The following is a 67,927-nucleotide window of genomic DNA, read 5'->3' as shown; positions in this document are numbered from 1 at the left end:
AAAGACACTGTAATCAAAAGAGCCTGGTACTGGCACAAGAACAGGCAGATAGATCAATGGAACATATCTCAACATACAGAGAACCCAGAAATTGACCCAAGACAATATGCTCAATTAATATTTGACAAAGGTGGCAAGAGCATACAGTGAAGTCAAGACAGCCTCTTCAATAAATGGTGTTGGGGAAATTGGACAGCTACATGCAAAAAGAAATGAAGCTAGACCACCACCTGACACCATACACAAGAATATACTCAAAATGCATAAAAGACTTAAATGTGACTCATGAATCCATAAAAATCCTAGAAGAAAATGTAGGCAAAAAAATTTAAGGCATCATACACAGCAGAATTTTCACTGATACATCACTAAGGAAAGAGAAATAAAGGATAAAATGAATACATGGTACTACATCAAACTAAAAAGCTTCTGCACAGCAAAAGAAAGAAGCATCAAAATGGAAAGGGAACCCACTGTATGGGAGACCATAACTGCTGATGATACATTAGATAAGGGGTTAATTTCTAAAATATATAGAATGCTCATACAACTCAACAAAAGGAAGACAAACAACCCAATTCACAAATGGGCAGAAGACAGCCAGTGTGGCTCAGTGGTTGAGCATCGACCCATGCACCAAGAGGTCGCCAGTTCAATTGCCGGTCAAGGCACATGCCCAGGTTGTGGGCCCAATCCCCAGTGGGCGGCATAAAAAAGGCAGCCAATCGATGTTCTCTCTCATCGATATTTCTATCTCTCTCTTCCTCTCTCTGCCTCTCTCTCTAAAATCAATAAAGAAAATAAAATTTTTTTAAAAAATGGGCAGAAGACCTAAAGAGACACCTCTCTAAACAGGACATACAAATGGCCAAGAGACATATGAAAAAATGTTCAACGTCACTGATCATCAGAGAGATGCAAATTAAAACAACAATGAGATATCACCTCATACCTGTCACAATGGCCACCATCAACAAATCATCAAACACAAGTGCTGGTGACGGTGTGAAGAGAAGGGGACTCTAGTACACTGCTGGTGGGAATGCAGACTGGTACAGTCACTATGGAAAGCACTATGATGTTACCTCCAAAAATTAAAAATTGAACTGCCATTTGACCCAGTGATCCCACTCCTAGGAATATACCCTAAAAACCCTGAAACACCAATCAGAAAGAATATATGTACCCCTATGCTCATAGCAGTACTATTTACAATAGCTATGATCTGGAAATAGCCCAAGTGTCCATCAGTAAATGAATGGATAAAATAACTGTGGTACATTTACACAATGGAATACTATGCAGCTGTAAGAAAGAAAGATCTCTTATCTTTTGAGACGACATGGAGGGACCTGGAAAGTATTATCCTAAGCAAAGCAAGCCAAGCTGAGAAAGACAAGTATCACATGATCTCACTTATTTGTGGAATATAATGAACAAAACAATCTGATGAACAAAATAGACCCAGAGACATAGAAGTATGATACAGACTGAAAAACCTCAGAAGTGAGGCTGGGGGATGGAGAGGAAAGAGATAATCCACAGAATTTATATGCATGTATGCATAACCAATGGACATAGACAACAAACCTGGGGATGAGGCAGGGGGGAGGGGTGTGGTTAGGGAGGAGGGTGTCAATGGGGGAAAAAGGAGAAACATCTGTAACAAATATATATTAATATAAATAAATAAATAAAAATAATGTAGTAGAGCTAAGTGTACTTATCTGGGAAAGATGTTCAGAATATAGGATTTAGTGAATAAAGTAATTTGCAGTAGAAAATCTATTATATGATCTCTTTTGTGTATGTATTTTATAGTATATACATGTATTGTTTAAGGTGCTTTTGTTGCAAGTAAACAGAAATGCATGAAATTTATTAGATCCCATAATTAGGAGTGTAGAGGCTTGTTGGGTTTAGAGTTTGTTTTAGTATCTTAATCCAGTGGCCCAACTCTGTGTTTCCCTAATTATGCTGACTCAGCCTCTTCTGCTGATTCCTCAAACTGGTTCTAGCAGTTCTGGGCTTCACTTTCATGATTCTCTTGAGAGGAACCCCTATCCCCCACAGCCCACCCGCTAGCAATTTCCCCTTGCATCTCATTGGTCTGTACTGGATCATGGCAATGACTCATGGGTCCATTCTCAGCACAGTCCCTGGGCTTAGGCATGGATTTCTGAACCAGTAACCGCAAGGGAGAGGGATTTTACATATTGTCTGAAGCAAATTAAATCTTACCCAAGGGATAAGGTCAAGTCAATCCTATCACCCACCACCCAAAACAACAACAACAACAAACCAAAATGGCAACTGTACATGGAATGAAAGGGAGTAAAGAGCTATGAGGATAGACACAGATTTTTATATTTTACTTCTATACCATTAATGTTGTTTTATAGCTGCAGGCCTGACTCAGGATCACAGCAGAAATCATGTGAACAGATGGCATCCCAAAAAGGGTTTAATGAAGAGACTTTAATAAAAAGATGATTTGCAAAAGTATGGGTGTGGTTAAAGGAACAACAGCAACAAAAGGAGATGGTGAAGCCTGCAGGGACTAGCAACAACAGGAAGAGGGATGGAGAGCAGCCGCTGGTGAGGCAGGAAGGGAGTGCTTGTGTGGGGGAATAAGAAATGCCTGCTGCCCTTCAGTCTCCTGGCCGTGCTTCCCATTAGCCAGACCCAACCAGAAACCAGTGGCAGCCAATTGATGTTCTCTCTCATCGATGTTTCTATCTCTCTCTTCCTCTCTCTCTAAAATCAATAAAGAAAAAAAAATTTTTTTAAATGGGCAGAAGACCTAAAGAGGGTACAAGGGTGAAGCACTCCGTGAAGTCAGCCTTCTGGGTCTCAGAGCAGGAGAGGAGAATGGGGGAGAGGAGCAGGTGAAGCAGACAACTAGCACAACATATACCACCTAATTGAGAACATTAATAGTTTTTCAAATGAAATAATGTGGGAAATCCTGTTACACGCTACAACATAGATGAACCTTGAAGACATTATGCTAAGAGAAATAAGGCAGTTGCAAAAGGACAAATACAGTATGCTCCTACTTATATGAGGTAACTAAGTAGTCAAAAGCATAGAAACAGAAAGTAGACTGGTTATTGTCAGGGGGAACAGAAGAGGAAGGAAATACAGATTATTGTTTAATGGGTATAGAGTCTCAGTTTTGCAAGATGAGAAGAGTTCTAGAGATTGGTTGCCCAACAATGTAAATATACTTAACACTACTGAACTGTATATTTAAAAGTGGTTACAATAGCCCTGGCTGGTTAGAGCATCGGCCTGCGGTCTGGACAGACCTGGGTTTGGTTCTCGCTAAGGGCACATACAATGATTATGATGTTGCAGTTTGTCGCGGCCCTGGTTGGGTCATGCAGGTGGCGACTGCTGGATGTGTCCCTTTCACATCAATGTTTCTCTCTCTCTACCTCCCACTCTATCTGAACAAAGTATCAAAAAATGTCCTCGGGTGAGGATAAAATAAATAAATAAATAAATAATAATTTTTTAAAAAAGTGGTTACAATAGATTATGGCTATCCTGTAAGTGATGGTATCTTATTGCTGTTTTAATTTGCAATATCGTTATGATATGAGTATCTTTTTATATGCTTATTTGCTATCTGTGTATCTTTTTTGGTAAGGTGTCTGTTCAAGTCTTTGTCCACTTTTTAATTGGGTTGTTTGTTTTCTTGTTGTTTGTATTGTTGAGTTTTAAGAGTTCTTTGTATACTTTGGATAACAGTCCTTTATCAGATATATCTTTTACAAATATTTTCTCCCAGTCTGTGGCTTCTCTTCTCTTGACAATATCTTTTGGAGAACAGAAGTATATAATTTTAATGAAGTCCAGCTTATCAGTTTTATTTAACTAATTGATCTTAGAGAGAGAGGAAATATTGAGAAAGAGAGAAACACAGATTTGTTGTTCCACTTATTTATGCATTCATTGGTTGATTGTTGTATGAGCCTTGATTGGGGATAAAACCCACAACCTTGGTACATCAGGAAAATGCTCCAATCAACCACTACCTGGACAGGGCTATAATGGTGAATACATGTCACTATATATTTGTCCAAAGACATAGAATGTACACCAGGAATAAACCCAAATGTAAACTATGACTGGGTATAACGTATGTCAGTGTAGATTCATAGATTTTGATTACAACAAATGTCCTAGTCTGGTGTAGGATTTTGATAGTGGAGGAGACAGTACATATGTGAAGACAGGGTAAATGGGAAATCTCTATACCTTCCACTTTCATTTTTCTGTAAACCTAATACTGTTCTAAAAAAATTAAGTCTATTAAAACAATGATTATGTTAACTTTTATGTTTTTCTACCACAACAAAAGAATGTCTTTTCCTTCTTCCTTACTCCCAATCCCATTCACCAGCTACAAAGACAATTGTGTCCATATTTTTAACCAAGTTTCAAACTTCACAGTCTTTTATTTTCCAAAGGTGATGATTTAAAGGCAAATACAGTACTCAGAGAGAGGTCCTGACTAGAGAAATAAAATTTGATGGTTACCAGCATGGGCATAATTTTTCCATCATGGCAGCAGATAAAATCTCCAGGAACAGTGTGTGCAAAGAAAGCAGGAGATACTGAGAAGGAACCCAGGGAAACCCACATTAAAGAGGCAGACGGAGCCCGGCCTGTGTGGCTCAGTTTTTGAGCACCAACCCATGCACCAAGAGGTTGCCGGTTCGATTCCCAGTCAGGGCACATGTCTAGGTTGTGGGCCACATCCCCAGTGGGGACCATGCAGGAGGCGGCCAATTGATGTTCTCTCTCATTGATGTTTCTCTCTCTTGCTCCCTCTCCCTCCCCCTCTCTCTAAAAATCAATAAAGAAAAAAATTTTTTTTAAAAAGTCAACAAAAGAAGGAGTAGTCAGACAAGGAGAATGAAAATAAGGGCTCTGGCCAGTTTGGCTCAGCAGTTAGAGCATTGGCCTGCAGACCAAAGAGTCCTGGGTATGACTCCAGCCAAGGGCACGTATCTCAGTTGTGGTTGGGGTCATGTGGGTGACAACCAATCGATGTGTTTCTCTCTCTCTCTCTCTCTCTCTCTCTCTCTCTCTCTTTCCCCCTCCCTTCCTCCCTCCCTCCTTCCCACTCTGTCTGAAGATAAATGTAAACATATCCTCAGATGAGGATTTAAAATTAATTAATTAATTAAATAAAACATTTTAAAAAAGAAAATAAACAAGGAACAAACATGAAGGCAGGAACCAAGGACAGAGAGCATTTTATGAATAAATGCATAAGTCAAAACCACAATGAGATACCACTTCACACTATAAGATGGCTATTTTTTTTTTTTTTTTAAATAAAGAGCAAGTGTTGTCAAGAATGTAGAGAAATGCTTGGCTGGGGATGTAAAATTGTGCAGCCACTGTGGAAAATAATTTGGCAATTCCTCAATAAGTTCAACATAGACTTACCATGTGATTCGGCAGTTCCACTCCTAGGTGTATACTGAAAAGAGCTGAAATTAGGGACTCAAACAAATGCCTGTATACCAGTGTTCATACAGTACTATTCATAATAGCCAAAAAGTGCACCTCCATTGTGGATGATGGATAAACAAAATGTGATATATACATACAGTGAAATATTATTTGGTCTTAGGAAGGAAGGGAGTTCTGATACATGCTACGGCATGGATGAATCTTGAAGACATTATACTAACTGAAATAAATAGACACAAAAGGGAAAATATTGTATGATTCCACTTATATAAGGTACCTAGATAGGCAAATTCATAGCAACAGAACTAGAATAGAACTTATTAGGGGTGGAGGGGAGGAGAGAATGGGGAGCTATTGTTTAATGCATACAGAGCTTCAGTTTGGGAAGATGGAAAGTTCTGGAAATGGCTGGTGGTAATGGTTGCACAACAATGTGAATGTACTTAATGCCACTGAATCACATACTTAGAATGGTTAGAACAGTAAATTTTATGTAATATATATTTTACCACAATAAAAAAGAATAAATGCATATATGAACCCAGACACAAAATAATACATGTAAGTCCATTTATATCAAGTTCAAGAACAGGCAAACCTAAGTGGAGGTGGGGTGGGGTCAAAGCAGCAGCTACCTTAATGTATGTGTGTAGGAAGGAAATTGGAGGAAAAGAAAAACACAGGGTACATTTCAAGGAGTTTGGAAAGGGGACAAATAGGGTAATGTTAGCTAGGAAAGCCTAGAATGAAGCTTTTTTTTTTTTTAGGAAAAGCAAAGTCAAATGTATTTTTAGCTTGAGGAACAGATGGAGAGGGAAGGATGACAACACAAGACAGGGAAGAAACAGATGACATCCGGAGGTGTGAGGGGAGAGGATGAAGAAGGGAGGGGCAGGGGTTATCCTTGGAAAGGCCAGGACACCTCTTCTACTGTGTCTAGGAGACTAAGAGCAAAGATAGCAAGGGCGTCAAAAAGAAGCAGATTAAAGGATTAAGAGTTGCGTGATCTTTATTTCATCATACTTGACTGGCTTCCTTCAGCTGTTCATTATCATCCATATTCCTGCAAAATCTAACTGATCTAGTCAATTTCTCTATAACAGCTCTGCAGCCAACCATAGCGTTAAAAAACAAGAATGTTGAAGCTTCCCTTGTCTGAACATATAGGCATGCGATTAGTCCTCTAAGGTTTATTCAAGTCATCACATTTTGTTTTACTATGGGTGTAAATTTTAGAATAAATCAGTAGACAAATGTATGTATTTTTAACTTCCTCTGTGTCCTGAATTTAATAAATGCAGTTGAGAAATAGGAGCATTTATTTTTAAAATATTTTTTATTTTTATTAATTTTTAAAATTAATTAATTTATTTTTGTTACAGATGTTTCTCCTCCCCCCCCCCCAGACACCCTCTTCCCGGTCCTGCACCCCCAAGCATTGTTGTCTATGTCCATTGGTTATGCATACATGCATGTAAGCTTTATCTCATCCTTCCCCCTGCCTCCTCCCCTGAAGTTTGTCAATCTGAACCGTACTAGAAATAGAGCATTTAAACAAAAATTATGTTGGAAGTAGAGAGCTACCTGCTTTCCTCACAAAAATTTTATTGTTGTTCTTTTAAGTGAGAACTTTTTATTTTATTTTATTTTATTTATTTATTTTTCATCACCATTTATTCCCCATCTGCCCTCCTCCACCTCCCCCTACCCTCTCCTTCCACAATCACTACACTGTTGTTGGTATCTATGAGTTCTTTCTACTCTTTTTTTTCTTTTTCGCTCAATCCTCCCTGACGTCACCCCTCAACCAGAGCTGTCAGCCTGCTCTCTATCTATAAATCTGTATCTGTTTTTCCCGTTCTGTTTGTTCATTAAATTCCACATATGAATGAAATCATACGGTACTTGTTTTTTTTGATTGGCTCATTTCACTTAGCATGATGTTCTCCAGGTCCATCCATGCTGTCACAAAGGATAAAATTTTCTTCCTTTTTACAGCTAAGTAGTATTCCATTGTGTAATGTACCATAACTATTTTATCCACTTATCTACTGATGGGCACTTGGGCTGCTTCCAAATCTTGGCTATTGTAAATAATACTGAAATGAACATTGGGGTGCATATATTCTTTCTAATTTATGTTTTGGGTTTCTTAGGATATTCCCAAAAGTAGAATTACTGGGTCATGAGGCAGTTCCATTTTTAATTTTTTGAGGTAACTGCATACTGCTTTCCACAGTGGCTGTGCCAGTCTGCATTCCCACCAACAGTGCACGAGGGTTCCTTCTCCACAACCTCCTCACACTTGTTGTTTGTTGATTTATTGATGGTAGCCATTCTGACAGGTGTGAGGTGATATCTCATTGTTGTTTTAATTTGCATTTTCTAACAATATCTTTTCTGATATATCTCCTGGTGTAAGGGAAATAAATTAAAAAAAAAAAAAATGAGACTACTCAAACTAAAAAGGTTTACACAGTGAAGGAAACCATCAACAAAATGAAAAGATAACCCACGAATAGGAGAACATATTCCCCGATATATCTGATAAGGGATTAATATCCAGAATTTATAAAGAAATTATAAAACTCAACAGCAAAAAATAAACAATTCAATTAAAAAATGAGCAAAGGACCTGATAGACACTTCTCCAAAGAGGACATACAGAAGGCCAATAGACATATGAAAAGATGTTCAGCATCACTAATCATCAGATAACTTTCTTTTCATTCACAAAGAAAACTGCTTTCAGACTTAGATGGTTAAACCTGCCTTCCTCACAAAAATTTCATTTATTTTTGAAGTGAGAACTTTCTTTTCATTTCACAAAGAAAGCTCTTTTCAGACTTAAATGGTTAAATTAAATATATCCATATGAACTTGAGATATCGAAATTTTGTTAGTAAGAAGGGAGTAATTGTAACAAGTTTCTCTGTCGATTCAGAACAGTGAAGACTTCACTACAGTGCAGCAGCCAGTGAGAAGATTCTGGGTCAGCCTAGGATGTGTCAACTATCCAACTTAGAAGCATAGGCCTCTTGAGGGGCAGGCAATATTGCAGAAGGGGCCTAGCTAGAAAACGACTTCATAAAAAGCATTCAGAAAAGCCCCTTTCAAAAGGCACACACAGACAATTAAAAAGGAAAGATTATAAATGACTAATACATGGAGAATAATGGAAAGCTTCATTAATATTCAAAGGATGAAATTAAAATAACAGATGCCATTTTATCTTATCAAATTAATAAGAGTAGTAAAAATCATACCTAAGGGTAAAATGTGATGGGAAATCTCATAGACTGCTTGTGAGAGTACAAATTGGCTTACTTTTTTTCAAAAAGCAATCAATTGCTTTAACAATTGGTTCAAATGGCCATACAATTTGAATCAATAATTACAGTGCTATGCTGTCATTCTTAAAAGAATTTGGGAAAGTGGATAAAAACTTTTTCACACAAAGACTGCAGAGCTAATTATAATGGAAAATTTAGAAACACCTAAATGTCTAAAAATGATGATTTCAATTATGAAAGATACACATGATATTATAAATTTGGGGGCATTTAAAATGTTTATGGAGTATTTTAACGATTTGAGGAAAATGTGACAAGGTAAGTGATGCAATATTATTCCACTGTGTTAAAATATGTATATGTATAGAAAAAAATTAGAAAATGTCAAAATTTAAAGTGGTTATCACTAAGCAGCAGAGTTCTAAATTTTTTCTTCTTTATATTGCTATTTTCACAATAGATGAACATTTAAAAAAATTTTTTTAAATGTTTTTCATTCAATTTATTTATTTATTTATTTATTTATTTATTTATTTATTTATTTTTATTTTTTAACATCTCTGGTTTACATTTAATAAATGAATGCTTTGAACCTCTACCAAAATACTTAATGAAATTTTGTCAGAGGAACCATAAGATTTTGGCAGACTTTAAAAAATATTAATTTGTAGTGTAATATGGTGTGATCTAGAAACAGAGGCAAATTCAAAGTTGTATGACATCTTTCTTCTTTCCAGCCTGTCATTTTTTTTTTTAAATCTTTATTGTTGAATGTAGAATGTATTACAGATGTTCCACATTTTTCCCCCATTGACCCTCTCTCTCCTCCCCACTCCCGTCCCCCTCCCTCCTTTTCCCACACTATTGTCTGTGTCCATTGGTTATGCATATAAGTTCTTTGGTTTATTTCTCCCCCCCCCCCCAACCCCTTTCCCTTTGAGGTTTGTCAGTCTAGCAATGAATTTGTACTTCTTAATCTCTTCACCTTTTTCACCCATTCCCCCAACCCCCCTCCCAACTGGCAACCAACAAAATGTTCTCTGTATCTATGAGAATGTTTCTGTTCTACCTGTTCATTTTGTTTGTAGATTCCATTGTTGATAGATATGTATTCATTGCCATTTTGTTTGTTCATCTATTTTATCTTTTTCTTCAAAAAGACCCTTCATCATTTCATATAGTAATGGTTTGGTAGTGATGAACTCCTTTAACTTTTTCTTGTCTGGGAAACTCTTTATATGGCCATCGATTCTAAATGACAGCTTTGCAGGATAGAGTAATCTTGGTTGTAGGTTTTTGCTTTTTATCACTCTGAATATTTCTTGCCTCTCCCTTCTGGCCTGCAAAGTTTCTTTTGAGAAATCAGCAGACAGCCTTATGGGAACTCCCTTGTAGGTAACTAGCTGCCTTTCTCTTGCTGTTTTTAAGATTCTCTTTTTGTCTTGAACCTTTTGCATTTTGATGATGATGTATCTTGGTGTGGGCCTCTTGGGGTTCATCTTGTTTGGGACTCTCTGTGCTTCCTGGACTTGTTTGTCTCTTTCCTTCACCAAGTTAGGAAAGTTTTCTGCCATTATTGTTTCAAACAGGTTTTCGATTTCTTGTTCTCTCTCTTCTCCTTCCGGCACCCCCAAGATGTGAATGTTGGCATGCTTGAAGTTGTCCCAGAGGCTCCTTACACTATCATTATTTTTTTGGGATTCCTTTTTCTTTTTGCTGTTCTGATTGGGCATTTTTTGCTTCCTTATATTCCAAATCGATGGTTTGCTTCTTGGATTTACGTACTCTACTATTGAATCTTTGTAAATTATTCTTTATTTCAGTTAATGCCTCCTTCATTTCTAACTGTGCATCCATCATTTCTGACTGGTCCTTTTTTATGCTCTTGAGGCCCTCCCTAAGTTCACTGAGGTTCTCACTAAGTTCATTGAGCATCCTTATAAGCAGTATTTTGAACTCAGCATCTGTTAGGTTGCTTATCTCCATTTCTCTTAGTTCTTTTCTTGGGGTTTTGTTCTGTTCTTTCATTTGGGACCTGTTTCTTTGTCTCCTCATTTTGGCTGCCTCCCTGTGTTTGTTTCAGTGTATTACTTAATGAGAGGTATGGGGCTAGCTGAGACCAGATGCTGCTTGTTTGAAAAAATTCAGGGAAAACCTGAAGCAGGATCCAAGACAGGCCAATCCTATGGTTAAGCAAGTGCCAACAGCTTGAGTGGGCCTGAAAGCTGGGCGGGGCGGGGAAGGGTGGGGCCTCAGGGAGTCATCAGGGCGGGGCTACCAGTGTGAGCCAGGTTGCTGGAGTCCCAGATATGGCGGCTGTCTGTCGCCCCAGGGAAGGGCTCACCAAAGAAACAAATGCCTCTGACAGCACGTTTGTCCTGGAGAAAGCCCCCTCTCCAGCCCTTGCTCCAGTGCCAAACAGCTCAGTTCTTCCCTGTATGTCTCTGGCGCCCCTCGAGCTGCCTCCCCTCTAAGCTTAGAGGGAGAGAGTCTGATATGTCCGTGCGCGGGCCCTTTAGGGAGCTGCCTGGGGCTCCAGCCGCTTCAGCTTCCCTGAGCCTCAGTTCCCGCTGGTTTTTCCAGCCAGAAGTTATGGGGATTCTCTTCCTGGCACTGGAACCCTGAGCGGGGCACCTGGTGTGGGACGGGGACCCCTCAGTCCTCAGGAAGGACCTTCCCAGCCGAGGTGTCCTCCTGATTTTTATCCCCCACGCGTGGTGTGGGACCAGCCCGTCTCACCACCAGCCCTCGCGCCTCCGCCCCTCCTACCAGTCTCGATGTGGCTGCTGCTTTAATTTCGTAGTTGTAGGGCTTCCATTCAGCTTGATTTCAGGCAGTTCTGAATGATGGTTGTTCTGTAGTTTAGTTGTAACTTGGACGTGGTTGTGGGAGGACACTGTGTTTACCTACACCGCCATCTTGACGGGAAGTCTCTGTTTTTCATTGATTTTAGAGACAGAGGAAGGGAGAGTGAGAAAGAGAGAGAAAGAGAATGAGAGAGAGAGAAACATCAATGTGAGAGAGAAACATTGATTGGCTTCCTCCAGCATGCACCCCAACCAGGGACCAAACTATATATGCCCGGACTAGGAATCAAACCAGTGACCTTTTGGTGCACAGGACGGTGCTCAATCAACTCAGCCATACTGGCCAGGGCTGGATGGGCATCATCTTTAAAAGTCTTCATGAATATAGCCCTGGCCGGTTTGGCTCAGCGGTTAGAGCGTCGACCTGCGGTCCTGAGAGACCCGGGTTCGGTTCCCGCTAGGGGCGCGTGCCTCGGTTGCAGTTTGTCCCCAGCCCTGGTCGGTTGTGCGGTGGCAGCCACTCGATGTGTTCCTTTCACATCGATGTTTCTCTCTCTCTCTCTCTGTTCCTCTCTCTCCCTCCCACTCTACCTGAACAAAAAAATGAGAAAATGTCCTCAGGTGAGGATTAAAAAAAATAAAAAAAATAAAAATAAATAAAAGTCTTCATGAATATAAAGTTATTTTTTGGTAAAGGAAAAAATTCCTTTTTATCACTTTTAGTAATGGTTACAAGCCTGTACTCCAGTAAAATGGGCCAAGACATCCAACTACAGTCAGCTATTCAACAATATTTATTAAGCATTTACTGTGCATCTAGCCCATGATATGTCCTGGGGATACAAGGGTAGAGAAGACATCCAGACACAGGCCAACCCACACGAAGCTTACAGTCTAGTGAAGGTACAGTGCATTCACTTTCCAGGGCTATCATAAAAAAGCACTACAGACCGGGTGACTTAAAAGAACAGAAATGATCCCTGGCTGGTTTGGCTCAGTGGTTGGAGCATTGGCCTGCAGACCAGAGAGACCTGGCTTATCCCTTTAAAGATCTTATCTCTAAATACAATAACCTTCTGAGGGGTCAGACGTGCTGAGGTTAGAACTTTATCCTATGAAGTTGGGTGAGACACAACTCAGCCCATAACATATAACAATTAAATAAGCAATAGCATCGGGGCTGGAAAAGCTGTGCTCAAACACCAAACATTATCATCACACTCCGAGCACTACTGGTTGTTCCTAGGCAACAGTGTTGTTTATACTCTATAACCCTTGCAACGTCAAGTCTTCTTTTTCAGTGTGTTTGTATGTTTTTAGCTTCTTTATTTAACAGGTTAACAACAGGAACTGAACAAATTTTCATCAGTTATGATGAAATGAGATTGATGTTTTAAATTTATCATCTCTTCTAAGTGTCAGAAAGTGAATATTTATTCTTTGATACCTGATATTACAAAGTCATTCATTATCTTTCAGAGCACAGATTGAGTTGACACCTGCTGAGTTTCCAGATTAGTTTATACCTTGACTCCCAAGAAGGTTCTAAGTCTCTAGAGCTATAAATAAACAGGGGTCTGAGGAAAAAATTCTATCCAACCCAATAACTCTCTGTGGGTTCACTGTCAATCAATTTCAAAATTCAGAAGAATACTTCTTGATGGTACCAGATATAGACTCTACCTTATTCAGAATCCACTTCCTGTGTTTCTTCTGGTCTCAAATCCTTTATGGCATGTGGCAGGCTATAAGTAAATTCATTAAATTCATTAAAAATAACACAGATTCTTGAGGTTGCACAGATCACAGTTGAAAAATGTTTGTTATATTGCATACATATATATAACTAACTGTCCCTCGGTTCCCAGAACAGACAGAATTTTATGTAATACTTTGAAAAGCAGCAGAAAAGCAGAGTAACAGTGGTTCAGGCCCTGGGCTCTGGCACTTTCCACCTCAGCAGGATTGTGAAGATGAAATAAACGGACCCTTGAAGAGCCCTTAGAACAGTGTCTGGTGCACAGCAACATGTACAGTATGTGCGAGCTGCTATTATTAGACTTTTCAGCGCAGACTTTCCCTGTCGACTCCTTTCCCACACCGTGTTCAGACTTAGGTCCTGTCAGTTGCCCCGTGTCTAGTTCAGAGACAAGAGTGAGGGCTCTATGACAAGTTGGAGCCCTTCTGTGTGATTACAATCTAATAAGGAAAACAGCTGACCTATTTGAAGTTCAGCCTTTGGCTAGCTGGATCTATACAATTGTAGTGATTCCCCTTTCAATGACTAGCAAAATTAAATTCATGTGACTTCGAAGTATATTTTTAGGTGTTCTTCCATGAACTTGTAGATATTTCTCGTTCCCCTGGATCCCTCCATGTCATCTGTGAACAGTCACCTGTAGGGCAGTCTGTTTCACGGCTTGCCTCTTCGTAACATTCTTATGTGAGTCTTTTTTTTTTAATCCTCAGCCAGGGACACTTTTCCATTTTTTGTTCAGATAGAGTGGGAGCGGGAGAGAGAGAGAGAAATATCGATGTGAAAGGGGACACATCGGGTGGCCACCTCCCGCACGACCCAAACAGGCCCAGGGACAAACTGCAACCAAAGTACGTGCCCCTAGCGGGAACCGAACCCGGTTCTTTCTGGACTGCAGGCCGACGCTGTAACAGCTGAGCCAAACCGGCCAGGGCTCATGTGAATCTTGACAGGACTCAGTTAGTTACAGTGTCCAGGGCTTTGTTGTCACTCTTCCCAGTTTGCAATGTCCTTTTTCCTCTTCCCCAACACTATCCCTCCTTTATTTCCAAATTGGACTCCAAAACTCTGGGATCTTATTGTTTTTATTCCTCTGTCTCATCTCTGATTACTACCTACATATCTTTCATGTTGTGGTAATTTGTCCATATGAATTATTGGTTTAAAAATGCTTCTTATTTGTATCTTTTTTCTCCCTGTTAGACTGTAGGATCCTTAACAAAGCACATGACCCTGAATTATTTTGTAGTTTATACTACTATATACACTAAATATTGCTTATTGATTACCTTTATCATTATTATTACATTTTTCTCCTAATATTCTCAACCTGTAACCCAGCCTTTCTAGCTGGCTTCCTTGTAGCTAATGTACACCTTCTAGAGAGTTTATTTTATTTTATTTTATTTTATTTTTTATCTTCTTGTATCTCAAATCCTCAGAATCTCAATATCTTCTGATGCCTATTTTACTTTACTCTGTTGCCCAATCTAGTTATATCATATCAGTGAAATTAAAGCGTTGAAATATTTCTAAGAGAATACAAAGGGAAAAAACAGAGTCCCACTCCAGGTAGAACTGAGCCATCTTTGTGACCTGACATCTTGATCATCCTTTCTCATGTACCTTTCATTTCTCTCTCTCTCTATTGGACTGTAAGACCATGTCCTATAGTTTTATTAATCTCTAGCACTTGGCACATTATCTGGAAACATAGTAAGTGCTTAATAAATGTTTACCGAAGAAATGAAAGGTTGAGCCCTGGCTGGTTTGACTCAGTGGTTAGAGCGTCGGCCTGCAGTCCAGAGAGACCTGGGTTCGGTTCTGGCTAGGGGTATGTACTGCGGTTGCAGTTTGTCCCCGGCCCTGGTTGGGTCGTGCGGGTGGCAGCCACTCGATGTGTCTCTTTCACGTCGATGTTTCTCTCTCTCTCTTTCCCTCCCACTCTATCTGAACAAAAAATGGAAAAATGTCCTTGGGTGAGGATAAAAAAAAAAAAAAGGAAATGAAAGGTTGAACAAAGAGATTTTACCCATGAAAATAGTAGTATTTACACTACGCTCCTTTGTTTTCCAAAAACTTGCTTTATACTATAGCTTGTAAGTGTGGGCCCTGGGCCAGGCTGGCATGATTAATATCACAGACCTATCACTTAGTAGCTGGTCATGGAGGTCAAATGATTTCTCTGAGACTCCTTTACTCATATATAAAATCTGAGAGGGTTGCTAGGATTTTAATACTCAGAATATAGCAAATACTCGAGAAATTTAGCTATGATTATATGAAATAGTATTAAAATGTATTGATATTTACTTACACAAGGAAGATAACTGTCACACCATCGTCACCACCTGCATCTATTGAGGACTTAGGACTTGACTGAGTTCTCCAAAGGCCATGGATAATTCACCTGTCCGCTTTGGACTTAGTTTTGGGAATTGGGACAGAAAGTTTTTATTCAGGTAGATCACTGGTGATATGAATATCTAGAAGTTTATTCATAATTAAATTTTTGATTTAAAAAATCTTGGGAAAATATACATAACATAAAATTTAGCATCTTAATCACTTTTAAGTGTACAGATCAGCGGAATGAAACAGAGTCACACTGTGGTGCAGCCAGTACTATCCATCTCCAGACGGGCTTCATTGTCTAAAACTGAAACTCTAACTGTTAAACAGGAGCCTCCCATCTCTTCTCACTGCAGCCCCGGCGCCACCATTCTACTTCCTGTCTCTAGGACTGACTGCTCTGGGTACCTCTATGTAAGTGCAATAATACAGTATTTGTCCTTTTGTGGCTGGCTTATTTCACTTGGCATAATGTCTTCAAGGTTTATCCATATCCTAGCCTGTGTCAGAATTCATTCTTTTTTAAGGCTGAATATAATTTGTTATTTTAATGGTTGCAAAACATTTCCTTTCTATTGCTGTGTGTTGCGGTGTTTCCCCCTTTTAAACAACTCTAGCTAATTAAGTTGGGCTCTGTCTTTAAATGTCTCTTTTGAGACCCGAAATAATAGTGGAAAACTGGGAAAAAATAAACACCTCCAGTATCCAGGAAATCTCATTAAAGACATATATTTTTGCTTTTATCAGAAATATACAAGATTTTGTTTTAGAAACAAAGGACAGTTGTTCAAATGTGTGGCTTTGTTGTTGTGTTTCAACAATGATTACCACATCATCTTGGTCAATTTATTCACTGACCATAAAAGGAGAAAAATGTGCACCTCCTTGATAATATTCAGAATGAGTTGGCAAGTAATCTCTGAGCTCTGGGATTTACTGAACGATGAAATGGAAGATGATTTAACCTGCCAAGACTTAAGTTTAAGCCCTTAAAACTGTTTATTTTCCAATAACTGCTAAGATTATTAAATTGCAAAACTGGATAAGGAAGTTTATGGCATGTATTTTATTCCAGACAGCAAGCTATTAAAATAGCAAGAAAAACAACGAGACATCAGGGAAAGAAAGGTCAAAATTACATATAACAATCTTGGTATTTTTCAATATAAATGAGGGCTCTGCTAAGATGCCTGAGAACTCTTGGGTGTGGATGTTCTCTTTTTCTCACAGAAATCCTACTTCAAATTAGATTTTATTGTATCACCCCAGGCAATGGAAACATTTTTACATTCATTATTTATACCCCACCCACTACAAAAATTATTTGAGGTAATTGAAAGAATATTAAAGAACGTAATTTAAGAAATCTGAATATAAATTCTCCAGCTTGTCTTTTATTGCTCAGGCACTGACTTCTTCTCTGAAAAGATTAATAGAAACCTTAATGAAGAATGCTAACTGATGACTGTCGGGAATAATTGAGCAGCTTCTCGCCTACCCAGGGTTGGTCAGGTCAGCCCTCTCTTGTAGTTAGGATTTTCTTGGCCTGTAAAAACAGTAACCATATGTTCTAGATTTTCTGGGACAGCCTTAATTAAAAATATTCTTTCCTGTTGTTAGACCGTGTGTCAACCCATGTGTTCTGATATTTTTATGAAAATGTGGTCAGCTGACCCATAATTTTCAGTATTTCTCTAATGGGTCTTTCCCCCACTGTATACAGAGGCCTCTGTGTCTGGATTGGGCTGGGTGTCCTACCCAGTCTGTGAACGTCAGCTGATGCCTTTGCATCTCATAGAGCCCAACCTGCCTCTCCCACCAGGCAGAAACCTTTCTCTCTCTCCCACTCAGTCCACAGATTGTTGCAATCCACCTAGCCTTTGATTGTACCTGTTCTCTTATTGCTTTTATTGTTACATTTGAGTTAGACTCATCTCCCCACTTAAATTTTATCACCTGAATTTCTTTTTTTTTAATCCTCACCTGAGGACATTTTTTTTTTTTTTTTTTTGCATTTATCTTCTGATAGACTGGGAGAGGGAGAAGGAGGGAGGGAGAGAGAAAACATTGATGTGGGAGAGACACATCGACTGGTTGCCACCCACATGACCCCAACCGGGGCCGGGGACAAACTGCAACCAAGGTACGTGCCCTTAGCAGGAACTGAACCTGGACTCTCCAGTCTGCGGGCCAACGCTCTAACCGCTGAGCCAAACTGGCCAGGGCTCACCTGAATTTCTTTTATAACCTCCACAGTGCCTCACTCAATGCTAGGCATTAAAAAAAACAAAGGGAAGACAGAAAAGAGAAAAAGAAAGAAAAAAAAGATACATTGAGTTTCTTTGTCATTCAGGACAGAGTTCCCTTTTGATAAAATCTCTACCTGAACCCTGTAATGTATATATTTAAATATACATAGGTATTGGTTAAACCCTCACTGCATTCATTTCAGAATTCAAATATAGAGTTTTTCAACACCAGATTTCTATTCTAAGGCATTTGATAATAAATATATATACATATTTGGGGGAGGAAGGGAGTAGAAATCCAGGCCTTGGTGTCTCATATGTGCTAAGTGCAAAAGGTAAGTTTTATGACTTTATTATTTTGTCTAAGACATAGTTATAGAATTCCATACTTTCTTTTTTAGGCTTCTCTTACTTCTGCCTCCTCCCTTTGGGTGTCCTCCCAAGCCTTGGTGCTCTCCTCTCCTCCATGGGAGTTGCTTACAAGGAAGATACTATCTAGGTGATTACTATCGAATCTACGTCTCTTCCCTGCGCTCCAGCCAGCGATTCTCAAGCAGGCTGAGGGTGTAAGGCATGGGGTTGGGGTGGGGCAGGCAGAACTTTTGGGGAGACTTGGGCAACATCAACAAGGGAGCCTTTTCAAAATATTCACAGCAGATGAGATTCAGTAGGTCCAGCTGGGGTTTGGGCATGTGTGTGCTGAAGTAGACATGTGATTCTAATTTCAGAGAACCCCATTTCCAGACCTCTTAGTACCAGTTCCTTATGGCACATCTTTAAGGCCTCATATCAGTGTGCCTGTCACACTGCCTTCTCTTTCCAGTTTCTTCATTTCTTATTTTTTTCATTTTTTGTTCAGATAGAACGGGAGGGAGAGAGAGGAAGAGAGAGAGAAAGAGAGAGAGAAACATCGATGTGAAAGGGACGCATCGAGTGGCTGCCACCCACACGACCCAACCAGGCCGGGGACTAACTGCAACCGAGGTATGTGCCCTTAGCAGGAACCAAACCCAGGTCTCTCTGGACCACAGGCCGACGCTCTAACCGCTGAGCCAAACCGACCAAGGCAGTTTCTTCATTTCTTACAGTTTTTTGTTTTTATCCTCACCCTAGGACATTTTTGCATTTATCCTCAGAGCAGGAGGGAAAGAAGGAGGAAGAGAGAGAGAAACATTAACATGAGAGAGACACATGGAATTGTTGCCACCCACACAACCCCGCTGGGGCTGGGGACAAACTGCAACCGAAGTACGTGCCCTTAGCGGGAACCGACCCTGGGACTCTCTGGTCTGCAGGCCAACACTCTAATTGCTAAGCCAAACCAGCCAGGGACATTTCTTCCAGTATTAACACTCTTCTTTTTTTTAAGTAATTGGAATGGTTAAGAGAATTTAATTTGCCATATTTATGCCTTTGATGCATTAGATTTATAAGCATTATTTAAGCACTTGGAGAAGTGCTCATTAAGTTATGCATTTGCTCTGTAGGCGTTTGAAATGTTTAAAATAAAATTCAACTCAAATTTATAAATGCAGTTAAAAATGTTTAAGGGGATTTAATTATCCAAATTTGTATTGACTGTTTCTTTAACATGAGCTAATCAAATATTAATCAAAGGAAAATGACAGATTAATTATTAATTTGCATAACATGATTACTAATTTAAACTCAAGGAAAACTGAATTTTTAATTTTGTAACTTTGGAAAATGAAATATTAATTTGATATCTCAGTAAATGTAAATAGTTTTCAGGGATGTAAAGTATAGCATAGGGAATACAGTCAATAAGATTGTAATAACTGTGTATGGTGTCAGATAGATACTAGATTTATCAGGGTGATCACTTCGTAAGTTATATAAATGTCTAATCACCATGTTGTACACCTGAAATTAATATAATATTGTATGTCAACTGTGATTGAAAAATAAAAAATTATTTTATGTAAATAGTTTTTGCTACTCGTAAAGATTCCTTTTCTGTCTAAGACACAAAAACAAACAAGTAGCCCTAGCCGGTTTGGCTCAGCGTTTAGAGCGTCGGCCTGCGGTCCAGAGAGACCCGGGTTCGGTTCCCGCTAAGGGCACGTACCTCGGTTGCAGTTTGTCTCCGGCCCTGGTTGGGTTGTGTGGGTGGCAGCCGCTAGATGTGTCCCTTTCGCGTCGATGTTTCTCTCTCTCTCTCTTCCTCTCCCTCCCTCACACTCTGTCTGAACAAAAAATGGAAAAATGTCCTCGGGTGAGGATTAAAACCAAACAAACAAACAAACAAACAAGTAAACCTCCTGACAATAGCAAAAGACAGACCCTAAATATATTTAAATGTAGATGACACCTAAATCCCCAAGTCTGTTTGCTACTTGGGGTCCTGAAATTTCTGGAATATAAATGATCCACAACAGTCTTCTTAATCTAAGGAAGAAAATTAGCAGCACTTTTGAAATTCCCTGTTAAATATAAAGCTCCTTTCACCACAGGGCATGGAATATGGAAAATGTTTGTATTACAAAACAGAATTGCTCGCTTAGTTTGTAAGTGATCTGTGTTAATCCATGCCTATTACTAAATAAATTACAAAAATGCTTCCATAGCTAGAAAGTCTCAGACCTGTCACCTCTTTCTCCCCCCACCCCACCCCACACCCCAGTTTCTCTTCTTCAGAGCAATACAAATACAATAAAGAATTGTGGCACCAGTGGATTCAAACACAAATGCAAAGCCTTAGATATTAGGAACGCTGAAACTGTACAATTCTCTTTTTTTCACTTTCAGTCTGCCCACACCTGCTCATGCAAAACTGCGAACTTGGCCACTACCATGGTGCAGGCACACAGCACTTCAACGGCTGCCTGGCCAGACTCAGGAGCTTCTTTCATGGCCTCGGGCTTCTCGTGCCACGGTGATGGTACGGTGGCAGACAGCCTGTACTGGGGCCAGTCACGAGACTCTCACACTGTAGGTGGCTATACACTTATTTGCTTTGGATGCTTCTTGCTATTCATATTTTTATTAAGAATAACAAAATTCCTACAACACTACCTTCTGGATTAGTTTAGTTGAGGAGTGTCCTGTGATGGCAGGCAAATTGTAAAATACACAACAAACAAAAATTACCATATACTAGTATTTCTCTATGTGAATCAATGTGTATCAGGGTTTCCTTGCTACTGTAAAACCAAAATAAAATTCAGAAATAAATTGGTTGTAAAAAAATAAATTGGATGCTTGGATGCTAAAGCTAACACAAGAATGCAACGCTCTTCTATCATCCTAGAGGTAAAACTTTTGTGTTTATTTAATCAACTTCCTTTATCTTTCAGTTGACTTTATTATAATCATATGTTATACATTAAAAACTATAAAATACATTGTCCTAATTTTTAAAAAACACTCTTTTCTCCTGCTTTATACATTGAAATTTCACATAAGATTTAATTTTTAGAAAGGATTCCCTGCTTTAAAAAAGTTTGAAAAGCCACTAATTTACATCAAGCAAACAGCTCCCAATTTTCTGCTAGGATTCCAGTCCTTTCCCTTTTTATTTTATACAGCATACCATCAGCAACATATAAATTTCCCTGAAGATTTTATGGTATTTCCTCTTTCTTCAATCTACAAAGGGTCCTTGTGGATTCTAAACTATATCCAACATTTTGGACCCAGCTTTCTAGGTAGATAAAACCTGACTTTACTTTAGCTATCCAAATATGATATTTGTTGATCACTGACACAGATCCTCTAGTCTGGGAAAGGTGGCTATGCTGCTCTGCCTCCACTTTAATTAAGTAGTCAATTAATTAACATATAATACTCAGAGAGAAAGAAAAACATCAATGTGAGAGAGAAACATCAATCCATTGCCTCTTAACACATCTCAACCAGGGACCAACCCACAACCTAGATATGTGCCCTGATCAGAATTGAACTTGCAACCTTTTTGGTGTATGGGACTAGAGGATGCTCCAACCAACTGAGCCACCTGGCTGGGCCGGGCTGCCCTTGCCTTTGGATTTTGCTAACCTCCCTGCATTGAGCCACTACCAATCTATTCAACTTGACTTGTAAAATGAAACCCATTTGCCACTGGCTCTTTTCCACACCCCGCTGTGCTCTGCAGCTTGATCATTCTATTCTTAAATCTGAGTTTTCCACCTCTCCCTTTCAACTACCTCACTCCTCCTTTGCCTTCACAGACCACACACCCACAGACACTTTATGAACTTCCTGAGTTCATGATGATCTCTTCTTCCCACAGGTTTATAATTTAATTTTGTCTAATAGCTGTCTTTGTTCTATAGTCTTCCCACCAGGATCATGGACTTCTGTAATTCTTCACAAGCTTGTGGTGATTGTAGGGATCTGTTCCTGAAGGGTGAAAAGAGACCTTAACGCACTTACATGTACTGAATTTAGTCTCAGTTTTGTCTGTCACTCAATGGATTTGCAATTTTCCCAAATCTTTTAAACTTCCATAGTCTCACTTTTTCCTCTGTAAAATGGGGATAACAGTATCTGTTGAGTTTTAGAATAGAGTTTTCATACATGGAATGTTCTGCTGCTTGTCTGGCTAATTACCTTTCTGGAATCACTGTGGATGAAAAACTGATCATCAAGTCATTCCAGTTCAGAAACCCGATCTTATTAGCATACCTAGAGCTGATAGGTTGTAAGAATCTGACTCATGAGACAGGTGGTTCTCTTTGCTTCTTTTCTACATTTTGTCCCTAATCCAAGGTTTCAAATGCTTTTTATACACCAATTACCTCCAAATGTCCAGGAAAATTGGAACCTTTCTACTAAACTTCATTGCCATACATAAAAATGGCCACTTGACATTTTCCCTGAGAGATCTCACAAGCTTCTCAAACTTAAGATAATCAAACTGAACTCTTGTTCACCTCATAACATCTACATTCACACTCAGAACCATTTTTAATTGATTGCTCTTGTAACCTTGCTCATTTTAGTGAATGGATGGTGACTCTTCAACCCAAATGCTCAAGCCATAATCCTAGAACTTGCTCTTTAAGCTCTTCCCCTACATACAATCAATCACCAAGTCCTAGTAATCCTATTTTCTAAACATATCACAAATTGGTCCTCTTCTGTCTACAGCCACCACTCTTATTCAAGTTACCATTATCCCTTGAATGGATTTATAAAATTCTCCTACTTGATCTCTCCATTTTTAATTGATTGCCTCCAATTCATTCTTTATGCAACAACCAGAAGGATTTTTTTAAAAGCACAAATGTCATCATGTCTAATCTTATGTTTATACTAAAAATAAATCCAAACTGCCTCCAAGTTGTCTCTAAGGCCCTTTGTGATCTCGTCCCTGCTACCCCTGCAGGCTCTTTTCATGTGACCCTTCTCTCTCTTAATTTCTTCCAACCTGTTGGCCTTTCAGATTCTCAAATACTCCAAGCTCTTTGCTACCTTCTGTCTGACAGTTTTCCCTGCGTTCCACTGTCTGGTTAACTCCTAGCTCCACTTAAAGTATTAGAAAAACCTTTTTAATCTTCTAGTCTACTATAGCACTTAGAATGAGATGTTTTTATTATGTTATTCCTGGTTTGTCTGTCTCCCCTCTGGACTGTAACATGAGGGCAGGAACTACTTACTACTGTTAACACTGTCTGGTGCCTGCCATATACTATGGACTCAAGAAGTATTTGAAGACTGAATTAATACACATTTATTTACTTTCTAGTAATTAGTATCCAAGTTACTTATTTTCCTGGTATCTGAAAAACAGTTAAAAGGAAATGTACTTGCTTGATAAGCATGGACAATTAGAACCTAGGTATTTGCAAAGGGTCAGGAAAAACTTTGTTCCATAATGTTTACCTCTTTTGTCTCATGTGAGCATCTCTTTTGATTGGATTTGGCTGGATAAACATTACCAGTTTCTTCCTTCTCGCTTTAGTTCCTCTGCCCTTCTTATAGGTCCTTGTGACTACAATTATGTTGCTTCAGACAGTCATAATATTATTGATTGGGTAATAGAATTAGTCTACTACTAACAGTAATTGCAACCACAAACACTTACATCATACTTTGTGTTTTCTAAGTGCTCTTAATGTACATTATCTCCTTTAATCTTGGAGTCTGGGACTGAAGATGCATCCTGCTACCTTGATTCATTTGGATGGTTCCCAAAGCTTTATCTGCAGGACGGACTAGTCCAGTTGAGGGCTGAAGTCCTGCTTTCTTATGTTGCCTTTTGGTAGTCTCAAGATAGTGACCTTTTTCTTACCCCATTCTCAAATTCTGAAGACTCAGTTTACTGACTATAATTCCTTCTAGGATTGTAGGAGCAGGTAAATGAGATAATAAAAGAAACTGATATTTGTTGAGTGCTTACTCTGTGCCAGACAATGTCCTAAATGCTTTAATCACACTAATTTATTCAGTGCTCACAACTACCCCCAAGTTACAAGAAGTTGGTAGCATTGCTATACCTATTTATAAAGGGATAACTGAGCCACAAGAAATTTAAGTCATTTGTCTCCTTGCTAATAACTCAGGAGTTTGGGATATCAACCCAGCAGACTGATTCCAGAGTCCGTGCTTTTAAGCAGCATATACATGAATGTTTACTTTTTTAAGCATTTATTATTTAATCCACTTATCAAAATTTTAAGGAAAGCTTACTGTGTAACAGGCATAAAGCTCAGTGCAGAAGATAGCTTGCCTCTAGTGGGGAAGATGGATTTGGACAAATGACTGTGGGTGCGATATGTGTTATGAAAGTAAGGGAACACTGGGCAGTGGGTGGAAGCAGAGAGCTAAGGACCTAGTCTAATCTGGGGGTCAGAAAGGCCTCCTTGAGGGAGAGGTGTTTAGCTGACTCCTGAAGGCTATGCATGCACAGATTAAACAAAGGGGAAGAGGGGAGATCGACAACAGGGCACAACCTTCCACGAAGGCTTGAGGATCTAAAAAAGTCAATACAGGTGGTGTTTCTAGAGCAGGGAGGCAAGTGGACTGAGATAATGCTGGAGAAAAAGCACTGCTTCCCATTGCAAAGGGCCCCAGGTGCCATACAAATTTGGTGTTTTATTCTAAGTGCCTTGAGAAACTATTGAAAAGATTTGAAGAATGTAGTTTTTAAAAGATGGCTTCATGCCCTAGCCGGTTTGGCTCAGTGGTTAGGAGAGACATGGGTTCTGTTTCCACCAAGGGCATGTACCTTGGTTGCAGTTTGTCCCCGGCCCTGGTTGGGTCGTGTGGGTGGCAACCACTTGATGTGTCCCTTTCACGTCGATGTTTCTCTTTCTCTCTCCCATCCCCTCTCTCCCTCCCACTCTATCTGAACAAAAAATGAAAAAATGTCCTCAGGTGAGGATAAAATAATAATAATAACAATAATCACCTTAAATGTAAATGTATTGAATGCTCTGATAGAAAGACACAGAGTAGCTGATTGGATAAGAAAGCATGACTCATCTATATGTTTTTTACAAGAGACCCACCTCACAACAAAAGACTCACATAGGTTGAAAGTGAAGGGATGGAAAAAAATCTTCCAAGCAAACGGCAAGGAAAAAAAAGCTGGGGTTGCAATACTCATATCTGATAAAATAGATTTCAAAATGAAGGCCATACCTAGAGACAAAGAAGGCCACTACATAATATTGAAAAGATCTATCCAACAGGAAGATATAACCTTGATAAACATATATGCACCCAATATAAGAGCACCAACATATATTAAAAATTTTTTGGAGGACTTCAGAGGAGAAATAGACAGCAATACAATCATAGCAGGGGACGTAAACACCCTGCTCACATCACTGGATAGATCCTCTAGACAAAAAATTGGCAAGGAAGCAGATACTCTAAATGAAGCTCTAGACGAAATGGATTTAATAATACCTACAGAGAATTACATCCCAAAACTATAGACTTCACATTCTTCTCAAGTGCACATGGGACATTCTCAAAAATAGACCACATGTTAGGGCACAAACTAAGTCTCCACAAGTTCAAGAAGATTAAAATCATATCAAGCAGTTTCTCAGATCACAATGGCATGAAACTAGAAATCAATTGCAACAAGAACATGCAAAGACATTTGAACACATGGAGGCTAAATAGCATGTTATTAAACAATGAATGGGTTACCAAGGAGATCAAGGAAGAAATTAAAAACTTCCTGGAAACCAATGTAAATGAACACACAACACAAAATCTATGGGATGCAGCAAAAGCAGTTCTGAGCAGGAAGTTCATAGCACTACAGGCCTAACTCAAGAAGCAAGAAAATTTTCTAATAGACCATCTAACCTTACAACTTAAAGAACTAGAAAGCAAAAATAAAGAAAACCCCAGAACAAGTAGAAGGAAGGAAATAGTAAAGATCAGATCAGAAATAAATGACATAGAGACCCAAAAAACAATTCAAAGGATCAAGGAAACAAAGAGCTGGTTCTTTGAAAAGATGAACAAGATTGATGGACCCTTAGCTAAACTCACCAAAAAACAAAGAGAGAGAACCCAAATACACAAAATCAGAAATGAAAGAGGAGAAGTAACAACTGACACCACAGAAATACAAAAGATCGTTAACAACTACTATGAACAATTATATGGCAACAAATTCGACAATCTAAGTGAAATGGACAAATTTCTAGAAAAACATAGTCTCCCAAACTGGACCGGGAAGAAATAGAAAACTTGAACAGACCGATAACAACAAAAGAAATTGAAGATGTAATCAAGACTCTCCCAGCAAACAAAAGCCCAGGCTCGGATGGCTTCACCGGGGAGTTTTACCGAACATTCAAAAAAGAACTAACACCATTCTCCTCAAACTATTTCAAAAAATTCAAGAAGAAGGAAGACTTCCAAACTCGTTCTATGAAGCCAGCATAATTCTAATTCCAAAACCAGAAAAAGACATTACAAAGAAAGAAAACTACAGGCCCATATCCCTGATGAACATAGATGCCAAAATTCTGAACAAAATACTAGCAAATCGGATCCAGCAATATATCAAAAAAATTATTCACCATGACCAAGTGGGATTCATTCCAGGGATGCAAGGCTGGTACAATATTTGCAAATCAATAAATGTGATACACCAGATAAATAAAATGAAGAATAAAAATCACATGGTCATATCAATAGATGCTGAAAAAGCCTTCGACAAAATCCCGCACACATAAAAACGCTCAGCAATGTGGGAATAGAGGGATCCTATCTCAATATAATAAAGTCCATATATGAAAGACCTACAGCCAATGTCATACTCAATGGGTAAAAACTAAAAGCATTTCCCTTAAGAACAGGAACAAGACAGGCATGCCCACTTTCTCCAGTCTTATTTAACATATTACTGGAAGTCTTAGCCACAGCAATGAGACAGGAAGAAAAAATAAAAGGGATCCAAATTGGAAAGGAGGAAGTGAAACTGTCATTATTCACAGATGACATGATATTACACGTAGAAAACCCCAAAGACTCCATCAAAAATTTACTATACTTAATAAATGAATTTGGCAAAGTAGCAGGATACAAAATTAACGTCAAAAAATCGACGGCATTCTTATACACCAATGATGAACTCACAGAAATAGAAACTAAAAAACCAATCCCATTTACCATCGTGGCAAAAAAATTAAGATACCTAGGAATAAACTTAACCAAAGAAATAAATGACCTATTCTAATAAAACTACAGGACATTGAAAAAAGAAATAGAGGAAGATATAAAAAAGTGGAAGCACATCCCTTGTTCATGGATTGGAAGAATTAACTTCATTAAAATGTCCATATTACCCAAAGCAATCTATAGATTCAATGCAATCCCCATCAAAATACCAACGACATACTTCACAGAACAAGAACAAATACTTCAAAAGTTCATATGGAACCACAAAAGACCTCAAATAGCCACAGCAATCTTAAAAAAGAAGGACAAAGTAGGTGGGATCACAATACCAGATATCAGGTTATACTACAAAGCTACTGTAATCAAAACAGCCTGGTACTGGCACAAGAACAGGCATATTGACCAGTGGAACAGAACTGAGAACCCAGAAATAAACCCAAGACATTATGCTCAATTAATATTTGAGAAAGGAGGCAAGAGCATACAGTGGAGTAAAGACAGCCTCTTTAATAAAAAAGCTGTGGTGCATATACACAATGAGTACTATGCATCTGTAAGAAAGAAAGATCTCTTATCCTTTGAGATGACATGGAGGGATCTGGAAAGTATTATCCTAAGTGAAACAAGCCAAGCAGAGAAAGACAAATACCATATGATCTCACTTATTTGTGGAATATAATGAACATAACAGTCTGAGGAATAAGGTAAACCCAGAGACGTGAAAGTTGGATACAGACTGACAACCCTCAGAAGAAGTGGTGGTTGGGGGGTGGGAAGAGATAAGCCACAGAACTTATATGCATGTACGCATAAACAAGGGACATGGACAACAAAGCCAGGGACAGGGTTGGGTGGGGTGGGGAGAAGGGTGTCAATGAGTAAAAAAGGAGAAACTTCTGTAACAAAAATAAAATAAATAAATAAATAAATAATAATAATAGCTAGAAAGAAAGATTGTATTTAGTGAAACTAAAATTCAACACCAGCACTCAATTTTGACACAAATGCCAAACTGGTGAAGTCCAACTTAATGAGGCTCTGCCATGCCTGTTACTAGGCTTGAAGTGTTTGTTCCTTTTAATAAGTCCAAAGCTTTTCTTCCTCCATTTCCACCTCCAACACAATTTTTTTCTACAACAGTAACTTAATTAGCAGTATCTGTCTCCATATTATACAGGTATGCTTTTTCAACCTTGGATAGAATAATGTGCCTTTGAATAATAGGAACTTAAATTCATAGGGCTCCATGTGGTGTGTTTTCCTTGTCCCTGAGTATGAAGTGCTGGCTTTTTCACGCAGTCGTGGCTGTGCTTCGCATACCCATCACCCCCATCCTTAGCCATCGCAGTGAGAGAAGAATTAGAGCAAGAATACACTTAGTTTAGAAGAAGAAAAAAATTAGCAGATGTCCCTTTCTCAAATCCTAAGGTGTTTGGGGCCAAGCGATTATTTCTGTGTATATTTATAACTGTATATACAACTTTGCAAGTAGCTTTTTAACCTAGTAGGGGAGAAAACAACCATAGCTACTCCTTGCAGTCCTTGGTTCCAGGGCTTTACCTGGTTTTCTAGTCCATTGCTGCCAGATCTTCCTGGGTTTTTAAACTAAGGCCTCCCAGCTCACATGGACTACCACTTAGTATAGCTAAAGTTCAAAGGGACTTAAAAATTTTTATTGCAGTAAAATATGCATACCATAAAATTTACCATCATAGCCATTTTTAAGTGTATAGTTCAGTGTTATTAAATAGATTCATAATGTCGTGCAACCATCAGCACCATCCATGTCTCAAGGGAACTTTTTTTTTCTTAAAAATATGGAACGTGTCACGAATTTGCGTGTCATCCTTGCTTAGGGCCATGCTAATCTTCTCTATATCATTCCAATTTTAGTATATATGCTGCAGATACAAGCACTCAATGAAACTTTTAAAAACGAACCTTTATGCCCGGCCTGTGTGGCTCAGTGGTTGAGCGTTGACCCATGCACAAGAAGTCACCAGTTCGATTCCCGGTCAAGGCACATGCCCAGATTGTGGGCTAAATCCCCAGTGGGGGGCATGCAGGAGGTGGCCAATCGATGTTCTCTCTCACCAATGTTTCCATCTCCCTCTCCCTCTTCCTTTCTCTTTCTCTAAAATCAATAAAGAAAAAAAAAATTAAAAACAAACCTTTATTTTCTAACTTGTTCTTTTTATTTTTATTTTTTATTTTTTATTTATTTTTTTGTTACAGATATTTCATCTTTTTTACCCCATTGGCACCCCCCTCCCCACTCCACCCCCACCCTAACTTGTTCTTTGAAGTCAATGTTACCCTAATACCCGAACCAGATAAAGACATCACAAGAAAAAAAAGCTACAGATCAATATCTCTCATAAACATAGATGTAAAAGTCCTCAAAAAAATTAGCAAATCAAATCCATCAATGTATAAAAAATTATATACCACCACTAAGTTGGATTAATTCCAGATATGCAAGCTTATCCAACACTTGAAAATCAATCAATGTAGTTCAACACATCAACAGACTGAAGAAGAAAAATCATATATTCATATTAATTGATGAAAAAGTATTAGACAAAATTGAGCACCTATATTATGATGAAAACTCTCAGAAAACTAGGAACAAAGAGGCACTTTTTCAACTTGATTTAAAAAAGCATCTACAAAAAACCTATATGAACCTTCAATTTAATAATGAGAAACTGGCCCTGGCCTGTTTGGCTCAGCGGTTAGAGTGTTGGCCTGCAGTCCAGAGAGACCTGGGTTCGGTGCCCGCTAAGGGCATGTACCTCAGTTGCAGTTTGTCCCCGGCCCTGGTTGGGTCGTGTGGGTGGCAACCACTCGATGTGTCCCTTTCACGTCGATGTTTTTTTCTCTCTCTCTCTCCCTCCCACTCTATCTGAACAAAAAATGGAAAAATGTCCTCAGGTGAGGATAAAAGAAAAAAAATTTTAGTAATAATGAGAAACTGTATGCTTTCCACTTAAGATTGGGAAAAAAACCCCACTGTCCTCTCTTATCACTTTTATTTAATAACATCTTGGAAGCCCTATCTAGTGCAATAAGACAAGAAAAAGATATAACAAGTAAACAGGCTGAGAAGAAAGAATTAAAGCTCAGCTTTACTGACAAAGGTAGGCATTTCAAGTCTCTTTTAGAATTTATAGACTTTATTGCATATTTGTTTTATATTTTAAAGATGTCTACTCTTATTTTTAGTATTGCTTTTCTTTTATTTCTTTTGGGTTTAATTTGCTGTTTTTTTTCCCTAGCTTCTTAAGATGTAAACGTAGATCATGTGGATTTTTTCATCTTTCTTCTTCTAAAATAAATATATACATTTAAAGCTATGAGTTTCCTGTTAAGCCCTGCTTTATCAGCATCAATATTTTGATGTCATATTTTTATTATTTAGTTTAAATATTTTCTGATTCCACTGTAATTTTTCTTAGACCTACAAGCTATTTAAAAATGTACTGCTTAATTTCCAAACATTTGTGGGTTTTGTAGACATCTTCCTATTATTGATTTCTAGTTTGATTCCACTGTAACCAGAGAACACACTTAGTATGATTTCAGTTCTTTGAAATGTATTGAGACTTGCTTTATGGCCTAGCATGTGATTTTGATAAGTGTTCATATGCTCTTGAAAATGAAATGTATGTGGCAATTGCTAAGTGTAATGTTCTATATCTGTCAATTTGGTTACCTGAGTTGTTCAAATCTTTCAAACTTTGTTAGGGTTGGTGCATTTTAATTTTTAATTTTTATGTATTGAATTATTTTTATTCAGTTTATTGAGGCAACATTGGTAAACAAAATTCCACAGGTTTTAGGTACACAATTCTACAACACATCATCTGTATACTGTAATGTGTGTTCACCACCCCCAGTCAGGTCTCCATTCATCACCATTTATCCTCCCTATACCCTCTTCCACCACCCCCATTGTCTGTGTCCATGAGTTTTTCCTCTTTTGCTCAATGCCTTCATTCTTCCTACAAGGTTGGTGCATTTTGATTTTGCCTTCATTACCAGGCTGTGATCTTTCTGAGGTCTCAGTCAGAAGTGTGGATGTTGCTATTCCACCTTGGTGGGCCTTGTACTCCAACCTCTGTCTCCTCAGTACTAAGCTGCTGTAAGACCTGGGCTCAGCACTTTAGCCTCACAGCTGCTGCTTCCTGTTAGTGTTCTTCAGTTTGCTCAGCTTGCTCAGCTTGGGAACTGGCAAACATCACAAGGGGAGACTGCCTTCCGGGTTTACTTCACTACAATTTCCTCCTCTCCAGAATGTTATCATCCAAATCCCAGGTACTTTGGCAACTTTAAACTCCAATCTATCTCCTTAGCCCAGTGAAGTACAGCCATTCACTCCATTTTCCGTTCTGTGAAGTGTGCCAGGGTGAATATGGAGTTCACCTTGCTGTGCCTACCTTCTCTTCAGGGTCATCTGCATTGGTCCCTCTCCCATGCCTTCAAATGGTTGTATCACATATTTTTTCTAGCTGTCAACAGTTGTTCTCAGTGACTGGAATAAAAATGTTTTCTTTTTACAATGTGGCACACTCTATACTACAAATAAAAAATACCTAAAAGAACTCAAGAGATTGAAATTAAAAATTACAAAAGTATAAACACTGATACAGATCACAGTACTCCCACCTAATCTAAGACCATCCTCAAGTGTCTGGACTTAAGCTTTCTGTTTGAATCAAATGCCCTTTCTTTCTCACCTTCAGTTTAGTTCTTTGACAAAAGCACTGTACAAAGTCAAGGTTAGGTTTCTGGACTTCTATATAAAGTTATGTGATTATGGAAAACCCCCTTTCTTTTAACACTTTGGTTTTATTATTAATCAAGAACAATGGGCATTCACACCTGCTTAAGACTTCTCAGGAATCAGCAGGGCAAGTGCTTACCCTGTCTTCCCAACAGAGCTGGTATGAGCTCAGCTTAGGTGCGAAGGCAAGGTTCACATCCCCGTAGACATGTGGGTGCCTTAACAATTTTTTAGCTCTTAGACAATTTCTTCTCCACGCTCTATTTTTATTTTCTTCCTCTAATTAGAACTGAGAATTAGACACAAATGTGATTGCTATCTCTTCCCCCCATCTGGGTCAGATTGTCCTGCTAAAACCCTAGAATAAAAAAACATACAGGCCCTGGCCATTTCTGTTCAGTGGTTAGAGCATGGGGGGCCCATGGACCAAAGGGTTGTGGGTTTGATTCCCGGTCAAGGGCACATGCCTCAGTTGCTGGTTTGATTCCCAATCCCGACCCAGGGCCGTTGTGGGAGGCAACCAATAAATAAGTCACTCTCACATTGATGTTTCTCTCTTTCTCCCTTCCTCTCTTCCACTCTATCTAAAAATTAATGGAAAAATATTGTTGGGTGAGAATTAACAAACAAAAAAAAGAACACAGGTGTTTGAGTGGGATGCTAGTTTGGGGAGAGCTGGCTGGCCAGGTAGGCCTGACCAGGATGATTCTCTGTAGACAGGCCATAGAGAAACATAAACTATCAGAAAGGCTTTGATCAGTGTGAAAATTGAACAAAAAGAGCCATTTGTGTGATTCAGAAGTTGAATGACATTAAGTTGGACAACTAGGTGGATATGTTGTTATGAGTAGAATTACCTCTTAGCCTCAATTTTTGAACCTTAGGGAACAGGGCTTCAGTGGCACAGCCCCACTTGGCCTCTGACTACTTTGTCTAGGCTTTATCTCTCACCAATTCCCTTTTGGTTGCCATGAACTCCTTTAGGTATTTACCAATGTCAGTGTGGTTGGTGTCTTGCTGTCATGTCATAATCACCTCATATGTCTGCTCAGCTGCTTCATGTGCTCAGTTTATAGCTTGAGTTTGTTTTTGTTTTTTAATCTTTACTTTTTAAAGTATTACAGATATCCCCTCATTTTTCCCCCATTAACTCCCTCCTCCCTGCTCTCAACCCCTCTTGTCTTCCCCACACTATTGTCTGTGTCCATTGGTTGTGCATATATGCATATAAGTTCTTTGGTTTATCTCTTTCTGCACTTCCTATCCTCCTTCCCTCTGAGGTTTGTCAGTCTGTTCCCTACTTCCATGTCTCTTGATCTATTTTGATAGTCAACCTATTTTGCTCATTATATTCTATAAATATGTGAGATCATGTGGTACTTGTATTTCTCTGACTGGCTTATTTTGCTTAGCATAATACTCTCCAGGTCCCTCTATGTTGTCTCAAAGGGTAAAAGATCTTTCTTTCTTATAGCTGCATAGTATTCCATTGTGTAAATTTACCACAGCTTTTTTATCCACTCATCTACTGATGGACACTTGGGCTGTTTTCAGATCTTAGCAACTGTAAATAGTGCTGCTATGAACATAGTGGAACATATATTCTTTCTGATTGGTGTTTCAGACTTCTTAAGATATATTCCAAGAAGTGGAATCACTGGGTCAAATGGCAGTTCTACTTTTAATTTTCTGAGGAAACACTATATTGTTTTCCATAGTGGTTTCACCAGTCTGCATTCCCACCAGCAGTATACTAGAGTCCCCTTTTCTCCACCCCTCGCCAACACTTGTTTGATGATTTGTTGATGGCAGCCATTCTGGCAGGTGTGAGGTTATACCTCATAGTCATTTTAGTTTTCATCTCTCTGGTGGTTAGTGACATTGATAATTTTTTCATATGTCTCTTGGCCATTTGTATGTCCTGTTTAGAGAAGTGTCTATTCAGGTCCTCTGCCCATCTGCCCATTTTTAATTGTATTTTTGTCTTCCTTTCGTTGTGTTATATGACTACTCTATATATTTTGGATATTAATCCCTTATCTGATGTATCATTGGTAAATGTGTTCTACTAGAGAGTGGGTTCCCTTTCCATTTTGATGCTGGTTTCTTTTGCCATGCAGTAGCTTTTTAGTTTGATGTGGTCCCATTTATTAATTTTTTTCTTTATTTCTTTTGCCCTAGGTGATATATTGGTAGAAATTCTGCTAACTGTGATGTCGGAGATTTTTCTGCTTACCTTTTCTTCTAATATTTTTATGTTTTCATGACTTACATTTAAGTCTTTTATCCATTTTGAGTTTATTCTTGTGTATGGTGTAAGTTGGTGGTCTAGTTTCATTTTTTTGCATGTAGTTGTCCAATTTTCCCAGCATCATTGATTGAAGAGACTGTCTTTACTTCATTGTATGCTCTTGCCTCCTTTGTCAAATATTAGTTGAGCATAATGATTTGGGTCAATATCTGGGTTCTCTGTTCTGTTCCATTGATCTGTATGCCTGTTTTTGTGCCAGTACCAGGCTGTTTTGATTACAAGGTTTTATACTATAACTTAATATTTGGTATTGTGATTCCTCCCACTTTGTTCTTTTTTAAGATTGTTGTGGTTATTTGGGGTCCTTTTTGGTTCTGTATAAACTTTGCTTTTGGTAGTATGGACATTTTATTTATTTATTGTTTATTCTCACCTGAGGACATTTTTGTATTTATCTTCAGGTAGAGTGGGAGGGACGGTGGGGGTGGGGGGGCAGGGAAAGAGAGAGAGAAAAACATTGATGAGAGAGAGACACATCAACTGGTTGCCACCCACACAACCCCAATTGGGGCTGGGGACTAACCACAACCAAGGCACGTGCCCTTAGCAGGAACTGAACCCGGGACTTTCTTGTCCACGGGCCGATGCTCTAATTGCTGAACCAAACTGGCCAGGGCAGTATGGACATTTTAATGATGTTGATTCTTCCAATCCATGAACATCATATATGCTTTCATTTTTTAATGTCTTCTTTTATTTCTTTTTTCAATGTCCTGTACTTTTCTGAGAACAGGTCTTTTAACTCCTTGGCTAAGTTTATTCCTAGATATCTTATATATTTTTTGCAATGGTAAATGAGATTAGTGTGTAAGAATGCCATTAATTTTTGGATGTTAATTTTGAATCCTGATACTTTGCCAAATTCATTTATTAAACCTAGTAGTTTTCTGATGGAGTCTTTAGGGTTTTCTATGATAAACAAGATTGATGAAACTTTAGCCAGACTTACCAAGAAACAGAAAGAGAGGACCAAAGTAAACAAAATCAGGAACAAAAGAGGAAAATTAACAACTGACACCACAGAAATACAAAGGATTATTAGAAAATACTATGAACAATTATAAGCCAACACATTGGACAACCTAGGCAAATGGACAAATTCCTAGAATCATACAGTCTTCCAAAACTCAACTGGAAGAAAACATGAACAAACCAATACCGACTAAAGAAATTAAAGTAGTAATTCATAAACTCCAAACAAAAGCCTGTGTTCAGATGGCTTCACCATCTGAACAGGAATTTTACTGAACATTCAAAGAACTAACACCTATTCTCCTCAAACTATTCCAAAAAAATTCAAGAAGGAAGATTTCCAAGCTCTTTTTATGAGGCCAGAATAATCCTAATTCCAAGACCAGATAAAGACACTACAAAGAAAGAAAATTAGAGGCCAATATCCCTGATGTACATAGACACCAAATTCCTAAACAAAATATTAGTAAATCAGATCTGGCAATGTATTAAAAAAATTACTCACCATGACCAAGTGGGATTCACCCCAGGGATGCAAGGCTGGTACATTACTCACAAATCAATAAATGTGATACACCACAGAAACAAAATGAAAGGTAAAAATCATATGATCATATCAATAGGTGCTTAAAAAGCATTTGAAAAAATCCAGCATCCATTTCTGATAAAAAAGCTCAGCAAAGTGGGAATAGAGGGATCATATCTCAATATAATAAAGGCCATATATTAAAAACCTACAGCCAGCATCATCTTCAATGAACAAAAACTAAAAACATTTTCCCTAAGAACAGGCTCAAGACAAGGATATCCACTTTTGTCACTCTTATTCTTTTTTTTTTTAAATTAATTAATTTATTTTTGTTACAGATGTTTCTCCTATTCCCCCCACTGATTCCCTCCTCCCCCTCCCTCCCCACCCTGTCCCCAGCTTTGTTGTCCATGTCCATTGTTCATGCATACATGCATATAAATTCTGTGGTTTATCTTCCCCTCACCCCCTGTTCTGGGGATTGTCAGTCTGTACCCCACTTCTAATCCTCAGACTATTATGTTCATTATATTCCACAAATAAGTGAGATCATATAATACTTGTCTTTCTCTGTTTGAGCATTTCTTCATATGTCTCTTGGCCATTTGTATGTCCTATTTGGAGAGGTGTCTATTCAGCTCCTCTGCCCATTTTTTAATTGGGTTCTTTGTCTTCCTTTTGTTGAGTTTTATGAGCACTCTATATATATTGGAAATTAACCCTTTATCTAATGTATCATTGGCAATGATGTTCTCCCATACAGCGGGTTGCCTTTCCATTTTGATGGTTGTTTCTTTTGCTGTGCAGAAGCTTTTGAGTTTGATGTAGTCCCATGTGTTCATTTTCTCCTTTGTTTCTGTTGCCTTAGGTGATGTATCAGTGAAAATTCTGCTGTGTATGATGTCTGAAACTTTGTTGCCTACATTTTCTTCTTGGATTTTTAAGGATTCACTGGTCACATTTAAGTCTTTTATCCATTTTGAGTTTATTTTTGTGTATGGTGTAAATTGATGGTCTAGTTTCATTTTTTTGCATGTAGCTGTCCAATTTTCATTTTTGCCACTTTTATTCAACATAGTACTGGAAGTCTTAGCCACAGCAATTAAACAAGAAGAAAAAATAAAAAGCATCCAAATTGAAAAGGAGGAAGTGAAACGGTCATTATTCATAGATGACATGATATAGCTTGGCTTTTAAAGCGTTGTTGCTTCCTGTTTCCAAACTTTGAAAGAAAACCTTGTTAAAACCCCCATGTCCAGACTGTACATGGACCAGGTTCTTTATATATTTATCTATTTTGAACTTCACACCAGTCTGAAAGGTCATCACCTTTATTTTACAGATTTGAAAACTAAGGATCACAGGGGCTACAGCATCTGACCAATGTCATGAAACTTTGATGTTGCAGAAAATGTTCAAACTCAGTTCTGACCCCAAACTAAAAGTCCTGCCTGCTGATGCTTCTGCTGCTGGGTATTTAATAGGTGGATAAATTACTTCAAATTTTCAAGTCACCTGCAAAAGAAAAGGGAACTTATAAAAGAGGTGATTTAGTCAAACAAAGAACTCCCCAATCTAGCATACCTTCATGTCTTTTGCCTTAATTCATGTTTCTCCTCTTAAAATTCCATCTGTTCATTTTCACTGAGTGCCTACTATGTGCTGAGAACACATAGTAATGCCAAGATATAAGACCTATAGTTTAGTAAGAGTGTAAATAGATATGCCCTCTAGAGAACGTAATTTAACAATATTTGCCTCTTCCTTTGTTTTTTCTTTATTGATTTTTAGAGAGAGAGATGAAGAGAGAGGGAGAGAGAGCGATAGAAACATCAGTGAGAGAGAACATCGATTGGCTGCCTCATGCATGATCTCTACTGGGAATCGGGCCCACAACCTGGGCATGTGCCCTGACTGGGAATCCAACCTCTTGGTGCATGTGTCGATGCTCAGTCACTGAGCCACACCAGCCAGGGCCTACATTTTTTGACAAATAATAATGCTTATATGGCTGGCAGACTGGAATGGCTCAAACAAGTATTTTGGGGGCTCAAGATTGCCCAGGGTCCAACTGGCTGTCCCAAGGGTTATTCCTTTATTATCTCTGCATGCCAGTGGGTGGCAACATATATATTGATTGGGTTAGACCAATTAGTAACCACTCCTTGGGGATAGGGTACATCCCTAAACTATGAGGCTTCTACTCAGTGGGGGAAAAGTATAAAGGTTATTGAGGACTCAATGGGTAATAAGGAAAGGGTACAGGAATGGTTTAGGGACCCAGGATGTTTTCTAAAGATCTAGTCTCAGTAACTAGGTAGATGCCAGGGGTGCACTGGAGCTGGATTGTGTTGGCTCATGAGACAAACTATGTGTGTCTTGTCCAAATTCTATATTCTATTTAAAGCACAGAAATTGTCAAATGCTACAAATCAGTATGTTTTTTTAGTGGGGAGTCAGCTGTTAAACCTTTGACCAGTACCTGGTAGAGTCATGCCCCAAGACAAAAGCAAGCTGGAATAAAAACAGGTTTAATCTTTTCATTGGGATCCTGCTCTGTTTTTTGTTTTTGTTTTTAATCCTTACCCAAGGATATTTTTCCATTTTTGTTCAGATAGAATGGGAGGGAGAGAGAGAAAGAGAGGGAGAGAGAGAGAGAAACATTCACGTGAGAGGGACACATCAACCGGCTGCCTTCCACATGACACCATCCGGGGCCGGGACTGATGTATGTGCCTTTGACCAAAATCAAACCCTCATCCGGAACTGAACCCTTGACTCATTGGTCCATGGGCTGACACTCTAACTGCTAAGCCAAACCAGTCAGGGCCCTGCTCTGTTTTAAAAAATAGAGGTGAAATTTCATAAAATTCATCAATCTATTCATTCTTTTCTTAGTTTATTTAAGCTCATGGGCTATTTCCTCTTTATTTATAATTCATTATAATATTTTATTTTTGAAAAGATAACACATTTACATGGTTAAAATTTCAGAAAGTACAAAAGAAATCCAGCCACCCAATCATCTCCTCTAAAAAACAACAACAAACAAACAAAAGGATTTTTAGGTATATTTTCTGAAAATTATTAATTAATTTTGTTTTTTCAATTGTAGTTGACTTCAATATTATATTAGTTTCAGGTGTACAGCAGTAGTTAAACGTTTTTATAATTTAAAAAATGATTCTCCCCATTAATCCAGTACCCACCTGACATCATGCTTAATTCTTACAATATTATTGACTATATTCCCAATGTTGTACTTTATATCCGCATGACTATTTTGTAACTGTTTTTTTTGTTGTTGTTGTTGTGGTTTTTTTTTTGGTGCTACTTAATTTCTTCACCTTCTCACCCAGCCCCTAAACCTCCCTCATATCTGGCAACCTTCTATGAGTCTATTTCTGTTTTGTTTGTTCATTTATTTTGTTCTTTAAATTCCACATATAAGTGAAATCATGTAGTATTTGTCTTCCTCTGTCTGCCTTATTTCACTTAGCATAATACACTCTAAATTTATCCATGAAGTTACAAATAATAAGATTTTGTTTCTTTTTATTCCATTTTATACACACATACACACGCACATACCACTTCTTTTTTATTTATTTTTTTTATTTTTCAGATTTTATTTATTTATTTATTTATTTTTTTCTTTTTTCTTTTTTTTTGAATTTTATTTATTTATTTATTTTTTTGTTACAGATATTTTACCTTTTTACCCCATTGGCACCCCCCCACCCCCCTCCCTCCACCCTGTCCCCGGTTTAGTTGTCCATGTCCATTGGTCATGCATACATGCATATAAGTTCTGTGGTTTATCTCTTCCCACCCCCCCACCCCCCATCCCCTCTTCTGAGGGATGTCAGTCTGTGCCCTACTTCCATGTGTCTGGGTCTACTGTATTCCTCAGACTGTTATGTTCATTATATTCCGTATATAAGTGAGATCATGTGGTATTTGTCTTTTTCTGCTTGGCTTCTTTCACTTAGGATAATACTTTCCAGGTCTCTCCATGTCGTCTCAAAGGATAAGAGATCTTTCTTTCTTACCGCTGCATAGTATTCCATTGTGTATATGTACCACAGCTTTTTGATCCATTCGTCTACTGATGGACACTTGAGCTGTTTCCAGATCTTAGCTATTGTAAATAGTGCTGCTATGAACATCACACACACACACACCACTTCTTGTTTTGTTTTTATTTTTGTTTTGTTAATCCTCACCAGAGGATATTTTTTCCATTGATTCTTAGAGAGAGTGAACGGTAGGGAGGGAGGGGGAGAAAGAGAGAGAAACATCGATGTGAGATAGGCACATTGATTGGTTGCCTCCCACATGTGCCCTGACGAGGACCAGGGATGGAACCTGAAATCCAGTTATATGCTCTTGACAGGGCATCAAACCTGTGACCCTTTGGTGCATGAGTGGATGTTCTAATCACTGAGCAACACTGGCCAGGGCTTTACCACTTCTTTATCCAGTAGTCTGTTGATGGACACTTAGATTGCTTTCATATCTTGGCCTTTATAAATAATACTGCAATGAACATAGGAATGCATATTTCTTTTAGAATTAGTGTTTTAGATTTCTTTGGATAAATATCCAGAAGTAGAATTGCTGGGTCATAAGGTAATCCTACTTTTAAGTTTTTGAGGAACCTTCATTCTGTTTTGTATAGTGGCAGCACCAATTTGCAATCCCAGTAGGGTTTCACATTCTCTTAAAAACTTGTATGTTGATTTATTGATGACAGCCATTCTGACAGGTGTGAAGTGATATCTCATCATGATTTTAATTTGCACTTCTCTGATGATTAGTGACGTTGAACATCTTTTTATATGCCTATTGGCCGCCATCTGTATGTCCTCTTTGGAGAGATGCCTCTTTGGGTCTTCTGTTTATTTTTTTTTAAATCCTCACTGGAGGTTATTTTTTACATTGATATTTTAGAGAAAATGGAAGGATGGCAGGGAAAGAGAGAAACATCAATGTAAGAGAAACATATTGATTGGTTGCCTCCCACGCACTCCCTGACTGGGGCCAGGGATTGAACCTGCAACCCAGGTATGTGCCCTTGACTGGGAATTGAACCATGGCCCTAAGGTGTCTGGGCTGATGCTCTATCTACAGAGCCACACCAGCCAGGGCTATTTATAAATTGAATTGTTTGGTTTTTTTTGGTGTTAAGTTCTATGAGTTCTTTATAAATTTTGGATATTAACCCCTTATCAAATGTATTATTACCTTCTTTCATTCAATAGGTTATTTTTTCATTTTGTTAATGGTTTCTTTAACTGTGAAAAAACTTTTTAGTTTGATGTAGTCCCATCTGTTTATTTTTTCTTTTGCTTCCCTTTCCCCAGGAGACATATCAGGAAAAATATTATGAAGAACAATATCAAAGAGTTTACTGCACATATTTTCTTCTAGGAGTTTTATGGTTTTGGGTCTTACATTTAAGTCTTTAATTTATTTTGAGTTTATTCTTGTATATGGTGGAAGAAAGTGATCCTTTCATCTATTTATTTATTTTTGCATGTAACCGTCAAGTTTTCTCAGCACCTTTTGTTGAAGAGACTGTCTTTACTTTATTGTATATTCTTGGCTACTTTGTCATAGGTGTGGGTTTATTTCTGGGCTATGATGTTCCATTTAACTAAGTGTCTGTTTTTATGCCAGCACCATGCTTTTTTGATTACTGTAGCCTGGTAGTATACTTTGATATCAAGTAGTGTGATACCTCTCTTTATTCTTTCTCAGGATTGCTGTTGCTATACAAGGTCTTTTGTGGTTCCACATAAATTTTAGGATTATTTGTTCTAGTTCTATGAAAAATGCCTTTGGTATTTTGATAAAGATTGCATTGAATTTATAGGTTGCAGTGGGTAATATGAACATTTAAATGATGTTAATTCTTCCTATCCATGAGCATGGTAAATGCTCCAATTTATTTGTATCTTCTTTAGTTTGTTTCTTCAATGTCTTACAATTCTCTGAGTACCAGTCTATTACTTCTTGGTTAATTTTATTCCTAGGTATTTTATTCTTTTGTTTGATTTATTTATTTATTTATTTATTTATTTATTTATTTATTTATTTTAGTTTTAGTTTTAGTTTTAGTTTTTATCCTCACCTGAGGACATTTTTCTATTTTTTGTTCAGATTGAGTGGGAGGGAGAGAGAGAGGGAGAAACACCGAATTGAAAGGGACACATCAAGTGGCTGCCACCCGCACGACCCAACCAGAGCCGGGGACAAACTGAAACTGAGGTATGTGCCCTTAGCGGGAACCGAACCTGGGTCTCTCTGGACAGAAGGCCGATGCTATTCTTTTGTTTTAAATAATTTGTTTTAATTTTTAAATTACAGTTGATATACACTATTATATTAGTTTCAGGTGTGCAACTTAGGTATTTTATTCTTTTTGATGCAATTGAAAATGGGATTATCTTCTTAATTTCTCTTTCTAATAATTTGTTGTTGGTATATAAAAATACAATTTATTTCTGAATATTAATTTTGTTTTGCTACTTTACTGAATTCATTTTTCAGTTCAAATACTTTCTTGCTGGAATATTTATAGTTTTCTGTATCACATCACCAGCAAATAATGACAGTTTTACTTCTTCTTTTCCAATTTAAATGTCTTTTATCTTTTTTTGTGTGTGTCTGATTGCTATGGCTAGGACTTCCAATAAAATTGGTTAAAGTGAACATTCTTGTCTTGTTCCTCTTCTTAAGTAAAATGCTTTTAGCTTTTTCCCATTGTGTATGATATTTGTTGTGGGTTTGTCATATATGGCCTTTATTATTTTGAGGTGTGTTTCCTCTAGTTCCAATTTACTAAGAGTTTTTATCATAAATGGATGCTGGATTTTGTCAAATGCTTTTCTGCATCTACTAATATTAACATATGATTTTTACCCTTCATTTTGTGTATGTAATATATCATATTAATTGACTTGTGTATATTGAAACAACCTCGAATCCCAGGAATAAATTATACTTGATCATGGTATATGATCCTTTTAATGTATTGTTGAATTTAATTTGCTAATATTTTGTTGATGATTTTTGCATCTATGTTCATCAGGATAGTAGCCTATTATTTTATTTTTTGTAAAGTCTTTGTCTGGTTTTGAAATTAGGGTAATGCTGGCCTCATAAAATGAGCTTGAGAGCCTTCCTTCCTTCCTCTTCAATTTTTAGGAATAGTTTGAGAAGAATAGGTGCTAATTTTTTAAAATGTTTGGTAAGATTCATCTGTAAAGGCATCTGGTCAAGGACTTTTGTTTGTTGAAAATTTTTGGATTACTAATTTTATTTCATTAGTAGTTTTCAGTTTGTTCAGATTTTCTGTTTCTTCTTGAATCAGTATTGGAAGATTGTATGTTTCTAGGAGTCTATTCATTTATTCCAGATTGTCCAATTGTTGGCATATACTTTTTTGTAGTATTTTCTTAGAATCCTTTGTATTTCTGTCATGTCAATTGTCATATTTCCTGTTTCATTTCTGATTTTATTTTTTGAGTCCTCTTTTTTCCTTGATGAACCTGGTTAAAGGTTTATTAATTTTGTTTATCTTTTCAAAGCATCAGCTCTTGGTTTCATTGATTTTTTTGTATCATTTTAAAAGGCTATTTTGTCTATTTCTGTTCTAATTTTTATTATTTCCTTCCTTCTAATCAATTTGGGCTTTGTTTGTTCTTCTTTTTCTAGTTCCTTTAAGAGAGTGTAAGGCAGTGGTTCTCAACCTGTGGGTCGCGACCCCTTTGGGGGTCGAACGACCCTTTCACAGGGGTTGCCTAAGATATAACAGTAGCGAAATTACAGTTATGAAGTAGCAACAAAAATAATTTTATGGTTGAGGGTCACCACAACATGAGGAACTGTATTAAAGGGTCGCAGCATTAGGAAGGTTGAGAATCACTGTAAGGTGAAACTCTTCATTTGAGATTGTTTTGTTTCTTGAAGGAATATTTTATAAATATTTTATATTTATATTAAATATTTTAATATTCTGTAACTTGAAGGAATTTGCTGTGTCCCATAGATTTTGGGCAATTATATTTTCATTTTCATTTATCTCAATGTATATCTTTATTTTTTCCCCTTGTCTCATTGTAACCAATTCATTGTTTAGTAGCAAGTTATTTAGCTACCATGTGTTTGTGTGTTTTTCAGTTTTCTTCTTGTAATTGATTTCTAGTTTCATACCATTGTGATCAGAGAAGATGCTTGGTGTGATTGCAATCTTTTAAAATTTCTTGAGGTTTGCTTTGTGGTCTACTATGTGGTCTATCTTGGAAAATGTTCCATGTGCACTCAAAAAAGAATGTATGTTCTGCTTTTTAAAAATGAAATATTTTAAATATATCAACTCAATTCATCGGATCTATTGTGTCATTTAAGGCCATTCATTCCTGGTTGATTTTCTATCTGGGTGATCTATTCATTGATGTTAATGCAGTGTTAAATTTTTCTATAATTACTGTATTTCTGTCGATCTCTCCCTGGATGTCTGTCAATCTTTGCTTTATATATTTAAGTGCTCCTATGTTGGGTGCATAAATGCTTACAAGGTTTATGTTCTCTTGTTGGATTGATCCCTTTATTGTTATGAAATGTCCTTCTTGTCTCTTGTTATAACCTTTGATTTAAAGTCTATTTTGCCTGATATAAGTATTGCTACCCCAGATTATTTTTTCATTTTCATTTGCATCAAATATATTTTTCCATCCCTTTACTTTTAGTCTCTGTGTGTCTGAAGCATGTCTCTTGTAGACAGCCTATGTATGCGTCTTATTTTCCTACTCATTCATCCACGCTATGTCTTTTGATTGGTGCATTTAATGCACTTATACTTATTGTTGTTGTTTTAAATCCTCACCCAAGGATATTCTTCCATTTATCTTTGGATAGAGTGGGAGGGGGGAATAAAGTGAGGGGAGAGAGAGAGAGAGAGAGAGAGAGAGAGAGAGATTGACATGAGGGAGACACATTGATTGGCTGCCTCCTGCATAACCCCTACCAGGGTCAGGGACTGAACCACAACTGAGGTATATGCCCTTGATCGTAATCAAACCTGCAACTCTTTAGTCTGCAGGCCAGTGCTCTAACCACTGAGCAAACTGGCCAGGGCTAATGCACTTATATCTAAAGTGATTATTGATAGGTATGTAGTTATTGCCATTTTCTTATTTATATTTATGTTTTCCACCCCCTTCTACTTCTTGAAGAAGTCTTTTAACATTTCTTATAAATACTGGTTTGACAGTGATTAACTCCTTTAGTTTTTTTTTTTTTTTCTAACCTGGGACATTCTTTATCTCTCCTTTGATTCTAAATGATAGGCTTGTTGGGTAGAGTAATTGTCATTACTTTGAATATTTCATGCCAATCCCTTCTGGAATGCAAAGTTCTGTTGAGAAATCAGCTGACAGTTTTATGGGAGCTCCCTTATAAGTAACTATCTGATTTTCTCTTGCTGCTTTTGTTGTTGTTGTTGTTGTTGTTAATCCTTGCCCAAGGATACTTCTCCATTGATTTTTAGATAGAGAAGGAGGGAGGGAGGGAGGGAGGGAGGGAGGGAGGGAGGGAGGGAGGGAGAGAGAGAGAGAGAGAGAGAAAGAAAGAAACATCCATGTGAGAGAGACACATCAATTGGTTGCCTCCTATATGCACCTTGACCAGGGCCAGGGGTCGAACCTGCAACCCAGGTTTGTGCCCTAGATCAGGAATCAAACCTGGGACCCTTCAGTCCACAGGCTGACACTCTAACTGCTGAGCCAAACTGGCCTAGGCTCTCTTGTTGCTTTTAAGATTCTCTCCTTGTCTTTAAGTTTAGATATTTCAATAATTTTAGTTTAAGCCTCTTTGGATTCACCTTGTTTGGAACTCATGGTACTTTCTGGACTTCTATTTCCTGTGCCAGGTTTGACAAGTTTTCATCATTATTTTTCAAATAGGTTTTCAATCCCTTGGTCTTTTCTTTCTCCTTCTGGTACCCCTATGATGCAACTGTTGTTATACTGATGTTGTCCCAGGCATCCCTTAAACTATCCTCATTTTAAAAATATTTTTTTTCTTATTGTTGTTCTGATTGGGTGTTTTTGGTTACTTTGTCTTCCAAATCACTAATTCAATCCTTTGCTTCATTTAATTTGATATTGATTTCATCTAATGTATTTTTTTTCATTTCTGACTGGTTCTTTTTTATGGTTTCTATGTCCTCTTTTATGTTTGCTATGTTTGTTTTTTGTTTTTGGTAGTTATTACTGACTCCATCTATTCTTGCCCCTAGTTTATTGAGCATCCTTATAACCAGTGTTTTGAACACTATATCTGTTAGATTGCTTGCCTCCATTTTGCTTAGTTCTTTTTTTGAAGTTTTGTTCTATTCTTTCATTTGGCACATGTTTCTTTGTCTCTTCATATTTTTTTTGCTTCTTTGTGTTTGTTTCTATGTATTAGGTAGATCTGCTATGTATCCCATTCTTCCCGGGTGAACTTATGTAGTATGTGTTCTATGGAGTCCAATGACACAGTCTCCCCGATCACTTGAGCCAGGTTGGTGCTCCAAGAGTACCCACTGTGTAGGTTGTGTGTACCTTCCTGTTGTAGTTGAGCCTTGATTGCTGTTGGAACATCAGTGGGTGGGGCTGATCCTCAGGCTGACTGGCTGTGACTTTTGGCCATTTCCAAGCACACAATCTTTTGTGTGGGGGCTGAGCCCATGGAGTGGGATTTGCCCAAGGGGCTCTGATGCCTGCTGTGTCCACCCTTTGGGTATAACATTTGTGGAGGTAATTGGGTGATGCTCTGTTGTGGTCTAAAAACAGCCAGTGGGTGTGTTGGTTCTGAGGCCTTTGGGAAGAGCTCTGGTGCACGCCAAAATCAGGTGCTGCCTATACCTGGTCTGGGGGCACCTGGCAGGAGCTACAAGCTGATCCATGATTGGTAGATGCCTGTGGTAGTTTTGGAGGTGATTGGGAGAAGCCACTTTGTGAACTAAGGCTAACTGCCACCAGCATCGACCTTGGTGCTACTCAGCAAAAGGTACAGGGCATGCTGGGGCTGGGTGCCAGCTGCCTGTGGCCTTGGAAACTTTGAGAGCTATTAAACTTTGAAAGCAGCACTGGTTGAGGCTGGCTGCTCATAAAGCATAGCAGCTGAGAGAGCCTTGCACAATGTGAGACTTGGGTGGGGTGGAGGTTTCAGTAAGTCATCAGCAAGGGGCAAGTGGTGTTCACCAGGTTAATGCAGATTGGATTTGGTGCCCACCTGCACCTACAGGCCTTGTTGGAAAAAGCTCAACATAGAAACAATGGTGACTGTCCCTCTAGCCCTCGCCTCAATCTACACAATTCAATTCCTCCCAATATGTCTCTGGGGCCTTTCAAGCTACTGTCCCTTTGCTGAAGCTTAAGGTGAGTGTTTGTGAGTAAGTGAGTCTGTTCATGGACCCTTTAAAAAGGTGCCTGAGTTTCCAGTAGCCCTTCATCTTATAACAGAATCCCCACTGATTTTCACAGTGAGATGTTATGGAAACTCCTCTTCCTAGTACTGGTGTTCCAGGCTCGGGATTCTGGTATAGGACTGGGACCTCTTGTACCTCAGGGGGGTTTCCACAGACAATATCCCTCCTGATTCATAACCACCACGTATGGGTGTGGGACCAGCCTGTTTTATGTCTCCACCCTTCCTATCACTCTTACTGAGGCTTCTTCCTTATATCTTTAGTTATAGGAGTTCTGTTCAGGTAGACTTCAGATGCTTCTTAAGAGAGATTGTTTTATAATTTAGTTGTAACTTTGATGTGGTCATGGGTGGGAATAAGTACATTTACCTACTCCATCATTTTGACAGAAACCCTCGAAAATTCTTTTTTTTTTTTTTTTTAAGTAATATTTTTTCTTATTGATTTTTTAGAGAGTGAAGAAGGGAAAGGGAGATAGAAGCATCGATGAGAGAGAACATCGATTAGCCACCTTCTGCATGCCCCCCATTGGGGATTGGGCCCACAACCTGGGCATATGCCCTGACCAGGAATCAAATCAGCAACCTCTTGGTACATGAGTCAACACCCAACCACGGAGCCACACCGTTCAGGCCCTCTAAAAGTTCCTAAATAAATAAATTCTAGAATACCCACAGAGAGGGAGAGAGAGAGAGTTCGGATCCTGCTTTTCTTTCTTTAATAAAACATATTGAAGATGGTCCCAAATGAGTACATACAGAACTTTCTTATTATCTTTTACAGCTGCATGGTAATCCATTTACACCTAAACTGCTGGTGTGAATGACTTTGAACATACTTCCTTTGTGCATATATGGCTATATCTATAGGAGCAATTCCTACCAGTAGAATTTCTGGTCAATGGTTATGTATATTTGGAATATGAAAGACACTGCTAAACTGTCTTCTGTTGAGATTGTACCAATTTACACTCTCAAGAGCAATGGGGAAGATGTTTATTTCCTCACAGTCCTGCACAGAAAGTATGTTTTTAACATTTTTGTTCTTTGTCAATCTGAGAAGGACACAATTGTTTATCGGTATAATTTATATTTTCTTTCCTTTTATTATGGGGAAAAGCGGGAAGGGTAACAAGGGGGGGGGGAAGAGGGGAACATTGATGTGAGAGGAATACATCAATCAGTTGCCTCCCAACCAGGGATTGAACCCACAACCTAGGTATGTGCCCTGACCTGGAATCAAACCCCTGACCTTCTGGTGCATGGGACAATTCTCCAACCAACTGAGCCACACCTGCCAAGGCTGAGCATCTTTTATGTTTATGAACCACTTCTATATCCTTTTTTTGTAAACTGTTTGTATGTATACTGTTCACATGTTTTTATAATAAGTTTTTGGTATTTTTCTTATTAAAATTTAAGAGTTCATTTTTTTTTTTAATCCTCACCCAAAGATATTTTTTATTTATCATCAGATAGAGTGGGAGGGAGGGAAAGAGAGAGAGGGAGGGAGAGAGAGAGAACCATTGATGTGAGAGAGAGACATCGACTGGCTGCCTGCTGCACGACCCGACCAGGGCCGAAGATGAACCACAACCGAAGTATGTGCCCTTGACTGGAATTGAATCACAACTCATTGGCCCCCGGGCTGACGCTCTGACCGCTGAGCCAAACTGGCCAGGGCAGGAATTCATTTTTATCTGAATGAAATTATCTTTTTTGATAAGAGTTGCCAACACTTTTTTTTTCCATTTTGTCACTTATCTTTTGGTTTTATTTCTGGTGTTCTTTTCCTGTGTGTTAAGAATAATTTTTTTTCAATTTCCCTTTATTTTGATAACATTTTCTGAAACTTTCAAATATATTTTGCATATACAAAGAGTGTATAAAATGTATTTATGCAGCTTTAAAAATATAACATAAATGCTCATGAACCATTTGTTAACTTAAGAAATAAAATACTATCTATATCTTTGAATCCTCTTTTGTCAAAAGAATACTTTTTTATATAGTTAAATCTTTTATGGCTTTTAGGTTTTATGCAATATTTCCTCACTCCAAAAATTATTTTTAATATATTAAAAAATTAACTCATTTTTTCTTTAGTACTTTTTTCCATTTTTATTTTTTCAGATAGAATGGGAGGGAAGGGGAGAGAGAAGGAAAGATCAATGTGAGAGAGACACATCAATTGCTTTCCTCCCACACGACCCCAACCAGGGCCGAGGATGAACCACAACCAGGGTACGTGCCCTTGACCAGAATCAAACCCGTGACTCTTCAGTCTGAGGGCCAACACTGTAATGCTGAGCCAAACTGGCCAGGGTTTCTTCAGTATTTTTATGTTTTCAGTTTTACATTTAAGTCTTTGCTACATATGAGTTTTGTTCTATTTTTTTTTTTCCATATGACTGTATGGTTACCTCAATGTTATGTATTGAATAATCTTTTTTTCATAATTCATTGTTTTGAAACGCCACCTTGAGACATTAACTTATAAAAGAGAAAACTGTAAGGGTAGGTACCCGCTATTTAGACAAAAGAGAATTCTTCCTGTTTTTTGGAAATGAAGGTAGAGATATACAGTTACCTGCTTGAAGTGGTAGATTTATAGGTTTGCTTTAATTCTGTATAGGGCAAGGATGGTACAGGGAACAAACATTTTCTTAGAAGAGTTGGGAAACTGAGTTACACAATGTGTTGTTCTTTTTTTTCTGGATGGGGAGGTCATACAAATAGGAGAAGAGATGGAACGGAGAACTAATCTACTTTTTGGGCCTCTGCTTTCAACTACTTGGTTACTTCCTCTCTTTATCAAGAAGTTCCTTGTCTTGCCCTGGCTGATTTGGCTCAGCAGTTAGAGTATGGGCCTGTGGACCAAAGAGTCGAGGGTTCAAGTGCACATACCTTGGTTGCACTTCAGTCCCCAGCCCTGGTTGGGGTCGTGTGGGAGGCAGCAGATCGATGTGTCTCTCTCACATAGATGTTCATCTCTCTCTCCCTTCCTCCCACTGTATCTGAAGATAAATAGAAAAAATATCCTTGGGTGATGATTTAAAAGAAGAAGAAGAAGTTCCTTGTTTATTTCTTGGGTAATATCAACAGTCACTCTTTATGAGGTCAGAAGAAAAAAATGGAGAAAGTGCACATAGCTGACAGCGATCAGAAGTTGTGGTTCTGTCACATGCTGGGTTCTGGAAACGGTCTAGGACCGGAAGACCAAGTCTTGTTACTCTGGGGAAGTAGGGGCCCAGGCACTTTGTTCATTCTGCATTGCATCTTCTCTAAAAAATGGGGTACTGAGCTGCTGAGTGGAGCTGGGACATGTGACAGGCCACCTATTGGATAGCTCATGGTGTCATTCCCATATAGGGGAGAAGAAGTAGGCTTGACCAGCGGAGGCTTAAAAATAAAAGTAATGGCCGCGGCCGGTTTGGCTCAGAGGTTAGAGCGTCGGCCCGCGGACCATAGAGACCCCGGTTCGGTTCCCGTTAAGGGCCTGTACCTTGGTTGCAGTTTGTCCCCAGCCTCAGTTGGGGTTGCATGGGTGGCAGCCAGTGGATGTGTCTCTCTCACATCGATGTTTTCCTCTCTCTCTTCCTCCCTCTCTCCCTCCATCTGAAGATGAATGCAAAAATGTCCTCAGGTGAGGATTATAAATAAATAAATAAATAAATAAATAAATAAATAAATAAATAAATAAATGTAATGTAATTCCCAAAATACTCCTAAACACCTAGAGAAACTGAAACGGCCTCCCCCCTCCTTCTGTCCACATGTTTGAACTACATGGCACTGTAGTAGACTGTACTCTTTGTGGAGTCCTTGGTGTTAATTTCAATTTGATTTTACTTATATGTATTGGGGTAGAGAAAAGGAGGCTAAAAGGTGGGAGAGGCACATTGTGCTGTCTCAATGCTATAGAATGTACCTGAAATAAAAATGTAAAGACTCTGGGCTCCATGTACATTCCCACCCAAGGGCAACCTGAGGTCAGGTATAAACAGAGATTTTAGGTTTAGGTATAAACCTGGGGGATTTTAGGCTGCTGCTTTCATAGTAGATTGTTGACCGGGGCTGACTTTAGCATAATAGAAACTTGTTATTGCAAAACTGGGAGGTAGGGCAATCTTGTCCTTGGTCTTGTTTTTCAAACCCCATAGTCACCCCTGCCTGCCCTCTCACACTACAGGTGGTCCTTTGTACCTCAGCATCTGATACAGGATTCCTTCACTCTGAGACAGAGATAAGAATCTTTGTCTCCCATCATAGCTACTGACCCATCAAGTAAAAAAAGGTCAACATACTGAAATAACTACATCCCAAGTAAAATATTAAGCCTATGTTATGTAAAGAAAGAAAAAAGTGATTAAGTATAACACAAACACAATTGCATTCCCATTATGTTTGTCTCTTGATGAGGAGAAGAAGAAAGGGAATGTGTTAGTAGAGAAAGTAGGGAGAAAAGGGAACAGGATATAGGAAGGGGCCCTAGATTTAGTGGAGGAAAGTGACTATTCACTCTTGTATATACTCCCCTTTGAAGTGTCATAAACTTTAAAAACAACAATTTCCAGTGCTCTTATCTTTACCATTTCTGACTGGGCAGCCAAACCATCATCCACAGTGGAAGTCATTTTCTAATCTGCAAAAGGAAGAACTAAAGTCAACTACCCCAACCTCCTACCAGAAGCCAGATGTTATAACCTGAATGCTTGTGTTCTCTCCAAAATTCATATGTTGTAGCCCTAACCCCAATGTGATAATATTTGGAAATAGGGCCCTTGGGCGGTGATTAGGTTCAGATGGGGTTATGAGGGTGGGAACCTTGTGATGGGACAAGTGGCTTGATAAGATGAAGACAGAGATCTTGCTCTTTGCATATGCACTTGCCAAGGAAAGGCCACATAAGGACACAACAAGAAGGTGGTCATCTACATGCTAAGACGAGCACTAACCAGGAACTGAATCTGCTGACACACTGATTTTGGACTTACACTCTCCAGAATTGTGAAATATAAATGTCTGTTATTTAAGTTACCCAATCTTTCGTATTTTGTTATAGCAGCCTGAGCCGACTAAAACACCAGAGAACGGTGAACCACCTATTGGCTAAAGGTCATGGTCAGAGTGGCAGTGGGGGAGATGGAGTGTGTGTGCCAGGAGTCTTCATTCAAAAGTTATCTCAAAGATTCTGATTCTAGGAGAATCACTAGCTGGCCTCACATAAAGTATCTGCATTTTGATATAGGCCTCTTAATGCTAGGTTGCCTTCAATATACAAAGGAATAAGTCAATAATGGTAGAATTTTTGGTGTCACTACAAGTGAAGATTTGTTTCCTTAGGGAGAAGGGAGAAAAATTTTACAGTGTTTCTCAAAGAAAACACAATTTTTATTTTATTTTATTTCAGTTTCAACTCTGTCATAGGCCAGAGATGTTCTTTCTATAAGAGATCCTTCTGGACATAGTTAGTTAAAATATTTTTGTCAAAATATATTTTTTCAAATATTTATATCAAAATACTTTTTCCAAGTTTCTCGCCTCCTTCATGACACATGCTAGTGCTGCTTCTTAAGTAGCTGTTGCTGGGAAAAGGGAGAGTTGTGTGTGTGTGGGGGGGGGGGAGCAGCCCTCCCTCTCTTCAGCTATCATTTGACTTCTCAGGCTTTGCTTCTGTAAGATGACAGGATCGTCCCACCCATGGTCACTAACACCCTCATTGAAGCACTTAATTGCTGTCCCCCAGAAGCATCAAGCACAAGCCTGCTACACTGCCCTCACCCCCACACTCCAACTAATAACTGAGAAGCTGCTGCTAGGGAGTGGGGGGCAGTGTTGGTATTGAAAGTGGGAGTAAAGATTGATTCACTTTCTACTCATTTTCTGGAACCTTCCATAGCAGAGGGCCATCAGAGAGTTGGTTAAGGTAGCCTCTAATAGATAATGGAGTCAACGACAATTTCATCCCCAAGAACATTGTTGATTTGGATGCACTGACTTGCATTTAGTGGAAACAGTAATTTCCCACTGCCTCCAGAAACAGAATGTGGATCTACTGTGGTACAAAGTGCTTGCTTTCTTTCTTACCAGCCCAGTGAAGTTTTCCAAGTTCAGAAACTTTTCCTTACTAACAGCTGATTAATAACTACAGGTGGAAATTTCTTTGGCAGCAGGGTGAGGAGCTGTGAGGGGGTAACCAGCACTCAGAAGATTCTTGCTACTTAAGGAAGATGAACTGCTTTTCTGCAACTGGTTTTATAGCACCAGTAGGGAAGCTGGTTCCCACCCCCTCACCCATCCCAGAAGTGCTGCAACTAATGTATTCTGGAGTGTCCTGCAGCCTCCTTCCCAGTCCTTTTATCTCCGTTTGTCTCAATTCCAGAAATACAATTTCCCTGAAATGGCTCTTCAACAACCTGGGTACCCCAGGCTACCACTGGCCACATCTTGTTTCTAGGGCAAATGAGCAACTTTAATTTGGGCTCCCAAGTGGAAATAATAGATAGTCATCAAGAACAGAGGGCTCTTGCCTGGGCTTGCTCAGAAAATCCCCTTTGCAGAGGAGGGTGCAGCTGTCTCTCCCGCTCCCTGGTTATTCATCCTTTGTCAAATTACAGGGAAGTTTGATTCTGTCAAATATTAACTCTTGTCCTGAAGGCCTTAATTGCTTTCATTGAGAGAGGTGAGGGTAGAAGGGGAAAGAAAAGAGAAAGAGAAAGGGCATGTAAAAAGCAAAAGGAGAAGGAGATAAAAGTAAGGGAGGACCAGACGGGAGGAAGAGAGAATATTAGTCAGAGGGTCCGGCCGTTCAGCTGGACTCAGGGGCATCTATGGGTTCTGTACCGTGAATCCGCTGTCTCCCCACTGGTCAGTGTTTCGTTGGAGCTTTCATTCTTCTCGTCATGGAAGAAACAGAATTACCAAGTAAAAAAAATCAGGTTAAAAACAGTATGTACAGTATGACCCCCGCCCTTTTAAATATACTGTTTGTTGGCATGAATATCTAGAAGACTATAAATTTTAAAAATGTGTTATCTTGAAATGGTAAGGTCACCGATGAATTTTTCTCTTTTTGCTTATCTACGTTTTCTACAATGCATGCCTATATTTTTTATAACAGAAAACGAGGTTACTAAAGAGTGAAAGGAAAGGACAGACACAGAGGAAGAAAAATAAGGAGTTGAGGGAAAGAGACAAAGTTTATTTTTGAGGTATATGATAATCCAGATATTTAATCAAGCTATACATTTCCCAATGTGAATTTCCTGCTCTTTGCACTCAGGGTAGCCATTTGACTACTATTTACAGTTTTTTAAGAACTCTAGTTTTTAGATCTATATTTCATAACCAGAGGCCACATGAGAGTCAGCAGGGAAACTTTTTCAATATATCATTGCCCAGGTCCCACCCTCGGAAATTCCAGTTCTCAGTGCTCAGGTAGGCCTGGTTAGGAGTCACTTAAAAAAACCTTCCCAATTATTCTGTTACTCATCCTGGTTGAGAATGCCATAATGTGCAAGATGACTTGCTGGGGTACTGAAGGAAAGTATTAGAACTTCTATTTAATTTATTTTCTATTACATCCTTAAAACAATCTCTACTTGTATATGTAAGAATACTATATGTAATATTGATATAGTAAAACATGTATAGTTTACAAATAAACACATTGACACATTTGAGGGTGTGTTAAACATGGTTTCCTTATCAGGACGTCAATAAAAAACTCTGGAGACAACTGCTTCAAGTAGTTTGTTATGAGTGGGATAACTCAAGTGTCCACTCAAACAGAATTCTTCTTGGGCTGAGAAAACGACTAGAGAGAAGTCACACTGTGGATGGTGACTCATTTTGCCCTACTCTGTTCCCTTGTTAGAGGTGTATGACTACTTACTGGTCTTGTGTCATCGTGCGTGGGAACATGGTCTTCCTCGGGTGGGCTGCAGCCGGCTGCTTGGTGAGTACACAGGCACTCGCATGCCCTGCTGCAGAGGGGTCTGGGAAGCTCTGGGAAGTGCATAGCATCGGGAAGCTCTGAAGCCTTAGAAAGGCTGATGAGTGTTCCATGGTTCCTACTGTGCTGTGCTTTGAAAAAAGGCAATGGACTGTTTTAACTTGAAAAAGGAAACAATAAATAAACATGAATAAACGAATATTGATTTAAAAAACAATAAAGGTGAAGAGTGAGAAGTAGCTCTTCCAGGTAAAGACGGAGAATTCAACACACACACATTTTCTTTTCTGAAACCTTCCTAAAATGTGTGGTAAATGGATATTTTTAAAGGAAAGAAACAATAGCAACAAGGAGGGAGGCAGAGAATCCCAGGATTGCTGCATGTAGGGTTTTGGGAGAGATTGTTTGGGAAACTGGTGAAATTATTGGACAATATGAAGATTCTGAATGTCTTGAGAGCAGATGGACAAATGGCAAATATAAATGTGTAGAAAATAAAAGAAACAAAAACAAACATTTTTGAGCCCTTGGGACAACAAAAAGGTTTTCAGGAAAGGGAGAGTTATCATAGTTTATTATAGTTCGGTTGTGAATAGTGTTTTATAGTCACAGTAATGCAGAAACTGAATATTCACTTAACCAAGACGACAGCATAGCCGCACTGGAAGAGTGGGGGTTGGGCAAGGATGAGAATGGATGGTGGGGACAGCAGCAGGAGGAAAGATCAACTCTTTGTCTTCTACCAGGGCGACAACCAGATAACGGCTAACATAGAAAAAGCAAGGCATAATATTTCAAGCATGTTTATATAGAGATCTAGATGTATAAACCAAAAGAATCACCTTGTGGAAAGCAATGGGAAGGAGCTAAGGGACGGCTGTCTTTCACAGCAAGCCTGGTAGAACCATGTAACATTATGTGCATGTATAACTGGGAGAAAATGAAACAAACAAACAACTAAGTGCCTATTAATACTTTCTTCAGGAAAAAAAATAACACCACCAAGTAAATTTCCTTTCCTCCCTGGGTTTTAATTCCCCCAGCCTTGCTTGCTAGAGACCCTCACTGCTCCTGCGCATCCTTCTGAAGCTACTCCGGCTGCCTCCTGAGGCTTACTGCATGAACAGCAGTGCTGGGTGAAGCCTGTGCTTCACCATGACCTCTGTCAGGATTCTCGAAGCTGATACATCTAGAGCGCTTTCATTTTTTTTGAGGCTCCCAATACATTAAAAAGGGAAGAGCTACAAAAAGAATATTGTAAAATTGTGGAGAGCTTTACATGAGTATATTCATAAATGAACACCTTTGCCAGACACCAAAATGATGTAAAAATTCTGAATTTCAGGGCTTATGCGAATGTGAGGCCCAGGCCAAGTGGTCTTTCTGCTCCTCGCAGTATCCCCAGCACCCGCCCAACTCTGGGATCAGCCTTGCCTCAAGATCCTTTTGTAATTTCAAAGTCTGCCCCCACCCCTCCTGTTATTGTGCTTACTTCCTTCCTTTCGACAGAATGTGCATTATTCTGCATCTGCCTTCACTGGACTTTATTCAGTTCCCAGCAACCCCTCCAGCACTTCCTCACCCTGTGGCCACCTGTCCTTTGAATCAATATGCTCTCCATCCTAGCAACCCTCATTAATTAATTAAAATGCTCTCCTCTGCCTGTTTTCCATTTTGGCCCCACATTCACAGCTAATGAGCATGCTCACCATTCCATTATTCAGGTCGCTGATGACATGTTACATCACCATGCCCAATCTCTGTGGACACCACGTTTGTTATGTCCTCCCAGGTTAATAATAATCCACTGTGCTCATTCTTTAGGCATCTAGCCACTCGTAATTATGTGGGTTAGAATTTAAATTCTAGACCAGTGTTTTGCAAACCTGGCTGCATACTAGAGAGACTGAGGAAGATTTTAAAAATATGGATCTTGGCTCTTACCACAATCCTATAATACTGTGGCAAAAACTTGGCCTGATAAATGAGCCTGGTTATCTTAGATCCAGAATCTTCCTTGTCTCTTTCCAGAGAAGAAAAGTAAAATACATATGAAAGATGGCTTGCAGGGTCTTGTAAAGAAGTGACAGGCTGTCAGATTTTAAGTTCTAGTTTTCTTTTTCTTGCCTTCTAAAGGAGAAATAAATTTTAAGAACTTGGTCATGGGAGCTGTATTAGTTTCCTATTCCTGCCATAAAAAAAAAAAACAAAAAAACCCCCCACAAATTAGTGACTTAAAACAACACAAATTTATTATCTTACAATTTTGGAGGCCAGAAGTTGGGCCCAGGTCTCACTGGGCTAAAATCAGGGTGTCAGGAAAGCCGTGTTCTTCTGGAAGCTCTAGGAGAGAGTCCACGTTCTTGCCTTTTTCAGCTTCCAGAGGCCACCGATGTTTCTTGGCTGGTGGCCCCATTTCTCCAGCAACGTGGAGTCCTTCTTATACCATTCTCTCTCTGGTTCTCTTTTCTACCACTCTCCCATTTTTAAAGGGCCCAGATCATCCAGGATAGTCTCCCCATCTCAAGGTCAGTTGATTAGCAATTATTTGTTTTTGCCATAGAACCTAACATATTCCGTTTCTGGGAGCAGGGCATGAACATCACTGGGGTAGGCAACATTAATGTTTACCACTGGAGCATATTCAGTTTTCTCCTAATAATTTTCAGATAAGATATGAATAGATATAAAACTCCCCTGTTAGAGTTGTAGATAAAGTTCACAGCCCCTTGGGCACAGGGGCACGCCTTGCTTCGTAACCAGAGGTCTACTTTCAAGGCTGACATGATCAGGGTCTGCACAACAGTGGTCCACCCTTGGCTCTGATGACCACCTCATTCGGCCAGTAACCCCCACCGTGGGATCACTGTGTTCAAAGTAAGCTGGACATCTCTTTCTCATAGGCACTAGGGAGGGAGGGCCTGAGACAGTAGCAATGAGACCCTCTCTGGGTTAACCTCAATCTGCTCCCCATCCCTATGGATATACAAAGGATTCTATGCCATAAGCTCCCTGTTGCCTTCCATGTTACCCATTGAATCAGAAGCTCAAGGGGCCTGGCCCAAAAATCTCATGTTCTTTAAAACTCCCAGTTTAATTTTGTGTACAGTTAGGTTTGGGAACAACTGGTTTAGATTATATGTTTTAGTTTAATGAATATACTGTAAGGATTAAAATTTAAACCTTGCAAAAATCAAGGTGGTAGCATTTATTATTATATATTATTAACATATATTATAAATACATACAAATATAATTTAATATTTATGCATAAGTATATATTACTATATAACATATAGTAATATTATATAAATGTTATTATTATTTTTGTTGTTGTTAATCCTCACCTAAGAATATTTTTTCATTGATTTTTTTTTTTTTTATCCTCACCCGAGGACATTTTTTGCATTTATCTTCAGATAGAGTGGGAGGGAGAGAAGGAGGAAGAGAGAGAGAGAGAGAGACATCAACTGGTTGCCACCCACACAACCCCAACTGGGGCCGGGGACAAACTGCAACCAAGGTACATGCCCTTAGCGGGAACTGAACCCGGGACTCTCCAGTCCGTGGGCCGACACTCTAACTGCTGAGCCAAACCGGCCAGGGCTTTCCATTGATTTATAGATAGAGTGGAAGGGAGGGAAGGAGAGAGAGAGAAACATCGATGTGAGAGTGACACATCGATTGGTTGCTTCCTGCACCACCCCAAATGGGGTCAGGAATTGAACCTGTAACCCAGGTACATGCCCTTGACCAGGAATCAAACCTGAGACCCTTTGGTCCACAGGCTGACTTAACTGCTGAGCCAAACAGGTCAGGACTGTTATTTTGTTTTCAAAAATTTATTTTATTGTTGGGAGTATTACAGATGTCCCCATTTTCTCCCGTTTTTCTCCCTCCACCCGGCTCCCACCTGACATGAGGCCTTCACCTTTCTATTGTCTGTGTCCATGGGTTATGCATATATGCATATAAATTCTTTGATTAATCTCTTCCTGCCCTCCCTTCTACCTTCCCTCTGAAATTCATCAGTCTGTTCCCTGCTTCCATATCTACGTTCCTATTTCGTTCATCAGTTTATTTTGTTCATTAGATTCCACATGTAAGTGAGATCCTGTGATATTTGTCTTTCTCTGACTGGCTTATTTAGTTTAGCATAATACTCTCCAGGTCCATCCATGCTGTCTCAAAGGGCAAGAGATCCTTCTTTTTTACAGCACATATAATGTATATTAATAATATATAAATGTTATTCTTATATATTACTCTGTGATAGAAGGAAATCAGATTAAAAAGATAATTAGGGCATCTCATTATTTCAGGGTGGCTGCTAGAGCTTTAGCAATATCATCCACATCCCAGGCTGCAGAGAACAGGGAGAAAAACTAGCTCATTTGTCAATGGAGTAAGTTCCATTAAGGAGCCTTTCCAGTTTCTTCACAAGACTTCCACTGAATGTCATTGTCCAGAATTCATGCAAGGAAGGCTGGGAAATGTAGTCTTTATTGCAGATAGCCTAGCTAAATCTCAGGGTTTTGTTACTAAGGAGGAGCGTGGATATCAGGTAGGGATTTAGCAGTTTCTGCCACATAGCCCTGACTTTTCCCTGAGCTGTGGACTTAGATATCGCAATGCCTATAATATCTCCATTTGGATGTAAAATGGGCATTTCCAAATAACTTGGACAAACATCTTGATTTTCTTCACCCTCAAACCTGCTCCTGCTCAACACTTTCCATTTCAGTAAATGGCTTCACCTCATTGCTTAGACTGAAAACTTAAAGTCATTTAAGTTTTGGAATTAAAACTCAATCATACTGAAAAGTAGAGTACAGTAATGAGTACCCATTAAATCCATCATCTGCCGTGCATGTCTTACCTATTTTTGTGTGTGTTGACTATTTGAAAGTATAAGCATCATGACATTTCTCTTAAATTCCTCTTTGCATCTCTAGAACATAAAGCCATTTTTGTACATATTTGCAGTACTTTTATCACCCTTATCAAAATAAACAACTCTTGACTTCTCTTTTTTCCTCATCCCCCACAACTAATCAGTCAGCAAGTGATGTCTACTCTTCAAAACTCCTCACTCTCTCCAATGCTATTCCATGCCAGCCACTGTCGTCCCTTACTTATATCTCTGCTTCATTTTATTTATTTATTTAAAAAAATTTTTATTGACTTTTAGAGAGAGAGGAAGGGAGAAGGAGGGAGAGTTAGAAACATCGATGAGAGAGAACATTGATTGGCTGCCTCCTGCATGCCCCCACTAGGGATTAGGTCCATAACCTGGGCAGGTGCCCTGACTGGGAATCGAACCGGCAACCTCTTGGTGCATGGGTCGAGGCTCAAACAGTGAGCCACACTGGCAGGGTGACACCTTTGCTTTTGTCTTCTCTATTTTGCACATAGTACCAAACTGGTCCTTTACTAACTCACCATGTTGCATTATTTCCTTGATTAAATCCCTCCAGCGATTTCCTTTTGTGATTAAATAGAATCCAGACTTTTCAAAGACCTATTTGATCTGAATCCTGCCGACCTTTCTAAGCTCTTCCCTTTCCCCCCTCACTCCTATCCCTTATTATTATTATTTTTGCTTTGAACACCAGAGTCATTCCTGCCTGGTTCTTGCATTTGCTCTACTTCTGCCTGGAGTGTTTCCCCCAAATCTTTGTATGGGTGGTTCCTTCTTGTCATCATTCAAGTCTTACCTCAAATCCCACCTGCTCAGAGAGAATTCCTCTGTCCATCCTGCCCAGAACATCCCCACTACCATTCCATCTTCAATCAACTCATAGTTTATTATCCTGTTTTATTTCATGTGGTATTTTTTGCTATTTTAAACTAAATTATTTATTTGTTTACCTATTTATGACCTGCCTTTCTCTTGTGAATATAAGCTCCACGAAAGTGCCTAGGACAATGCATGGTGCCAAATATATAATCAGTAAATAATGTTGGAGAATAAATCAATAAATTGATTTTTGGATATTGATGGACTTTGGTTTGAATTTCAGCATGAGAGGCAGTAGGGGTTGGGAGAGAGAGTAGCTCAACGGCCACAAAGATGCCTATGCTGGGCAGAAAAATACATAGCTTGGTTACAAGAAATTCAGGTATCTTGATGATCTTTCAGGCTCTATGAGTCCTATTGCTATTTAAGAATGTCTTCTAGCTCTGGCTGATGTGGCTCAGTTGATTAGAGTGTTGTTCCGTGCACTGGAAGGTCACAGGTTCTATTCCAGTCAGGGCACATACCTAGGTTGCGGGAGTTTGATCTCACTGGTGCACATAGGGGAGGCAACAGATCAATGTATCTCTTTCACATTGATGTTTCTCTCCCTCTCTTCCGCTCTAAAATCAATAAAAAAAGAAAAGAAAAGAATGGCTCTGGCTTCTTGTGCAGCTTCACAATAACTTCAATATCCAAGGTTTCTTATCTGATCTTTGCATGGGAAAGAACCTAACCAACACATTTCTTGAGCCATTTCATTAGGTTGAACTACCTTCCAAACAAATTCATGATTTCTCCTCTCTCTCTCTCTCTCTCTCTCTCTCTCTCTCTCTCTCTCCTCTCGTACCTCCCCTGGCACAGATCTGTCCCTCCTCTTGTGTTCCCTGTCTCTGCTAATGACACGGCATACTTCCAGTCACTTGGGCTAGAGATCTTGGACTAATTGATATCTAAGTCTGTCTTTGTCAACTTCACAGCTAAATAAGCATCTGGTGATGCATCTGTCCCCTTTGCTCCTTAGAGTGGCCTTCAAGACTGTGTGTGACCCTCCCCTCCCCCTCACTTCTCTCCCCTCGCTACTCTACTGGAGCTCAGTCTGCTCCCAGCCACACTGACCTCCTTGCTGTTCCTTCAACAGTCCTCTCCAAGGGCTTTTGCATTTGCTGTTTCTTCTGCCTGGAATGCTTTTCTCAATCTCTACCCCTCTGCTTCACATCTTTGCTCACATATCCTTGGCCACTTCTCCTAATCATCTTGTTTAAACGCTAAGAACCTGATAACCAACTCTCCTTAACTCCATCCACTGGTTTATTTTCTCCGTAACTATGTAATATGTTATATAATTTATTTATTATTTTTATTTATTATACTCCCCTCTCGCCACCTTGCAATCTACATTGTAGAATGTGTGTACCACAGGGGCAGAAATGTTTATTTCTGAAGCTCACAATAGTGCTTGGCGCATAGTAAGCACTCAATAAGTATGTGTTTAATTAATTAAGTACTTGTATCTCTCCCTGTCATCATTTGTTTTTACATTATTTCAAGACTTTATTTTGTTTTATTTTAAATATGTTTTTATTGATTTTTTAAAGAGAGAGAAGAAGGGTAAGAGAGATAGAAACAGCAATGTGAGAGAGAAACATCGATCGGCTGCCTCCTGCACGCTCCCAACTGAGGATGGAGCCCACAACCCGGGCATGTGCCCTGACCTGGAATTGAACCAGGGCCTCTCAGTCCAAGGGATGATGCTCAATCCACTGAGCCACACCGGCCAGGCTCAAGACTTTATTTTTAAAACAGTTCACAGTACTAAGCATTTGGCTCATGCTGACATTATACAAACTACAGATGCTTGCTCAGCAGCTGAGGGGCACTCTTTTGTAGCACTTTGGAAAATTGAATGAAGTTTACATTAAAGAAATATTCAAACAGTTTCCGTAACCTGCTATTCTTCCAATCTTGTCACAAGGCTGCATCATGGGCATGTGTTTCTGACCAACATGGGCCATGCCACCAAAAGCAGTATTCTGTACCTGCTGGAAAAGCAGAAGAATCCCATCCTCCAAGTACATGGTGGAGACTGAATCATTCAAGTCTTCCTGATTTTTTTTCTTTCAGTTTTCTATTCACACCATATTGTTCCTCCCTCTTTTCTAAATAAGTAAATATCACTTCAGGATAATTTTTGTCTACAAACCATGTTACATTCTGTGTTTTATTTTATAAAGCATTTTTCCATTATAAAACAGCACATGCACATTTAATTAAAACACTAAAATATAGGGAAAAACTAATCATTATTCATGTTTTGCCATGTTTCTTTCTATAAGCATTTTTCACATAAATATATATTTCTTGTTTTTTGCCAATTGAAATTATAATATAACAGTGTCAATGTTATTATAAAACTCTTCATATATATAACTTTGAATACAGAAATATTTAATCTAATTTAGGAAACTTTATTTTATTCTGTTTTTATCATTTGCCTACATTTGAACACATTTCTAATTTCCTGCATGAACTTGAACTTGAGATAACCTTCTCTGTGCACATGGCTTTCCTGGCTTTGGGATTACTGTTTTAGACTGGGTTCCAGAGAGAAATTATTGAATCGAACAGTAAGAATTATTATAAAGCTTTTGATACCTACAACCTAACTTCTATTCAGAGGTGTTTTCCTTAAGCTCTTATAGATGCAAGGAGTCACTCAGATGACCTCAGTCACTGGGAATGACAATTGTAGAAATATTCAGGACAGGAATCCAAACCATGAAACTGTGCCTCACGTAACATCATGGAATGAACAGGAACTAGCTGCACCACACAGGCTGCAAGTGAAGGTCATTCAGGATGCAGAGAGCTCTAGGGACCAGCTCGTCACCTTGTCACCCATCATCAGTCACAACACAGGAAGCTTTGCCCTAGAGATCTGCCATTCACAACTGGTCTGTTAGTCTTCTGCTTCCATTACCAACTCTAACTTTCTTTTATATTTTCCCCACAGAAGCAGTCTTTTTGGGTCAGCTCATTGGCACCATGCCCACTTAGATGTAATTTCTACTTCAAGTTACATCATTGGTCACTTGGGCAGATTATATTTGGCTGCTCTTATCAAGTTCATGTGTCCTTCTCTGTCTCAGTCCTCTGTGAGTTTAGCAGGAGCAGAACATGGCCCCTGTGTTGCTGAGTTTATGGTCATCTGCTCATAATTATTGAAAATACTGAAGCACCAAGGCAGAGGCACTGACCAGTCATTCCAGCTGACGGGCCATGGTGGAATGTCCCTGCCAGATATCAACTCTGGATGAGGTCCCAGCAGGCTCAGTGGTCAGTCTGTTCAGTGCAGGTTTACCTGCCAATCTAAAAGGTAGGATGCATAAAGTATTCAATTTCACACAAACATGCCTGCTATTTGTAGTTCAGCTACAGACTTGTGTTCTACAACCCAAAAATTCTGATAAATTCTATTTCACATGATTTCTATTTTCAAAAATTATAAATATGTGGTGCATTTATAATTGCTACATTATCAATTATATTCTGACAGGTGAGAATATCCATTTTGGCCAGATATCTGTTAAAAATGAAATATTCTGCTTATAATTTTACAGACCTGATGATGAAAATAATTTTCCACCGGTTGGCTTCTGGCGCTATGTATTTCAAGCCTCGTTTCTTTTCCACTACCAACATAATTCTGGTATCAGGCATCATAAGACATGTTCATATTTCAATATGACCCCTGGCCCTGCAACTCCTAGTCAGAATGGCAGATGGTTGGCAAAGTGGATGGAAGTGTTATTCCTGGAAACCATGCCTAGCAGGGACCTGCCTATGACGGCGGTGACTGCATACCACATAAATAGATCCCATTAAATCCAAACCAAGTGTATCTCCAACTTCCCCTTAGCCTAACCCTAAAAGTTCCTGATGACATTCCAGTGCCACCCTTCACAAGGGAAAGTGTGGTGGACAGGAAGTCTGAAGGACAAGAGAGAGGTGGTCTTAACCAATCATGATGAAAATATCTTATTTTGCAAAGTTTTCAAATACAACAGCATGTTGAAAAATTGCTGGGACTCTTCTCAGGGCCTCAGAAGGGGCCTGTGCAAGTAAGGGGCCCTGAAGCTTATGCTTGATTAGTTCCGCAGTAAACCTTCCTTGGGCTGTGTGCTTTTGTAGCTTTGGAAGATATTGCCAAATTGCCCGCTATCGAGGCTGTACCAACCCACTCTTCCACCTATAACGCAAAGGCTTTCCTTCCAAGGATGGAAACAGAGTGTGTTATCAAATTTGTACATTTTTACCAATCTAATGGATAGGCAAAACAACTTAGAATAGTTGCATCTTGCATTTCTTGAATTATGAGTTGAGTGCCTTTTCTTCGGTTTAAGAGCAATATGTGTTTCTTTTTCTGTGAACCCTCAGTTCAGTTTCTTTGTTCTATTGGGTCATCGGTCCTTTTCCAGACCGCAGGCCAACGCTCTAACCGCTGAGCTGAACTGGCCAGGGCTGGTCCTTTTCTTATTGATTGCTAAGACCACTTCATACATCGATAGACTTGTTTTTTTATTTTTGAATTGCAAAGTTTTTATCTGTTCGCTGTTAATCTTTTATTTATTTTTTATTATGTGTGTATTTTTTTGTTGTTTGTTTTTGCCCGGTTAAAGTTTTTTAATTATTATATTATTGACTTTACATAATATTATCACTTTTCCTTAATGATTTCTAGACTTTAGTCATAGCAGAAGGATCTTCTCCACTTTATTTTTTTTTAATGTTTTTATCCTCACCCGAGGACATTTTTACATTTATCTTTAGACAGAGCAGGAGGGAGAGAAGGAGGAAGAGAGAGAAACATTCATGTGAGAGAGACACACCAACCGGTTGCCACCCACACGACCCCAACCGGGGGCGGGGACAACTGAGGTACTGCCCTTAGCCTCTCTGGTCTGCGGGCTGACGCTCTAACCGCTAAACCAAACTTGCTAGGGCCCTGGTTTAAAATGATAAAAAAAAATTTAATGTCTTTTCCTAGTATAAAAATGATTTCATTTTTTATACATAAATCTTTGATCCATGTGGTATGGGAAGTTTTAAAATTTGTTAGTGTATATAAAGATCTTAGGTTCATTAAAAGTTATAACTCTAGATATTAATGAAAGAAAGGGTACTGTTCCTGAGTTTTACCTTAAAAATAACTGTACTTCTAATTAAAGCTTAAATGTTAATATGCTTACTTCATCAAGCTAATATTTATTGAACACCTATTATGTGCTAAATTATTATTTTTCTCTGTGTTGAAATGTACAACACTGGTTATGAAAGATTCCAAATACAGACTATTCTACTCTCAGAAATAGAAATAATAAATTAATGTAATTCTCAGTGGCTAGAAATAAAAATTCTTCATGTTTCCCAGACATCTTAGTATTTATAGCATTACAGATGGTTCTGTCCACTCTTCATGGTTGGTGCACATGCTCCGGCCCAGGCCGTTCTCCTGTGGGACTCTAGCCTTCCTCTGCAGAGCAGGTACGATTCTCCAGCAAAGATCAGATGACCTGTCAGCTGGAAACTCCCACACTCCATGTTGTTTCAAAGGGTTTCTCACTCCCACGTTTCAGACATGTCCAACCGAAACCCGGTCAGAAAAAAACCTGGCCCTGATTTCTAGTGCAACTTAGCGTCTTTTACTCTGGAATTAGATCAGAAAAATATGTTTAGTTTTCACTCACAATTTTAATTTAATAATTGCATAATAATTTTATACTGATTCATACTTATTCAGTAGTCATTGTTAACAAAATAGTCTTTATTTTTCTCTGGTGTTCAGAAATGAATCACAAACTGATTCATTTGGTACTCAGTCTATGGTTCTTCCTTTTGTACTCAACAGACCTCTGTGAGCAAATGTAGTAAACAAGGTAGAACCTACTTATTGTGAAGAAAAGGGCCATCTCTGAAGCATAATCAGAAACTAATAGTGATATTAAACTGAACAATGCTTCTGCGATTTCTTGGTTCAAACCCCTCATTTTCAAGATAAGAAAGTAGAGACCCAGAGAACTCTGAGCTTAATGACACATTACCTATATTTATCCCACATCAACACTCCCATAAATAAACCAGTAACTTAGTCCTCTTTATCTTTATTTGACTAATTTATGTTGTTAGTATGCTAGTTTTGTTTCTTTTTTAAAATGTGTAAGCGAGAAGAAGCTGAGGGGAAATCATCCCAAATTTCTCTACTTAGGGACGATCACTGTCAAAATGCCGGTGACCATCACTAAGGGAATGAGCTTTCGGGCCAGTGCAAGACAGACCCAATCACTTAACCTTTCTGAGCCTCAGTGTCTTTATCTGTAAAAAAAAAAAAAAAAAAAAATGATGGTTACTTCATAGTGAAGATTAAAGTCCATCACACAGGTAAGGCATTCAGGTCAATGCCTGGCATGGTTGGGTTCAACTCAGGTTAGCAATGATTAATATTACAGTTGAGTTAATACTCTATACATGTTTATATCATTCTTTTTTTCACTTACTGTATTATACACGTTTACCCAGGTCATCAGAGAAT

General features: G+C 38.8%; 1 non-coding gene across 1 annotated transcript; it reads right to left on the bottom strand.

Moving 5' to 3' along the window:
* Positions 1-29,376: 29,376 nt before the first annotated feature.
* LOC118623069 lies at positions 29,377-29,482 on the bottom strand. The gene has a single exon (XR_004958184.1). It is a non-coding gene; the product is annotated as a U6 spliceosomal RNA (small nuclear RNA).
* Positions 29,483-67,927: the final 38,445 nt, after the last annotated feature.

The sequence above is a fragment of the Molossus molossus genome, unplaced genomic scaffold (assembly GCF_014108415.1).
Source record: "Molossus molossus isolate mMolMol1 unplaced genomic scaffold, mMolMol1.p scaffold_m16_p_9, whole genome shotgun sequence".
In the NCBI taxonomy this organism is placed as follows: Eukaryota; Metazoa; Chordata; class Mammalia; order Chiroptera; family Molossidae; genus Molossus; species Molossus molossus.
The sequence above is the reverse complement of the archived record's forward strand: the minus strand, read 5'-3'. Positions and strand labels throughout refer to the sequence as shown.